This window comes from Lolium rigidum, chromosome 2 (assembly GCF_022539505.1).
Source record: "Lolium rigidum isolate FL_2022 chromosome 2, APGP_CSIRO_Lrig_0.1, whole genome shotgun sequence".
NCBI classification, from domain to species: Eukaryota; Viridiplantae; Streptophyta; class Magnoliopsida; order Poales; family Poaceae; genus Lolium; species Lolium rigidum.
Genome location: NC_061509.1, coordinates 66855431 through 66926499, shown reverse-complemented (window position 1 = coordinate 66926499; position 71069 = coordinate 66855431). Strand labels below are relative to the sequence as shown.

Genomic DNA, 71069 nt, shown 5'->3' with positions numbered 1-71069 from the left:
CACTCTTATTTATCGAAAGTACTACGATACACCCCCTATACTTGTGGGTCATCAGAGCTCAAATCTAAGATCATGCCACTCGTGCACTAGTGACAAGCATTAAACACAACAAGGTTGCAGCAACAATAACTTCACAAACTTATATAGATAGACTGATCATAATGTAACAATTCATCGGATCCCAACAAACACAACACCGATTACATCAGATGGATCTCAATCATGTAAGGTAGCTCATGAGATCATCGTATTGAAGTAGATGGGAGAGAGAGTACCAACTAGCTACTGCTAGAACCTGTAGTCCATGAGGGAACTACTCACGGACCATGATGGAGGCGGTGGCGTCGATGGAGAAGGCTCCGGGGGTCGATCCCCGTCCCGGCAGGGTGCCGAAACAGGAACTTCTGACCCCCGAAACTAGGTTTCGCGATGGCGGCGGCGCTCCGGGAGTCTTTCTGGAGTATGATCGATCTCTGGAGGGTTTTTGCATCGCGAGGGAATATATAGGCGAAAGGGCGGCGCGAGGGGGTGCCCGAGGGGCCCACCCCATATGGCGGCGCGCCCCCTCTTGGTCGCGCCCCCCTATGGTCTGGAGGCCGTGGGCCTCCCCCTGGCATGCCCTTCTGGCTCCGTGTGTCCCTCGGAAAAATAGGAGGTTTGGCTTTTGTTTCGTCGAATTCTAAGAATATTGCCCGAACAACTTTTCTGGAACCAAAAACAGCAGAAAACAGGAACTAGCACTGTGGCATCTTGTTAATAGGTTAGTCCCAGAAAATGTATAATAACGATATATAATGCATATAAAACATGTGACAATGATACATAAAACAAGCATGAAACATCAGAAATTATAGATACGTTTGAGCCGTATCAAGCATCCCCAAGCTTAGTTCCTACTCGTCCTCGAGTAGGTAAACGGTAAAAAGAAAATAATTTCTGAAGTGACATGTACTAACATAATCTTGATCCAATAATGATGTAAGGCATGTGAACTGAGATCAAATCATTCAAAGCAAATGTCTATAGTTGATATAAGAGATAATAAAGCAAGTTAGGCAAACAAGTTAAAAGTTTTCGTGAATGATTGCTTTAAAGACATGAAACCGTACAAGGTTCATTAAAGATGTTTTAAGTATCCAGTGTAGGAGTTCTATCCTTCATTCCAAGCATCAAGTAAATTTTCACAACATAGAAGGATTCAGTCAAGTAAAAATAAACATGAACGTCATGAATCAACTGTTTCGAAGCCTACTCAACCGGTGAGCGCAAGCATTTGGTATTGGCACTAGGATGTTATGGCAAAAAGAACATTAATGGGGGTTTGGAAGGACAATAGAAGAAAGTCTCACAAAGCTATAAGTGATCATTAGACAAGAGGAAGTCTTATAATCAAAGCTATGTAAGGAGTAGTGATTGCCATGCAACGGATGCACATAGAGCTATATGTGTATGAAAGCTCTCCAATGGAACTAGTGGGGGTGCATCCAACTTGGTTGCTCACGAAGACCTAGAGCACTTTTGAGGAAGCTCGTCATTGGAATATACAACCCAAGTTCTATAGTGTAAATTCCCCACATAGTTATACTAGTAAAACATGAAAACTCTCTCTCATGGAGTATAGGTGCTAAACATGAGCACAAATGATGACTATGAATACTGCAGGTGCTGAAACATGAGCACAAGTGTGGATAAAAGATAGTAATGTTGCCCCCTTTTTCTTTATTCTATTTTTTATTCTATTTTTTTCCTTTTTTTCAATTTTTTTCTGTTTCTCTTTTCGATGGCCTCCATGGATATTTTCACCTTTAGGGGCAACATCCTAATATGACAACACACTTTTTGGTACAAATAACTCATAATGAACAAAACATGATGTATAAAACTGTATGCCTCGCGCAATGTAGCAGGATGTGCAATGATCTAGCGTAACATGGGTAAACCACACATCAGATGTATAGAATCACACAAAGCAATATATAAATGATGAATGACAACAAGTCATGTAATGTAAAATGGAAGTTGCATGGCAATATATCTCGGAACAGCTATGGAAATGTTGTGGTAGGTAGGTATGGTGGCTGTTTTGAGGAAGATGTATGGGCTTATGTGTAGGAGAACAAGAGAAAGTCCTCCCACGGGTTTGGATGTACTGGCGAAGTATGCACAACTCTCAATGTGAGCAGAAGGCAATGCACAACACCGAAGAGGCTAGCAAATTTGGATGGTGGAAGTGCAAAAAACCGTAGCTTAACATCAGTCAAAAAGAACTCACAAGCTTATTGCAAACGACTAGCAGGTTCAACATTAAGAGCATGATTAAATTTCACTCCAAGGAGGGCCGTTCACGGCGGCACAAGTGAAAGAACATCTCTCACATTATGTTTTGTGTGTTTGATGTCAATATATGTGTTACACTAATGTTTGATTAAGTGGTACAGGGATTACATAGATATTTATTCATGTGTGTTGGATTTGATCGTCTGTCAAAAAGTTATCAGAAAAAGATTGGCGAGGCCGGATAATCCGGGCCGAATATTGTTGAAATATCCGGCCCCCTGTTTTTGGCTAAGTCTTCGAGGAAAAGCGGCTCTGTATGGGGGCCGGACTTTTGCCCGGATTTTGTCCCGGTATGGTACCAGGGCTGGATAATCCGGGCCGGATATTTTGGAAATATCCGCCCCCCCCCCCAAATTTGGCTAAGGACTGGAAGAAAAGCTTCTCTGGCATAGGGCCGGACTTTTGGCCGGATTTTGTCACGGTTTTGTTCCGCAGGCCGGATTATCCGGGGGCGGATTATCCGGCCCTTACTTAGGCCGGATTATCCGCCCCCCGGTAGCTGCAACGGCTCATTTTTGAGAGGGGGTATAAATACCCCCCTTCTTCTACCTTGGTTGCTTGCTCAATCATTACACAAGAAATCTGCCAAGCCACCTCCATTAGAGCCACCTCAAGAAAGTCAAGATTTGCAAGATCTCCTTCCTCCCCCAACCAAAGCTCTTGATCTTTGGAGATTCGAAGGAGAAGACACCGATCTACATCCTCACCGAAGCGTTCTTCATTTCCCCCTCTCTTGTTTGAGGGATCTCATGCTAGTGTTCCTATTTGGTTCCCTAGTTGATTTGTTGTTGATGTGTTGTTGTTGATTGTTGTATTGTTACAGATTTGGGAGCCTCCAATTTGGTTGTGGATGTGTGCCCCAAGAACTTTGTAAAGGCCCGGTTTCCGCCTCGAGGAAATCCCTTAGTGGAAGTGGGCTAGGCCTTCATGGCGTTGCTCACAGGAGATCTGAGTGAAGCCTTCGTGGCTGTTGGTTTGGCTTGCGTAGCAACCACACTCGTCCAAACGTAGACGTACCTTCTTGCAAAGGAAGGGAACTACGGGAATCATCTCCGTGTCATCACGTGCTCCACTCTCGGTTACCTCTATCCCACTCTATCTACTATTGCGTAGCTATACCTTGCTTAGTTGATATCCTTGTCATATAGGTAAATTCACTTAGTTGCATATCTAGAGAGTTTACCTTTTGTGTCAAGCCTAAATTGAAAAAGAACTAAAAATTGGTTAGCACCTATTCAACCCCCCCTCTAGGTGCGGCATACGATCCTTTCAATTGGTACCAGAGCCTCGGCTCTTATTTCGGGCTTAACCGCCTAAGAGTATGCCGGACGAGGAGCCCTCGGAAGGGGCCGCCAATTTGGTCTCCGTGGAAGACTTCATTTCGTTGAAGTCCTCCATGGAAGCCCAAATGGAAAGCATGAAAAAGATGATTGCCGAGCTTTTGGCTCCGGCTCTTCCCAAGGCTCCTAGTGTAGAGGTAAAAGACACGGGTGCGTTAGATGAGGGAGAGGCTTCGGACTTACCCTCATCTACCAAACCCGTGGAAGGTGATAACTTAAACACTATCAAATCTACCAAGTGCATCTCCTAGGGGAACTAGTGGAGGTGAAAGCTACAATCGAGTAGCTCCACCTTTCCTATCTCCCGATATACCGGTTCCCCATCCCCATTTGAACATTCGGGCGACCCACCTAAGTTTTCCGTTGATAATTTCGATACTTGGAAATTTGAGTTCCGCTCTCATGTTTGTAGTGCCTCCAATGAACTATGGAGAATCATCTTGGAGGGCTTCAAGCCATACAACCCCGACAAGTTGACTAGAAGAGAAGCAATTGATAGTCAACTCAACAACACCGCCCTTCACATGATTCAAACTAGTGTGGGGACTCCGGAATTACATCGTGTCCGGAACTACACCACCGCCAAGGAAGCTTGGGACGGCTTGGCCGCTAGTTGCATTGGAAGTGAGAGCACAAGGAGGAACAAGTATAATGCTCTTAAGAATAAAGCCGAAGGGTTCATGAGGCTACCGGATGAAGATCATGAAGTCATGTATGGAAGACTTGTCACGGTTGCCGATGCCTTCCGGCTTATTGGTGCCACCCACATCAATGACTCTTGGATCAAGGAGAAGTATATTGAATGCATGATGCCATTTGCACCCATTGATGTCAAGACTCTTGTGGGAAGGGAATGCTATTCCTCTCTCACCGCTCAACAAGTCGTGCACGAGATGCAAGCTCTCAAGGTGCTTGAGGAAACCTCTCATGATTCTCGCAATCGTGCTCTTGGGATGGCAAAAGGTTCCAACCTTGCCTTGGTGGTCAACTCCGGTGAAGAAGTGATTCCTCAAGAATCTTATAGGGCATCTTGGAGTATGTCCTATCCGGAAGATTTGCAATGCCACTACCATGATCACATGGCCTTCCATGCCAAATCCTTTTGGGTTGATCCCTCCAAGGCCAAGGAAGACAACATCAAGAGGAACAACAAAAGTGGGTTCACTAGCTTTGGACCAAAGACAAGATCTTGCTACAATTGTGATGACAAGCGCCACTTCATTGCCGAATGCCCCTATGAAAATAGAGAGCTTCATAATGGGAGGCTCATTCCCAAGGACAAGAGCAAGGACACAAAGGGCAAATATTCAAAAGCCCCCAACAAGAAGTTCTACAACAACAAGACCAAGAAGGGCAAGAGGCCCTCAAGAGTTGTGCTAGTAACAAGGGAAGAATATTCATCCGATGAAGTTGAAAGTTCTAGTGGTGATGAAGATGAAGAAAGCTCAAAGGAATTGGCCGCCATCGTCACCACCAACATACCCTCTTCATCTCTCTTTGAATCTCCCAATGAGAACCCTCCTATCAAGAATGCACATTGCTTCATGGCAAGGTCCTCCTTGGACACACCTATTGTGCTATCAACTCAAGAAGAGTATACCTCCGGAGATGATGATGTTGATGATGAAGAAGATGCTACCTCTAATGGATTGGTCGCTCTTGCCTCCCTCTCCACTAACTCTTCATCACCAAGTGAATCCCCCAATGAGGTCATTCTTGTGGAGGAAGAAAGTTGCCTCATGGCTCAATCCTCCAAGGTATCATCTCCTAATCCCTCTATGCCTAACATATCTAGTGATCTAGGGGTTGATGATGCTAGTCTAAAAGTGAAACAAGAAATGCTAGATTTTGATGATTTCATTCTCAACCTACAAGGTAACACTAAAAAGCATGTTTCAAACCTCATGGTTCGTTTAGCTCAACAAAGTGCTATGCTTGAGAAAAAGGGGCAAATAGAGAGAGAAGACTCTCTCGAAATCCATGCTCTTAAAAATGCTCTTGAGGAAAGTCAAGAAACTATAGCTTCTCTTGAGGAGAGGCTAGAAACTCTTGAAGAGCCGCAAGATAAAATTAACAAGCTCACTAAAGCTAGAGATCTTGCTAGGGCTAAGTCTAAAGTGCTTAAAAAGGATAAGGCCAAATTTGAGGTTGATCATGAGAAACTTGTGAAGGATCTAGATGAACTAGACAAAGCTCACAAAGCTTTGAAGAGTGAATTCACTCTCCTATCCAAATCCTATGAGCAACTTCAAATTAGGCTTGCTTCATATGATGTGCCTAGTTCCTCTACCTCTCTATGTGATCATGCAAATATTGTTGAGGAAAATGCTAGGTTGAAGGATGAACTTGCTAAAGCCTCCTCTCCCCAAAGTAAACTTTCTTTGGATGATCTTTTGAGTAAGCAAAGATCAAACAATGGGAAGGAGGGCCTTGGTTTTAATGCCAAGGCAAAGAAGGCAAACAAGCAAAAGGCCAAGCCCGCACAAGAGAAGAAGAAAGACGTCACTAATGGTGAAGCCTCCAAGGGCAAAACCATGAATGATGATGATGCGGGAATTGCTAACCCTCACTATGTTTTATTTAAAGATTATTATGGTGATGTTTATACTAAATATGTTGGCCCATATGATGGTTATGTTGCTTGGTCTATTTGGGTCCCAAAGACCCTTGTTGCTAACAAAAGAGGACCCATTGCGAAATGGGTACCTAAATCCAAGAATTGATCTCATGTAGGACTATGCCGCCGGAGGTTCAAAATGGGTACTTGATAGTGGATGTACAAGTCATATGACCGGCGGCAAGAACCTCGTCAAGGAGTTGAGGCCTAACATTAATAATATCACCGTCTCCTTTGGCGATAATTCTACATCCGAGGTATTGGGTTTTGGCAAGGTTGTGGTTGCACACAACATTACTCTTGTGGATGTCATGCTTGTCAAAACCCTTGGTTACAATTTGCTTTCCGTTTCCGCCCTTGGCAAGATGGGGTTCGCCGTCTTTATTGATAATGATATTGTGGTCCTCTTGTGGAGCAAGACTCTAAAAGTCGCATTCGTTGGGTATCGCGAACACAACTTGTATGTGGTGGACTTTTCGGGGACCACCACGTCAAGTGCGATGTGCCTATTCGGAAAGGCGGACGTGGGTTGGTTGTGGCATCGCCGCCTAGCCCATGTCAACATGAGAACTTTGCAAAGTCTTCACAAGGGGAACCATATCGTGGGACTAATGGAAAATGTGTCTTTTGCCAAAGATCGTGTTTGTAGGGCTTGTGTTGAAGGCAAAATGCATGACTCTCCGCATCCAAGCAAGACCATTATCTCTTCCAAGAGGATCTTGGAGCTCCTTCATGTGGATCTCTTTGGTCCCGTTACTCATGCAAGTCTTGGTGCGAAGAAACATTGCTTGGTGATTGTCGATGACTACTCAAGATACACTTGGGTCTACTTTCTCAAGACGAAAGATGAGACTCAACAAATATTCATTGACTTTGCTACCGAGGTGCAACGCCAACACAACCTCCTCATTATGGCAATAAGAAGTGACAACGGCTCCGAGTTCAAGAACTACACACTCAATGATTTTCTTAGTGATGAGGGGATTCGTCATCAATATTCCGCTGCTTACACCCCTCAACAAAATGGTGTTGCGGAGAGGAAGAACCGGACTCTCATGGATATGGCAAGGTCTATGATAGCGGAGTACAAATCCCGCTATAACTTTTGGGCCGAAGCCATCTCCACCGCTTGTCACTCCTCCAACCGGCTCTATCTCCGCAAGGGCTTGAACAAGACTCCATATGAAATACTCACCGGGAACAAGCCTAATATCTCATACTTCAAGGTGTTTGGGTGTAAGTGTTTCTACAAAATCAAAGGAGTTCGTTTATCTAAGTTTGCTCCTAAAGCTTTGGAGGGTATATTTGTTGGTTACGGTGCCGAATCTCACACTTATAGAATCTTTGATATATCTTCCAAGATTATCATTGAATCTTGTAGTGTGAAGTTCGAAGAAAATGATGGCTCCCAAGTGGGGCAAGTTGATGTTTGTGCAGGTGATGAAATACCTCAAGATGCCATAGTAAGAATGGGTGTGGGATTTTTCCGCCCCATTGAGGGACACGGTGTGGCGTCTCGGGAAGAACTATGCTCTACCACGGTGGAGCCCTCATCTTCTCAACATCAACAAACCCTACCTAGTGAAGCAAATGATGCACCAACCCAAGAACAAGAACAAGACCCTTCCTCTTATGTGCAAGATCAAGGACAAGATCAAGGTCAAGATCAACCAATCATTCATAATGGCTCCAATGAGGATCCAATCAACTCTTGCCCTTCTCCGAACATTGTTCAAGATCAAGCACATGAGATTGAGCAACCCCAAGCAATTGAGGAAGCTCAAGTTCAAGGTCAAGACGGGGACCCAAATGATCAAGTTGATCAAGTGACACCTCCAAGGCCTAGAAAGACCAAGGAGGAGATCGAGGCCCGTCGTCTAGCAAGAAGAGAAAGGAACCTCGAACTTCGTGGACACACTCATGACAAGGTTCTTGGTGATGTAAGGGCAAAGGTCTCCACAAGAAGGCAATTGGCGAACTTTAGCCATCATCATGCTTATATCTCCTTAGTGGAACCCAAGAAAGTATTTGAAGCCCTTGAAGATTCGGATTGGTTGGAAGCTATGCATGAAGAACTCAATAACTTCAAGCGCAACAAAGTATGGACTTTAGTTAAGAAGCCAAAGGAGTGCCGCAATGTTATAGGCACTAAATGGATTTTCAAGAACAAGCAAGATGAGTTTGGAAATGTTGTGAGGAACAAGGCAAGATTGGTGGCTCAAGGGTTCTCTCAAGTTGAGGGTATTGACTTTGGAGAAACCTATGCTCCCGTGGCTCGCCTTGAGTCCATCCGTATCCTTCTTGCTTATGCTTCGCATCATAACTTTAAGTTACAACAAATGGATGTGAAAAGTGCTTTTCTTAATGGTCCTTTGCATGAAGAGGTTTATGTTAAGCAACCCCCGGGTTCGAGGATCTCAACTTTCCTAACCATGTCTACAAGCTTGATAAAGCACTTTATGGTCTCAAACAAGCTCCTAGAGCTTGGTACGAGCACCTTAAGGAATTGTTGGTAGACCGTGGGTTTGATGTTGGGCTAATCGACCCCACTCTTTTTACTAAGAGGGTCAATGGGGAGCTTTTCGTTTGCCAATTATATGTTGATGATATTATATTTGGGTCTACTAACAAAGCTTTTAATGATGAATTCTCAAAGCTTATGACCGATAGGTTTGAGATGTCTATGATGGGAGAGATGAAGTTCTTCCTTGGTTTTGAGATCAAGCAATTGAGGGAAGGAACCTTCATCAACCAAGCAAAATATCTCCAAGACATGCTCAAGAGGTTCAAGATGACCGAGATGAAGGGTGTGGCCACTCCTATGGTTACCAAATGTCATCTTGCACTAGATCCCAATGGTAAAGAGGTGGATCAAAAGGTATATCGCTCCATGATTGGATCCTTGCTTTACCTTTGTGCATCTAGACCGGACATAGTGTTGAGTGTTGGTGTGTGTGCAAGGTATCAAGCTTCTCCTAAAGAGAGCCACATGATGGCTCTCAAAAGAATCTTTCGATATTTGGTTAATACCCCAAGATATGGTATTTGGTACCCCAAAGGCTCAAGTTTTATTCTCAATGGTTATACCGATGCGGATTGGGCGGGTGACAAGGATGATAGGAAATCAACTTCCGGGGCTTGCCAATTCCTTGGTAGGTCCTTGGTGTGTTGGTCTTCTAAGAAGCAAAATTGTATATCTCTCTCCACCGCCGAAGCCGAATATGTTGCCGCCGCAAGTGGATGCACTCAATTGTTATGGATGAGGCAAACTTTAAAGGAATACGGTGTCATTTGTGACAAAGTGCCTCTATTATGTGACAATGAAAGTGCCATCAAGATTGCCTATAATCCGGTGCAACATTCAAGAACGAAGCATATTGAGATCCGGAATCATTTCATTAGGGATCATGTTGCCCGGGGTGATATTGAGCTTATCTATGTTCCTACCAAAGATCAACTTGCCGATATATTCACGAAGCCTCTTGATGAAGCAAGGTTCTCTTATTTGAGGAATGAGCTAAATATCATTGATTCAAGGAGTATAGCTTGACCATCTTGCAAACACACCTTCGTCTCAAAACTTTATTTGGTTTAGATGTGGGCATGGAAATAGGGGGAGTGCGGTTTAAATTATTGAGCTATCCCTCCCCCATAATGCCAACATTAAGAAATCATTCTCTTTATATCATATGTTGATATGTGAGCTTCAATGATGAGTAGTGGCTTGGACCCAAGATATATCTTCGCGGTGCCATGCCACAACACTCATACATGGTGGCCTAGGCCACCACACTCTTCTTTGTGAAGAGTTGGAGTTATTTGGATCTTATCGCCTCTTATTTGACAACTCCATGTTCTTATGGGAAATCACTCTAGTTTGGCCTTATTTGCTCATATCTTGCAAACTTGAGTGACCATGTACCATTAACAGTTTGTATCTTCTAAAACCTAAGCCTACTCTCTCCTATAAGCCATTTCCATCTTGCTCATTTGTCATGTTTGGTAAAAACTTGGAGTTTGAGGTGGTTCGGTCGGATGATCTAGGTTGCTCCATCTTATTGGTAAATTTGCACCTTATATGTGACGTGATACATTATTGCATCACATATGGGTCTTGCAAATAACCAACGAAAGATGGGCCGGATTCCCGGTGTTTCTGGAATTTTCCAAAGACCCGGATAATCCGGCCCCAGGAGACACCGGATAATCCGGCCCGGCCGGATTATCCGCCCTAAGCTAGGGCCGGATTATCCGGCCTGGGCAAATCTTGAAAGGGTTGAGGACGAGGCCACGGGGGGGAAACGGTTCACACCTCTCCCCCACGCGCCTCTCTCTCTCTTTCTCCTCTCAAGATCGCCGGACCTCCTCCTCCTCGCCGGAGACGCTCCGTCCGCCCCCTCTCGGAGTTCTTGGGTGGATCGGGTGCATCTCCTCCCTAGCTACCTTCTCCTCCAAGCGGTTTCCACAATGGATGTGGGTATGATTCACAATCTCTAACCCTATATGTTGTGTTTTATATGTGCTATTTTCTTGGTGGAATTGGTGTCTAGTTGTTCCAAATCGATTGTAGTGTACTCCTCTTGCATGCTATGAGGCCGATCTAGTCTTAGACAAGCTTTTGATTGGAAAACTGCTTATCTCGCTGGGCCGGATTATCCGCCCCTCGAGCCGGCCGGATTATCCGGCCAGGCCGGATTATCCGCCCCCAGGGGACACCGGATTATCCGGCCTGGAGCTTCATCGCCGCTGCAGCTTTTGCTTCAATCTATCATGTCTAGATTTGTACCGACTTATAGCATGCTTCTCGAGTATATTATCGTATCTTACATGACTTATGAGCATTACCTTTCCTTTGCTACCCGCCTTTGCTTCTCACAGGTAGTGCTTCTCGGGGTGGTCGGAGACGCTCAAGGCATGATCGATCTAGTGACGAGTTTGCACCCAATGCACCTCGCAAGTCCGTCACTTCAAGGCAGAAGAACAAGGAAGTGAGGGAGAACTACAAGGCCATGGACCCAGTGTCTTATTCCGCTATTCGCATGAAGAACTGGTATGAAGATGTCCCAAGGGATGAAGAGATTGAGGGCAGGGAGATACTCGGTGCATTGAGCAGGAATTCATCTACAAGGACATCTATGAGCCCATGAAGAATCCGAGACCCATGCAAGCTATTGATGTGGACATTCGGCTGAAAACAATCACTTTGAAGATGCAATCTGGGTAGCCGGAAGGTTGGGTTTGCATGATATCATGAAGATTCAATGTGACTATAGCCCGAGCTTTGGTGAAGCAATTCTTTGCCACTTTGGCAATCAAGAAAGATGAGGAACGCACTATGGAATGGATGACCGGCTCCACTCACCGCGGTGCCACTCGCGCCAATTTGCTGGTTTTCTTGGAGTTCCTGTTGATGGGGGTCGTCGCCTTCATGGACCACAACAGACAGATAAGAATGCTCTTGTGCATCTCTATACCTCAGCAGGAAGAATTGGTTTTACTAAGGGGCTGCTTCCCATATACAATCAGCTGCTTCGGTTCTTTCGGGCAACCATTTGCCCAAGTGGTGGTAACAATGATGCTCTCCGGGGAGTCCTTGTGAACCTTATGCACCTCGGCTATAAGTGTGCTCGTGATGGGAATGAGGAACGGAACTTCAATCTTGATGTCATGGACTTTATCTTCCATGAGATCCATGATGCCATGGTCTCCCGGACCTCCATACCCTATGCTCCCTACATTCAGCTTCTCATCAACAACACTGTGGCTGTGGTTGGTGAAGACTTGAGTGGGTACCCTTTGGTGAAGCACCATGTCAAGAAGGCCTACAAGGTTAAGCCAGTCTCTTCGACTGTACCGCTCCCCGACTCTTTCATGGGTGATGCTCGTTCTAGTGGTTATGCTCCTGCTCGTCATCGTGATGTCCCGGCTATGAGGAAGCAAGTGACCCGACTTAGTTGGTTCCAGTGCCACATCCTTTGCATGAACATTGAGATCCATAAGGAGAACTATGCAGCTAGCCGAGAGCGTTCTGAGATTAAGCATACTCAGGCGGTTATTCTTCACAAGCTCAGTGGTGATCAAGGACCCCCGCCTCAGCCTCCAGCTCACCAGGGTTACAGTGGATGGCACTCAGCACAGGTTCCATGGAGTGATCTTGATGATTGCCTTCAAAGGTCCAACACCTCTCGCCGTTCCCCGGATGCACCTGACACTGATGAGGAAGAAGAGGATGCGGCGTACGAGTCCGATGATGATAATGCCTCCGAGTGATTCCCATGGGACGTGTAGCATCGCGCTTGTCCCCTTTTTGGCGTCTCGATGCCAAAGGGGGAGAAGTGTTCTATTAGGATTCTCGGGGATTTGCATGGTTTGGGCACAAGCATATGCGTTTATCATTCTTATAATGCTTGTGTTCCCTCTTTATTTGAACTATTTGGTTTGTTTGTGTGCCGTTCAAAACTATGTGCTATGTGGTGTGAGACATTGTTATGGGTTTCGGATTTCTATTTGTTGAGATCAAGGATATTACATTATGTGTGATGCTATATCTCCGCATTATATATCTACACATGGGTATGATTTCTTGCATCCTATCTCAACTTCATATGTGTCAATGTCTTTTGTTAGAGCTCATGTTGGATATCTCTTGTGTTGAGGCACCATACTCCTATGTGTTGTGTATTTGTATTCAAATGCAAATTACTTATATGCACACATGTAGGGGGAGTGCCTCTATGTTTTGCCATCATGTTTGTCTCTATTGTGATTCCTTTGCAAATCCGTATATTGTCATCAAACACCAAAAAGGGGGAGATTGAAAGAACATCTCTCACATTATGTTTTGTGTGTTTGATGTCAATATATGTGTTACACTAATGTTTGATTAAGTGGTACAGGGATTACATAGATATTTATTCATGTGTGTTGGGTTTGATCGTCTGTCAAAAAGTTATCAGAAAAAGATTGGCCAGGCCGGATAATCCGGGCCGGATATTGTTGAAATATCCGGCCCCCTGTTTTTGGCTAAGTCTTCGAGGAAAAGCGGCTCTGTATGGGGGCCGGACTTTTGCCCGGATTTTGTCCCGGTATTGTACCAGGGCCGGATAATCCGGGCCGGATATTTTGGAAATATCCGGCCCCCCCAAATTTGGCTAAGGACTGGAAGAAAAGCTTCTCTGGCATAGGGCCGGACTTTTGGCCGGATTTTGTCACGGTTTTGTTCCGCAGGCCGGATTATCCGGGGGCGGATTATCCGGCCCTTACTTAGGCCGGATTATCCGCCCCCCCGATAGCTGCAACGGCTCATTTTTGAGAGGGGGTATAAATACCCCCCTTCTTCTACCTTGGTTGCTTGCTCAATCATTACACAAGAAATCTGCCAAGCCACCTCCATTAGAGCCACCTCAAGAAAGTCAAGATTTGCAAGATCTCCTTCCTCCCCCAACCAAAGCTCTTGATCTTTGGAGATTCGAAGGAGAAGACACCGATCTACATCCTCACCGAAGCGTTCTTCATTTCCCCCTCTCTTGTTTGAGGGATCTCATGCTAGTGTTCCTATTTGGTTCCCTAGTTGATTTGTTGTTGATGTGTTGTTGTTGATTGTTGTATTGTTACAGATTTGGGAGCCTCCAATTTGGTTGTGGATGTGTGCCCCAAGAACTTTGTAAAGGCCCGGTTTCCGCCTCGAGGAAATCCCTTAGTGGAAGTGGGCTAGGCCTTCGTGGCGTTGCTCACGGGAGATCCGAGTGAAGCCTTCGTGGTCTGTTGGTTTGGCTTGCGTAGCAACCACACTCCTCCAAACGTAGACGTACCTTATTGCAAAGGAAGGGAACTACGGGAATCATCTCCGTGTCATCGCGTGCTCCACTCTCGGTTACCTCTATCCCACTCTATCTACTATTGCGTAGCTATACCTTGCTTAGTTGATATCCTTGTCATATAGGTAAATTCACTTAGTTGCATATCTAGAGAATTTACCTTTTGTGTCAAGCCTAAATTGAAAAAGAACTAAAAATTGGTTAGCACCTATTCACCCCCCCTCTAGGTGCGGCATACGATCCTTTCAACAAGTACCCCGCTAGCTCCCTCGACCTTCAGCACAACTTAGTTATTACGATGAACCTTTAGACATGGAAAGCTATCAAGTCCAACTACACCTTCAACAATTTTATAGAGTTTGTAGTACGGTACAAGCTTAAAGACAACAATCCACTACGGATTTTAACTTAATTAACCAGTAAGCTTCACCATCTAAATATCTCAAAACGTTTGCAAAGAATCAGGTTATCAATGTTCAATGATCTACAAGATTATGCAAATTTTTCATTATACCACTACCACATGCAACATTTTCTGAACCAACACATCAACAAAGCAACTCTCTGATACGCGTACATCACGCGTCCGTTGGGAACCCCAAGAGGAAGGTGTGATGCGTACGGCGGCAAGTTTTCCCTCAGAAAGAAACCAAGGTTTATCGAACCAGGAGGAGCCAAGAAGCACGTTGAAGGTTGATGGCGGCGGGATGTAGTGCGGCGCAACACCGGAGATTCCGGCGCCAACGTGGAACCTGCACAACACAACCAAAGTACTTTGCCCCAACGAAACGAGTGAGGTTGTCAATCTCACCGGCTTGTCTGTAACAAAGGATTAGATGTATAGTGTGGATGATGATTGTTTGCGAGAGAACGAGTAAAGAACAAGTATTGCGGTAGATTGTATTTCAGATGTAAAGAATGGACCGGGGTCCACGAGTTCACTAGAGGTGTCTCTCCCATAAGATAAATAGCATGTTGGGTGAACAAATTACGGTCGGGCAATTGACAAATAAAGAGAGCATGACAATGCACATACATGATATGATGAATATTGTGAGATTTAATTGGGCATTACGACAAAGTACATAGACCGCTATCCGACATGCATCTATGCCTAAAAAGTCCACCTTCGAGGTTATCATCCGAACCCCTTCCGGTATTAAGTTGCAAAACAACGGACAATTGCATTAAGTATGGTGCGTAATGTAATCAATAACTACATCCTCGGACATAACATCAATGTTTTATCCCTAGTGGCAACAACACATCCACAACCTTAGAACTTTACGTCACATCGTCCCAGATTTAATGGAGGCATGAACCCACTATCGAGCATAAATACTCCCTCTTGGAGTTAAGAGCAAAAACTTGGCCGAGCCTCTACTAATAACGGAGAGCATGCAAGATCATAAACAACACATAGGTAATAGATTGATAATCAACATAACATAGTATTCTCTATCCATCGGATCCCGACAAACACAACATATAGAATTACGGATAGATGATCTTGATCATGTTAGGCAGCTCACAAGATCCGACAATGAAGCACATGAGGAGAAGACAACCATCTAGCTACTGCTATGGACCCATAGTCCAGGGGTGAACTACTCACTCATCACTCCGGAGGCGACCATGGCGGTGAAGAGTCCTCCGGGAGATGATTCCCCTCTCCGGCGGGGTGCCGGAGGAGATCTCCTGAATCCCCCGAGATGGGATTGGCGGCGGCGGCGTCTCCGGAAGGTTTTCCGTATCGTGGCTCTCGGTGCGGGGGTTTCGCGACGAAGGCTTTAAGTAGGCGGAAGGGCAACGCAGGGGGCCACACGAGGGCCCCACACACCAGGGCCGCGCGGCCAGGGGCTGGGCCGCGCCGCCCTGTTGTGGCGGCGCCTCGTGGCCCCACTTCCTTTCCCCCTCGGTCTTCTGGAAGCTTCGTGCAAAAATAGGACCCCGGGCGTTGATTTCGTCCAATTCGAGAATATTTCCTTTGTAGGATTTCTGAAACCAAAAACGAGTAGAAAACGAGCAAGCGGCTCTTCGGCATCTCGTTAATAGGTTAGTGCCGGAAAATGCATAAATACGACATATAATGTGTATAAAACATGTAGATATCATCAATAATGTGGCATGGAACATAAGAAATTATCGATACGTCGGAGACGTATCACTCTCCAAACATAAATGATGAGGCTTTCAGCTTTCGCCATATACATAAATTAAGAACACAAGTGTTCAAATGAAAAAGCGGAGCGTGTCTCTCTCCCACACAAGAATGCTAGGATCCAATATTGATATGATCAAAAAATAAAAATAACAAACTAAAAATAAAAGCACACAGACGCTCCAAATAAGGCACATATGATGTGGAAGAATTAAAATATAGTTTCACTAGAGATGACCTGATAAGTTGTTGATGAAGAAGGGGATGCCTTGGGCATCCCCAAGCTTAGACGCTTGAGTCTTCTTGAAATATGCTTGGGTGACCCACGGGGGCATCCCGAAGCTTAGGCTCTTCACTCTTCTTGATCACATTATATCACCCTTCTCTCTTGACCCTTGAAAACTTCTGCCACACCAAACTTCTCATAAACTTCATTAGAGGGGTTAGTACTCAAAAAACTTTAATCCACTTTAGTTCTGTAGTGACATATTGCAAGAACTCAATAAAACATTAGCTACAACTCTCCACGTCTAGAAAGCCTTACTTAAAGTCCACAAGAGACAATGCAAAAAAACGAGAGACGAATCTGTCAAAACAGAACAGCCAGTAAACATGAATTTTTTCGAGGTACTTCCGTTGCTCAAATCAGAAAATCTCAAAACTAATGAAAGTTGCGTACATATCTGCGGATCACGCATGTAAATTGGCAGCATTTTACGAGTTTCCTACAGAGAGATCAACTCAAATTCGTGACAGCTAAAAATCTGTTTCTGCGCAGAAATCCAAATCTAGTATCAACTTTCTATTAGAGACTTTACTTGGTACAACAATGCGATAAAATAAAGATACAAAGGAGTAGTTACAGAAGTAAGCAAACTGCTTGACTCAAATAAAAGAAAAATTACAGAAATAAAACAATGGATTGTCTTCCATAAGCGCTTTTCTTTAACTCCTTTCAGCTAGACGCAGAAGATTTTAATGATGCTCACATGAAAATAGAAAATGAAGCAAAAGGAGCATCAAGAAGCAAATTCAAAACACATTTGATCCTAACCCACTTCCTATGCATAGGAATCTTGTACAAAAATTAATTCAAAAAGAACAAAGTGACAAGCATATGAAGATAAAACAAGAGTAACTTCAAAAGTTTCAGCATATAGAGAGGTGTTTTAGTACCATGAAAATTTCTACAACCATATTTTCCTCTCTCATAATAATTTTCAGTAGCTTCATGAATAAACTCAACAATATAACTATCACATAAAGCATGTTTTTCATGATCCACAAACACATAATTTTTATCAAGCTAAAAAATAATGGGATTAAAACTTTCAAACCCACTTTTATCAATAATATAACAAGATGATTGATCAATCTCAAAAGATATGGGACTACTAGATGAAGTCAAGACCTTTCCAATCTCATTTTCATTAGTGGTACAATTAATATTATCAAGTAACATCGGACCATCATCTAGAGCTTTATCATAAACATTTGCTAAGCAAAACTCTTTAGTACCACGCATTTCGATATCAGGCACAAATAAAGCATTATCATAAGATTTATCAAAATAACATGGATTATCATAGATAACAGTAGCATAATTATTCTCACAAGTTTTACTCATAGGGAATATTTCAAGAGAATCCACAGGAATATAACATTCATCCTCCTTTGGTAGGCATGGAGGGCAATCAAATAGTGTAAGAGATAAAGAGTTACTCTCATTAGAAGGTTGGCATGGGTAGCTAATCCATTCTTCCTCCTTTTGTTCATCACTCTCCACCCTTTTTTCATCCAATGAGCTTTCAGGTTCATCAATTTCTTCTTTCACAAGTTCCTGCAACTTTTGAGTGCATTCTTGTGCATGAATGAGCCTCTCTTTATAATCAATGATATAAGGATTATTGCTGTAATGTTCTATGCAATAATCAAGGATAGAAGAGACATAATCTTTAAGATCATTACAAGCAACACAGGTTTCATAATTTTTAGACATGAAGGATTCTATTCAGAAGCTCCCATAAATAAAACAAATTGTTCTACTTCTTCAAATCCAAGATGAATATAGTTATGCCAATGATAGTTCGCAATTAAAACTTCTTTACTAAAGCCACATTGGAATTTAAGATGTTTAGTATCCTGTTCAGAGCAACAATTTATATCATGGCGTTTAAGCAAGATTTTAGCAATTGTATTCAATTTTTCTAACACGGCACTCATGACTTTACCCTTTCTTGATTCTCTATAATTCATATATAATTCTATAAGCTCCATACAGGTTGTGGGTTCTTCCATAACAACAGTTTTTAATTTTTCGGTTTTTCAAATTTTTATGGATTTTCGGGTATATAAGAAAAATAAAACAAGACAAAAACAAACTAAACAAAAGTAAACTAAGCAAAATAATACTAGACAGAAATAAACTAAGCACAAATAAACTAGACAAAAGTAAACTAAGCAAAACAAAACAAAATAAAAACAGAGAGAGAGGTAGAGTGTACTCCCCAGGTGAACTTATGAGTAGAGCTATGCTCCCCGGCAACGGCGCCAGAAAATAGTTTTGATGACCCACAAATATAGGGGATCGCAACAGTCTTCGAGGGAAGTAAAACCCAAATTTATTGATTCGACACAAGGGGAGACAAAGAATACTTATAAGCCTTAACAACTGAGTTGTCAATTCAGTTGCACCTGAAAAAGCACTAGTAACAGGGGTGATGTGAAAGCAGCAGTAATATGAGAGCAATAGTAACAATAACACAGCGGCGATACATGGTAACACGGAGGCGATGGCACCGAGAAAATAGTTTATACTACTTCCAATGACATATAGGACCGAGTGAGTATTTGATGATGACGGATGGACCGGGGTTCCCGGCTATCTACACTAGTGGTAACTCTCCAATAACAAGTGTTGGGTGAACAAATTACAGTTGGGCAATTGATAGGATTGAAATAGCATTAAGACAGAACATCCAATCTATTAATTATACGTAGGCATGTTTTCCATATATAGTCATACGTGATCGCAATGAGAAACTTGCATAACATCTTTGGTCCTACCAGCCGGTGGCAGCCGTGCCTCAAGGGAATCTACTGGTAATTAAGGTACTCCTTTTAATAGAGCACCGGAGCAAAGCATTAACACTTGGTGAAAACATGTGATCCTCATATCTAAGCCATCCCCTCCGGTTATCCCGATTCTTTGTCACTGCGGGGCCTCGGGTTCCGGACAGAGACATGTGCAAACAACTTGTAGATACAATCTAAGCAATAATTATAGAGCTCAAATCTAAGATCATGCCACTCGTGCACTAGTGACAAGCATTAAACACAACAAGGTTGCAGCAACAATAATTTCACAAACTTATATAGATAGACTGATCATAATATTACAATTCATCGGATCCCAACAAACACAACACCGATTACATCAGATGGGTCTCAATCATGTAAGGAAACTCATGAGATCATTGTATTGAAGTACATGGGAGAGAGAGTACCAACTAGCTACTGCTAGAACCTGTAGTCCATGGGGGAACTACTCACGGAGCATGATGGAGGCGGTGGCGTCGATGGAGCAGGCTCCGGGGGTCGATCCCCATCCCGGCAGGGTGCCGAAACAGGAACTTCTGACCCCCGAAACTAGGTTTCGCGATGGCGGCGGCGCTCCGGGAGTCTCTCTGGAGTATGATCGATCTCTGGAGGCGCGTCGCGAGGGAATATATAGGCGAAAGGGCGGCGCGAGGGGGTGCCCGAGGGGCCCACCCCATATGGCGGCGCGCCCCCCCTCTTGGCCGCACCCCCCTTTGGTCTGGAGGCCGTGGGCCTCCCCCTGGCTTGCCCTTCTGGCTCCGTGTGTCCCTCGGAAAAATAGGAGGTTTGGCTTTTGTTTCGTCGAATTCCGAGAATATTGCCCGAACAGCTTTTCTGGAACCAAAAACAGCGAGAAAACGAGAGCGGCACTGTGCCATCTTGTTAATAGGTTAGTCCCAGAAAATGTATAATAATGATATATAATGCATACAAAACATGTGACAATGATACATAAAACAAGCATGAAACATCAGAAATTATAGATACGTTTGAGCCGTATCAAGCATCCCCAAGCTTAGTTCCTACTCGTCCTCGAGTAGGTAAACGATAAAAAGAAAATAATTTCTGAAGTGACATGCTACTAACATAATCTTGATCCAATAATGATGTAAGGCATGTGAACTGAGATCAAATCATTCAAAGCAAATGTCTATAGTTGATATAAGAGATAATAAAGCAAGTTAGTCAAACAAGTTAAAAGTTTTCGTGAATGATTGCTTTAAAGACATGAAACCGTACAAGGTTCATTAAAGATGTTTTAAGTATCCAGTGTAGGAGTTCTATCCTTCATTCCAAGCATCAAGTAAATTTTCACAACATAGAAGGATTCAGTCAAGTAAAAATAAACATGAACATCATGAATCAACTGTTTCGAAGCCTACTCAACCGGTGAGCGCAAGCATTTGGTATTGGCACCAGGATGTTATGGCAAAAAGAACATTAATGGGGGTTTGGAAGGCCAATGGAAGAAAGTCTCACAAAGCTATAAGTGATCACTAGACAAGAGGAAGTCTTATAATCGAAGCTATGTAAAAAGTAGTAATTGCCATGCAACGGATGCACATAGAGCTATATGTGTATGAAAGCTCTCCAATGGAACTAGTGGGGGTGCATCCAACTTGGTTGCTCACGAAGACCTAGAGCACTTTTGAGGAAGCTCATCATTGGAATATACAACCCAAGTTCTATAGTGTAAATTCCCCACATAGTTATACTAGTAAAACATGAAAACTCTCTCTCATGGAGTATAGGTGCTAAACATGAGCACAAATGATGACTATGAATACTGCAGGTGCTGAAATATGAGCACAAGTTTGGATAAAAGATAGTAATGTTGCCCCCTTTTTTATTCTATTTTATTCTATTTTTTCCTTTTTTTCAATTTTTTTTCTGTTTCTCTTTTCGATGGCCTCCATGGCTCTTTTCACCTTTAGGGGCAACATCCTAATATGACAACACACTTTTTGGTACAAATAACTCATAATGAACAAAACATGATGTATAAAACTGTATGCCTCTGCCAGTGTAGCAGGATGTGCAATGATCTAGCGTAACATGGGTAAACCACACATCAGCTCGTATAGAATCACGCAAAGCAATATATAAATGATGAATGACAACAAGTCATGTAATGTAAAATGGAAGTTGCATGGCAATATATCTCGGAACAGCTATGGAAATGCTGTGGTAGGTAGGTATGGTGGCTGTTTTGAGGAAGATGTATGGGCTTATGTGTAGGAGAACAAGAGAAAGTCCTCCCACGGGTTTGGATGTAGCCATTGACCTGATCTTGACAAACTCTCCATGAGCTGTAGATTCCTCGAACCCGCCCGCGAAACACAACATACCACTAGCATAGCATAAGAAGAAGTTAGCGATCACAACCATGAAGCAATTCAGAAAAGAGCAATAGAACAACACAAATGTTGACAGCAAATGATAAACTAACAGGTGCATGCATGATCATTCCAAAAGTCGATCAGAAGTTCATCCTACACTACTATGGTGTCGTCCTACCACCACAACAAAAGTGGGTGTCTCATCCTAACACCGCAAAGTTCACCATCACCTGAGGGGTTAGTATATACCACCTCATCATACTTACAAAAGGGGGCCATCAAATGTTTTTCATCCTAGCTACTGCCAGAATATACATCATCATCATCATCATCACCATCTCCATGCATGCATCCCTGAACAACCCCCTCAAGGCACCACTACACTTTGCCGTGGTACTTGCCAAGGTAGTTCCTCAGCCAGAGGATGCGGTGTGGCTCGATCATGCCAACGAAGCTGGAAATCTGGGCCTTTTGGTCGACGAGGTGGCTGAGGGCGGCCATGAGATCATCCTCGGCGAAGCCAAGCATGTCCATGTGTTATCACCAGAATTTGACCGAGTCAGAGGTGGGCCGCGATCAAGATGGACTTGAAGAATATACATGGAAGAAATACGTGAATCGGCCTTTTATACCAAGTTGGGCTTAATTGCCCGTGTATCTGTAACATATTAGATCGCATCTTAGTTTAGAAGTTAGAATCTTACTCGTGCACGGTTTGGTGCACGCCCCACATTAGAAAGTCCGCTGGACTATAAATATGTATCTAGGGTTTATGGAATAAACAACAACCAACGTTCAACCACAAACAAATCTCGGCGCATCGCCAACTCCTTTGTCTCGAGGGTTTCTCCGGTAAGCACCATGCTGCCTAGATCGCATCTTGCGATCTAGGCAGCACTAAGCTCTACCCACGTTGTTCATGCGTTGCTCGTATCGAAGCCTTTTTGATGGCGAGCAACGTAGTTATCTTAGATGTGTTAGGGTTAGCATTGTTCTTCGAATTACATGCTTTCGTTATGCGACCCTTGCACATCTAGCCGCCCTTACACCTATCTTAGGTGTAGGGGCGGCACCCGCTTGATCATAGTTTAGTAGATCTGATCCGTTACGATTGCTCCTTGTTTCATCAAGGATTAGTTTAACATCCGCAATAGTTAGGCCTTACAAAGGGTTGGAGGATCCAACGGCGTGTAGGGTGGCGTTTGCTAGCCCTAGAAAGGATGTTCCGGGGATCAACCTCGTGTTGGTTTTTAGGCCCTGTCTAGGATCGGCTTACGGTCACCGTGCGCGAGCGCGAGGCCCAATCGTGAGTAGGATGATCCGATTATGCGGTGAAAACCCTAAATCGTCGTAGATCTCATTAGCTTCATCTTGATCAAGCGGGACCACCATATATTCGGACACCTTGTCCGGATCATGGGTGGATCGGCTCTTTGAGCCGATTCACGGAGATAACCTCGAGAGCCGATCGAGGCTCGAATTTAATGTTTACGTGTATGCCATGCGGGAAACTAAGCGAGGCATCATCCACACCTTCCCGACCGGGTATAGGTCGGGTGGCACGCCCTTGCGATTGGCATCGGCGCGTGCGACCAGGAGGCTTTGCGGGCCGTCGCTCTGAGGGACTGGGGCCAGCCGCAGCCCTAGTTGTTCCCGGCTCTACCGTGTTGACCGTCTCTGCCCGCCAGGGGGTTTCGGACGCCAACACATTCTGGCACGCCCGGTGGGACACCCTTCGACATCCACCACATCGCCATCTACATCCGAGATGGCGGAAGGCACTCCGGTCAAGTACGAGGATCTGCCTGATGAGCTCAAGAAGAAGCATGACGAAATCAAGGCGGTCCTCGAAGCCGAACTCATCGGCTCTTTCCACCGAACCCGCTCCCATGGCGTCGGGTGGAAGGGTTTCACACACGAAGGCGCACTCGATGGAGTGGACCTGTCCGCCCCGTCCAGAAGAACGCACCAGGTCGCTGCGGCAGGAGATCAACTACATGGTGGCTCATTCGCTGCACCACCACTCTGAGAGCCTGGTGAACACTTTGGAGCGTGTCGCTCTGCGCGTCGTCCAGGAAATCATGAGCCACCGGTATTCTCCGTCGGGACCAGCTCTGGGGACTTTCAAGGGAGAGATGCCACTCCAGCCCCAGCCGTTCGCATGGGCAGCACCGGAACTGCCGAACTCATCGGCATACGTTGTCTACAAGATTGGTGGTGATCCTGGTGACTACCAATTCCTACCTGAGGCACCCAAGGAGATCCCGCACGGATACGCGTGCGCATACGTACCGGACCGCAACGCCCGGGCACTCTCGAACCGAGCTGCAATATCGGGGGCCTCCGGAACGGCGGGGAGGAACGTCGGGAGCCGATCGCGAGAAGCAATCGTGGCTAGCTAAGTACGCCACTCCGACAAACCTCCAAAGCCCAGCTCCTGCGGTTGGCTTAGAACCGGAAAAACAAGCATGGCTGGTTAAGTATGCCACCCGGCGAATCTTCGGGGTTCGACACCTTCAGCCATCACGGCGGATCAGATTTGTGCAATCCTGAAAGATCGGTTCGGCATGATGCCGAAAAGGAAGACGTTCGGCTACACCAAGCCGTACCCCAACGACTACGAAGCTGTTCCCGCTACCACCCAAATATCGGCTCCCGGACTTCACAAAGTTTAGTGGATCGGATGGTTCCAGCTCCATCGAGCATGTGAGCCGGTATTTGGCACAGGCTGGGCACGATCTCAGCATCGGACGAGTTGCGCGTGAGGTTCTTCACACAATCCCTCACGGGATCGGCTTTCGGGTGGTACACATCGCTGCCACCGAACTCCATCCGGACTTGGAAGCCGATTGGAAGAGCGGTTCCATGAGCGGTATCACTCGGAGGCTTCCGATGTTGGTATTGCCGATCTAGCGCAAGTACGACGAAGCGCGGGGAAACGAGTGTCGAGAATACATCCGGCGCTTCAGGACCATTAGGAACCGATGCTTTTCGGCTCATATAAGTGAAAAAGAAGCGATCGAGTTGGCGGTGGTGGGTCTCTCATCATCGATTAAGGACGTGGCCTCCCAAGCGGACTACCCTTCATTGGCGCACATGGTGCGAAGGCCGTCGGCATATGAGCGGCGCCACCCGGATGTTTACCGGGACAAATTCAAGCGTGCGGTGACCCTGGTTGAGGCGGACAAGGATGAAGGTGCTGCGGGAGATCGAGAGGTAGCAGTGGCTGAATGGACTCGAGCGACGGGCCCCGTGACCTGCAAATGGGTGAAGCCACAAGGCCCTCCAAAAGGGTTCGACTTCGACGTGACCAAGACGAGCAGATTTTTGATCTCTTACTCACGGAGAAGCATATAAAGGTACCCGAAGGCCACAAGATCCCCACGGTGCAAGAGCTGAACGGAAAGCCATACTGCAAGTGGCATAACACGTTCACCCACACCACCAACGACTGCAGGGTGTGGCGGCAGCAGATCCAAATGGCGATAGAAAACGGACGGTTAATTTTCAACCAGTACGCCATGAAGGTCGACACACACCCCTTCCCCGCCGTTAACATGGTGGAGTATTCTTACCATGAAGGTGGCCAGCCAGGGTTTTCGTTCAGCATCAACATGGTAGGATCTGGACACCACGCTGGCAAGGACGGAGATGAGGGCAGCTGCTCTCATAGCAAAGATACAGAGGAAGCCGCTCCACGCGATCGGCTCCGCCAAGACGGCAAGCGCTACGTCACAGAGGGAGAGGTGAAAAACATAAGGTATCAACGACCTCTCTCGATCACCTCCTCAACAAGTATGTGAGTCAGTATGACCAACGCCGGCGATACGACGGCGATGATGAAGAAGATCGTCTGGCTAGGGACGACAGGAGACGTCGTCGGCATGATCATGATGAGGAGGAGCACGAGCGCCGTGCCAAGGAAAAGGCAAGGGAGCGAGACGACGAGGACAGGCACTGGGATTGTCCCTTCTTCAGGCACTGCTGGGATTCAGGAATGAGCCGATTGCCAACAATCGGCACTTGCCCGAAATGCAGCCGGAAGAAGAAGGAGGCAGCCAACGTGTCCGTGTTCGAGCGCTTAGGGCCTCTCCCGCCACCGAGCAAACGAGCTGAGTCCCCTCGGTTGAAAGATCTCGAAGATTCGGAAGACGAGGGAGAAGAAGAAGACGAGTATCACCGGCCAAGGTGGTGCCCCGATGGACTCGGCCGTTCCCGAAACGCAGGGTTCAATGATTGCGCGGCTCGGAAGAAGCCGAGAGGTTATACTTGCATACATTGAGGAAGGCAAGGCCTGATCCGGCTGCGAAGGTTCAGCGAACCCTGGATGAAGAGGGTCGTCCACGGAAAATGGAGTGGCGCCCCAAGCAAAGGAAAGCCGATGATGAAACATCGGCTGGCACAAACATGGTGCTCGTTCTTCCGACGAAGCTTAGTGCTCCACGATTGTATGATGCACTCACGGTGGACGACAGCAAGCGCACCAACATGATAAAGTCAGAGATCGGGCTGGTTTTATCTACCGGCCTGAACGAGTAGCAAGAGCACGTCAATAAGCAAACGTGGCGAGGCTGATCCTTGTGATCGGCCCCAAAAGATTTATGAAGGGACATTACAAAGCCTTCATCGAACAAACAACGCGGAGGCCGATCCCAGCAATCGGCCAAAATTATCCTCACCATCCATTCTGCTTGGGTTCAACATGTTATCCAACAGAGCCGATACCATCAATTCTCTTGACGAGAATCGGCTCGGGGGGCACCCGGGTGGATAAAACACGAGGATATGCAGTAGAATTATCTCATCCTTTGGTGATGGGTATTGAAGTGTGGGGGCCGATGCATAAGTCGGCCGTAAAAAAAAATTTACAAAAATCCGAAACTTTTGAGCACAGCCGATGCAGCAGACATCGACTTAAGGATATGAAAGCCGATGCATGGCCATCGACTCAAGAGGAATAACTGTTACGATCAGAGGGTCAATGGAGCACGAAGGGAGATTTTAATGTAAGAACTCCTCAATGGAGTAGTTTAAGGGCTCGGATCCTCTCTTCAAGAACAATGCCAAGAGCAGCCTGGACGTGCAGATCAGGTCAAGGATGGATTGCATTAGATCCGCCAAAGGAAAGGAGCCGATTTAGCTGGCAAGGTGCAGGAAGAACTGAAGAAGCTCGGGGGGCAGCTCACCTTGGAGGCTCTCGCTTTCGGGAAGCCGATTTATGTTCAAATCGGCTGGTTCGCATAAGAAGCTCCCTCGGACATAATCAAGCCCGGGTCCATACGGCTAATTTGCGTATCCTCGTCTCGTTTTGCCTTGGCCGAGACTCGGGGGGCAACGGGCACGGTAGATGCTCTATTGAGAGCCGATTGGAGTTACCTCGGCATCCATCTGCATCATGATCTTCTCGGGGAGGAGCCGGGAAGGAAAAGCCGTCGTCCGAGTACGAGGTTTGGACCGTCTTTGGTGCTGCAAGAAAAGGAAGAGGCTGGTTTCTCAAATTAGCCGATGAACAGGTCATCGGCTGCGGGACTACAAAACGCCACGGTCAAGAGAAACAATAATAGTCCGATTCGTTACTATCGGTCTTGGTGTGGCAAGCGGGAGGATGGAAATTGGATTAATGAAAGGAGAAATTGGAAGAACAATTCTCATTAATTCAAAGGAGCGGCTTTACAAGAAGAGCCGATGGCTCTCAAAAGAGGGTCCGGTGCCTAGTGCACTGCTACTCGCTAGTCCTACCCTACTAGTCGTCGCTGTCCTCATCATCGCCGTCGTCGAGGTCGTCGGCGCTGCTCCCCCGAAGCTCCTCGCCGCTGCCGCCCCAGCCGTCGGCTGGAGCTTCCTCCTCCTCCTCGTCATCATCATCATCCTCGCTATCCGCCCGGCTGCGGAAGCGCTTCGTTGGAGGATACCCGGCGGAGGGGGAGGAATCATCTTCCTCCTCCTCATCTTCTTCTTCCTCGTCGTCATCGTCGTCCTCGCTGTCCGCCCACATGCGGGAGCGCTTCTTCGGCGGAAGCTCCGGCGGAGGGGAGGCCTTGGTCCTCTCCGCTTCTCCTCCTTTCTTCTCCTTGTCGGAGGAGATGGTGTTCGCCCGGAGCGGGGATCGTCCTCTTCCTTGTTCTTCGGCGACGGTTGGAGAGAGAGGCACGAAGCGGAGGAGGAAGAGGAAGACATGGATGCGAGGGAGAAGGGTTTTTTGGTTTGGTGAACGGAGAGCGAGCAAGGGAATGGAGCGGTGAACCGTTTGGCAAAGATAAATAAAGAGAGTGAAGTGGAGATTTAATGCCATGACGGTTCTCGAGGGTGTGATGCTCGAAATTGTCAATTCATACGGAGAAGCCCGAGGAGGCGAGGCGTAATGATGGAAGATTCTGCGGTAGTTACGCTCTCGCCACGACATGACCCGACGAAAGAAGAGCATAATGATTTTGGAAATGTCATTTCCAAAACCAGGGGGCATGTGTTATCACCAGAATTTGACCGAGTCGAGAGGTGGGCCGCGATCAAGATGGACTTGAAGAATATACATGGAAGAAATACGTGAATCGGCCTTTTATACCAAGTTGGGCTTAATTGCCCGTGTATACGTAACATATTAGATCGCATCTTAGTTTAGAAGTTAGAATCTTACTCGTGCACGGTTTGGTGCACGCCCCACATTAGAAAGTCCGCTCGGACTATAAATATGTATCTAGGGTTTATGGAATAAACAACAACCAACGTTCAACCACAAACAAATCTCGGCGCATCGCCAACTCCTTCGTCTCGAGGGTTTCTCCGGTAAGCACCATGCTGCCTAGATCGCATCTTGCGATCTAGGCGGCCAAGCCTGCCCACGTTGTTCATGCGTTGCTCGTACTCGAAGCCTTTTTGATGGCGAGCAACGTAGTTATCTTAGATGTGTTAGGGTTAGCATTGTTCTTCGAATTACATGCTTTCGTTATGCGACCCTTGCACATCTAGCCGCCCTTACACCTATCTTAGGTGTAGGGGCGGCACCCGCTTGATCATAGTTTAGTAGATCTGATCCGTTACGATTGCTCCTTGTTTCATCAAGGATTAGTTTAACATCCGCAATAGTTAGGCCTTACAAAGGGTTGGAGGATCCGGCGGCGTGTAGGGTGGCGTTTGCTAGCCCTAGAAAGGATGTTCCGGGATCAACCTCGTGTTGGTTTTTAGGCCCTGTCTAGGATCGGCTTACGGTCACCGTGCGCGAGCGCGAGGCCCAATCGTGAGTAGGATGATCCGATTATGCGGTGAAAACCCTAAATCGTCGTAGATCTCATTAGCTTCATCTTGATCAAGCGGGACCACCATATATTCGGACACCTTGTCCGGATCATGGGTGGATCGGCTCTTTGAGCCGATTCACAAGATAACTCGAGAGCCGATCGAGGCTCGAATTTAATGTTTACGTGTATGCCATGCAGGAAACTAAGCGAGGCATCATCCACACCTTCCGACCGGGTATAGGTCGGGTGGCACGCCCTTGCGATTGGCATCGGCGCGTGCGACCAGGAGGCTTTGCGGGCCGTCGCTCTGAGGGACTGGGGCCAGCCGCAGCCCTAGTTGTTCCCGGCTCTACCGTGTTGACCGTCTCTGCCCGCCAGGGGGTTTCTGACGCCAACACCATGACCGCATTGTACAGGTCAGGGTGCATGTTCGTGGGCTTGTTGTCCCTGATGGCCTGTGCGACGTCCTTCACAGCAACAGTCATGTTAGTGAAGGCCACCAGCTCGTCGTCGGCGAAGGCACCTCTCTTCCTGTTGCCGGTGGTCGGCTTCTCAGGCGCGTCAGCGGGCTTGTCAGCATTGAGGTTGACCGTGTCGGGCTCCTGGGTTTCAGGATCCTCAGGTGCAGGATTTGCTGCAGCCGAGCCCGGGGGCTCACTGGATCCCATGGCATACTTGCCGGTGGCGAGGCCGAAGGAGAAGATGTATGCATCTCGTCGTAGTTGGCGATGGGCACATTCAGGAACTCCGCGTCCTTTGGGTGATCCTACGATACGAAGGGACAATGATGTTAGTTCTGCTCGTGGCTGATCACAAAAGTTAGTGAGGATGACTGAGTTAGTGAGGTGCTCACCGCGACGTGCCCGCAGTAGTGCCCCTCAAGGACGATGCATTTGGTGTCCTCGCACCACTGAGCACCGCTTAGATCGCGGAGCCTACTAATGGTGAGCCACCTCTGCCTCCACTACCTCAGGTGGTTGTACACCTGAGTGGAGCAGACGGACACACCACAATGCTCAAAAAGGCCCTTCGCCACAGAATTGAGATGAACTTTCTTGAATCCTTTGTCAGTTCTCACTCCTCTCTGGATCAAGTCGCACATCTTCTTCAACACGAAGCTGGACATGAATGGAAGCCATTTCATGGTGGCATTTCTTTTCTGCCCGGTCTTCAAGGCCCTCTCCGCTTCCCTGCGGTTCTTGTTCTTCGTAGTGGTGGCCAACCTAGCCTCCACCTCTGCCGCTACCGAGCCACCGAGGTCGGACACGGGCGAGTGGTGACCTTGGACTCATACGTGGGCTGCGAATCGGGAACTTGCGAAGGGATGCGAGAGTCTCCAACGCAGACAAGCGCTCGGCTAAAGTCATCGCGAAGGAGTCCTACACACATCGTAGTACATCCTAAATCAGACAAGCAGTTCATTGCAACTGTGAATAGCACAAACCATACTAACAATCATCCTAAATCAGACAAGCAATTCATTGCAATGGTGAATAGCACAAACCCTTGCAAGATCTAACTACTCCTAACCTAGATCTAAATATTACCGCGGTACGGGGATACGGGATGGTTTACATTCATCGCCGGAGGTGAAGGTGCGTTGGACCACGAAGTAGATGAAGCAGCCCAGATGCACTCGCCGCCGCCACCGCGGCGGCCGCAGCCGTCGCCGGCCGGAGATGCGTGCGCCTCTTACACCGCTACCGACGGGAGGAGGAGCTCGAAATTTGGGGGACAGTGGAGGAGGGGGTAGAAATAGGACATGGGGCGCGGCGGGAGGTGACGGAATCCTTCCCGCCCCTTTTCGCTTTTCGCCGATACGCGTCGTAGCTCCCGCCATCTCCATTCTCGTCTCCGCCCGTGCATCGAAGATTCTCTTTTGCATCAGCGGGCTTGGAGATTTGCCTGCACCGCTGGAAACTACCGAACCGGGCATTCCTCCAAGGTCTGGCCCGACACTGCTTTGAGAAGGGGTTCGTGCAAAACGCGACTCAGCTCAGGCAACCAAACGAGCCGATTGCTGGCCCGATGCGAGCAAAAGGATGCAGGCAACCACACGCGTCCTTGGCGTATGCGCATCATCATCTCCCCCGCCCTGCAGCAACCAACCTACTTTGGCGCCACACAAAACATACGCTGATAGCCTGCTCCTGATACACACACGCGCGCCGCCGCCGCCGCCTCCTCATGGCGATGGTCCCCGCGCACTTCGGCTCCCCTCCGCCACCGCCTCCTCCTCGTCTCCTCCGCCACCGAGCCACCTTTTCGGCCGGATCCCGCCGGTCCGCCGCCGCCCGCTGTCGTATTACGAGGTTGGATTCTCCCTCTCTTGGAGTTGCCCCCTGGTAACATCAGAGTTTGAGGGTGGCTTTTCTCCGTAGGCGTTTGTGCAGACGGCATCGTTAGCTGCCTGCGCAAATTTGGAGCACGCCCCGCTAGAAATGACGCTTCTAAGCTTCGATTTGTGGCTAATATCTAGTGCATCGCTGTAGCATCTCTAGTGTAGTTGTTCCTAAGTTTCCTTATGTTTCTCACTGAATTTAACAAGCTGTGGATTTCTTATAGTCATCTCTTGTAGATTTAGCGCTCGATTTTGTTACAGAAAGGTGCTTTGGGGGGAATTTGTTGGATTGGATGTGTGATAATTCTTTCCTGCAAACATTAACAGTGTGCGAAGGTTGCGCCGTTTGGGTTCATGGACTGCGAAGGCGATGTCTGGGGAAGAATCTTGTGCTGGTGGCGGCGATCCGAGTGAGATCATTGATGCGGTGCAAGCGGAATCTAGCAATCCTGGTGCTTCTTTCCTTGCAAAAGTGGCAGTTGCTCTGGGTGTTGCAGTGACAGTCACCGCGGTATCGATCTTAATGAAGCAATCTTCTGCTGGCCCTTCTTTCAGCTTGCCTCAAATTATCGATGCTTCTACGCAGTCAGATACAGCAGCAGCAACTGTCGGATATACATTTTCTCTATTTGGGAAGAAGGTCATAATTCCGGAATATACGCCAGGGTATGCGCATTTGACCATTTTTCTGTCATCTCTGTTTCACACATGCTAAATGTTGTGCTATTACACTAGAAATAAATATATGCTGAAGTAAAAAATATTTGTTGTTGAAACGTATTCGGGAGGCACTGGGAGTCCGAGGTGTCAGATCTATTCCCCCGTGAACTGTGATTGAATCGAACACTACACACAATAGTCAATGTCTAGAGACAATTGCCCCTATTTTGAGCTCTGGTCCATGTCCTAAATATTTCTTCATTGATTTTTAAAAATAGATTGGTTTGCTAATAAAATTTCTTCAGGTGGGTGTACTTCTGGTTGCTCATGGCTGCTGGATTTGGACTTTTTATCAGTGAAGAGGCTTTAAACGTTTGGGTCTGTCCTCTGCACTGGTACCTCAGACTGCTCATCTAAGATTCCAGCTCTATTTTTCACAAGGACAACTTTATTATACCTGTTCATATTAGTTTGATTGTTTATAAGTGTAATGGCTTTTTTTGTTTGTAATGTAGGTTGGGATTTCCTTAGCACGGACCCTTTGTTTGGATGGAACTTGGCAATCTTTTGTTAACTCGTTCTCATCGAATGCATCTTATATAATTTCTACAGTGTTGTGGGTTTACTGGTATGCTCACCCTTTGTCTCTGTATACAGACCTTTCGTCAGAGGATATTACAACATTAACTAATGTAAAATATTACCATAAACCATCCTTTGATGCAGGGGTGTTTGTATCAGCGATATGGTTCCCTTTTATCTTGGGAAGCTTTTTAGGAAAACAAAAGCCTCTGAAGACATATACAGCAAGGTTAGGCAGGGATTTTTGTTTATCCGCCCACTATAAGATTAATTGTTAACCTTGCTATAGTATATTCTATTTTGCAAAATCACAGCACAAATCTTTCGTGTATTATATAGAGATCTAATTACAGTTAATTCTTACAGCTTGGAGTTAGCAAGGAGAAAGCCCTTAGTGTATCCAGTGCGATACAAAAGTATGGGAATCTGATTGGTTTTGGTATGCGTCTGAAAGTAATTTCTCAACAATTGATAAGCTTGGGCAAACATCAAGTGCTGTAAATTCCACAAAATGCACCACATGCGTTCATAAATAATTTTTTGAGCACTTAAACTATTGGTTCAATTTACTGCAGTTGAGCGATTTTCAATTGGTGTAAGGAATCCCACAGCATTTCTGGCCGGCGCAGCAGTTAGTACTTCTTGAGGGTTCACTCTCAGTTAAAATTTTCAACATTATACTGCTCATGAATGCTGTGTCATTGACATTATTGATAACTGTAAACAGGGCGTATCCGCAGATTGTTATTTCGCTGGAGTTTGTTGTGGCTGTCTATTTACTCTTCCGATCCAGGTAAAGTGGCATTGACCTTATAATTTGGTTCTGAAACTGTTTTCTGTTCTTAAGTTACCAATTGACCACTTGATACAGCCACATGATTTATCAACACAAGAACTTGCCACATATCAGTGAACAAAAACCTGTCAATCCTTACTCATAACATTCAAGATGTTTCACTGCAGTTAGTGGTCGGATTTCTTCTCAGAGAACGCCCAGTCGTGGCACTTGCAAGCGTCGCAGCTGCCGTGGTACATCATCTGGCCCCCACACCCCACAATGCCGTTTGTCCCTCCCCCTAACTCCTCTAATCCAAATCATACTTCCTTTGCAAACAGGGCATCTGGACCGTGTTCCCTTACGCAGCGGCGGCCTTCACGGCATTGTTCCTCTACCTCCGGCGATACAGACCCAGCAGCTGAATGCAGTGATTCATTCTGCACAGATTAATGGTGCATGCCACCCACTTGACTCACCAAGACTCCAGGACTATTTCTCTTGCATGATATAGTCCTTTAAAATTCCAGAAACTTTTCATCGAATGTGTTGATTGACACTTGCCTTGCTCCGGCATAAAGCACACAATAGAAATTTATTGTAGGCTCTTTTGCTTTACTGCAGTACTGGTATGGTACTGCATGTTAGCGTCTGAACTAAAGAGCTGTGAAATGTAAATAGACCTGAAAAATGTAAATTATGTAGTATGCCATTCTTGGAGTGCGGCGTTTTTTTTTCTCCCGGGCTCGAGTGAGCCTGGGATTTTCAAAATTTCGGAAATGATATTTAGAAGTTCCATTTTTTTTTGCTTTGTATCAGTTGATACATAGAGATGTATTCTATGCATCTGTAAAGTTTAGTTAAGTAATACAGTACATTCATTTTGGGCTACATAAAAAAAATTTGTGGCCATAAAAAGGGCAAAAGGAAATCTGAAGTTTGCTCCCCATATTTGTTGAAAAGATATGTCCATACTTTTTTCAGAATTTTTGAGTTTTCAAAATGATGCTTTTGATTTAAAAAAAAAAACGAGCTCCATGGAGCTGGGGATCTAAAACGACTATCCAGTCATTCGTGTGCTTGTACTGGAATATAAAAGTGGTAAAGTGGCGTTGGAATCGGATGCACGTTGCTAATGGTTTCAACCCTTAAACAGTGCATCGCCTCGTGTGTTCCAGCACGTAAAGCAGCACCTTTGTGATGCAGATCCAGCGTAAGCGTGGTTTTGTTTGTCATCCAAGACAGATAAATACTTCGTTGCAAGTACCGACATTCCACTTTCCACCTTGTGACCTTGGTGTGTAATCTTGGCAAGCTGTACCACAGAAAACTACGATTCTTAATTTCCAAAGAAAATAAGACTGTTTTTGTTTGAACGTTCATAATCTGCACTCTTAATGCCTTTTTGATTTCTAGGGCTACAAAATACCCAAAATAATAGGGAAAAAACATGAGTGAAAATGTGAAGCCCGATTTGCAATCCATCTCCAACTAGTCGGATTATTGGTCTAGACAAGATCTTCAAAACTAAACACTATGTTGCTATATTTTGCCGCATTCTTTTCAACTTTAAAGTTGCTATCTGAGATAAATAGCCACATATTAGTACTACTAAAATTGGCACACAAAAGTTCAAAATGTGTCAAAACATAACCATATGCGATCTAGTTTTGGTGCCCCATATATAACAGATTATCATTTGAATAGACAATTTAGTCATAAAAAAAATTTAAACTTTGAAGTTAGTTTCAAATTTGTTTTTGTTACTACATGTATGAGAAGTTAGTCTCCAGACTCTCGACTATCCTTAAAATTTTCGTAAAGAAAATGGTTCTTTGCAATAGGTTGCGGTGGTTGGACTTTTTTTTAGAATGTAGTTCAAAGAAATTCGTAGAGAAAATTTCTATTACTCCACCACATTTTAAATAAAAATTCTTTGAAAATCAAAGAGAACATAATTTTTCTTCCAAAGACGCAGAAGATCTAAACGGCATCTTTCTTTTACAGAAAACACCCTCGAGTCGCTGTTCCCTCCCAATCCGCACCCCGCATCACTCCCTCGCTCCACTCCTCTCCCCACCTCCGGCGATGGCCGGCCGCCTCGCCGGCGCCTCCTCTCCCCTCCCCCGGGCGCTCCTCCTCCTCGCCACAGTAGCCCTCCTCTCTATATCCTTCCTCTTCCTCCGCTCGCTCCGCCCCGCCGCGGCCCCCTCCCTCTCCGTCGATGAACCCCGCCGCCTCCGGCCCTTCTCATCCTCCACGCCGGTGGCGCCGCGCCCGTCCGTGTACTACTCCCCCGAGGCATTCGCGGCGGGTTACGCGGATATGGAGCGGAGCTTCAAGGTATACATCTACCCGGACGGTGACCCCAAGACCTTCTACCAGACGCCGCGGAAGCTCACCGGCAAGTACGCCAGCGAGGGATACTTCTTCCAGAACATCCGGGAGAGCCGCTTTCGCACCCAAGACCCCGACAGTGCCGATCTCTTCTTCGTCCCCATCTCGCCCCACAAGATGCGCGGCAAGGTCCCCTACACTCTCCTTAGCCCTACTGCTCCTTTCATCATACTGTAGTGCTATAATTTCCTTAGTATTGCTCGGAATCAAACTTTACTTCCCAAAAGATCACTATACTGCTGAGTGACCAAAAGCCACTTGAACTGATTAGTTACTGTGCTCTTCTGGTATTTGATTGAATTATTCTTGCAATTACATTGCAGGGTACTTCGTATGAAAATATGACAATGATAGCTAAGGATTATGTTGAAGGCTTGATAAACAAGTACCCTTACTGGAACCGGACGCTAGGAGCGGACCACTTCTTTGTCACATGCCATGACGTAGGCGTGAGGGCGTTCGAAGGACTTCCATTCATGGTGAAGAACTCTATTAGAGTTGTCTGCTCACCAAGCTATAATGTTGACTTTATACCTCATAAGGATGTTGCTCTGCCTCAAGTATTACAGCCATTTGCTCTACCCGAAGGAGGGAATGACATTGAAAACAGGTTTAGATGACACTTCCTATTTGTTGTGCTATATAATAAAGTACCCTATATGGGCTTCTATATGTGATCTAAGAAAAAGATATTCTATATGCTAGTTTTTATTGTATTTAACTGTTTGGAACTCGTAAGTTTTAAATTTGCTAGACTTGATGGCTATGACTCTAATAACTATAGCCTCTTATGAAGTAAATATCTGGATTGTGTAGAAGTTTTTAGAAACTCACACGCTTATTTACCCAATTGTCTCATTATTAATGCGTTTATACTCTCTGAATCTGAATACTTCAGAAGTGTACATGATTTTACACTGCTCAATGTTTTGTTCTAGTGCATATGGAATTTGGAAGTTGCTCGTAATTGATAACCATAAACTGGTCCCAACTACAGCCTAAGGATCTATTTGCGTTCCTCCTAAACCTGCATCTTTAACTTGTTGCTTCTGCAATGGAAACAGGACAAATCTTGGATTTTGGGCTGGCCATCGCAATTCAAAAATAAGAGTTATTTTAGCACGAGTCTGGGAGAATGATACAGAGCTTGCTATCAGCAATAATCGGATTAATAGAGCTATTGGAGAGCTAGTTTATCAGAAGCAGTTCTACCGTACTAAGTTCTGTATCTGTCCTGGTGGCTCTCAAGTTAACAGTGCTCGTATATCTGATTCAATACACTATGGTTGTGTGCCTGGTTAGTATTTTTTACATGTGAAATACATGCTACCCATGGCCATTCGTTGTTATTATTCTCATTTCATGGGCACTTAAATTTTTTAGTGCTCTCCAGATTATTACGTTCTAATTTATTCTGTTATGTTCTTGTAGTTATTTTGTCAGACTACTATGATCTGCCTTTCAATGATGTTCTTGACTGGAGAAAGTTTGCGGTTGTACTTAAGGAGCGCGATGTATATGAACTGAAGAGTATCCTAAAATCTATATCACAGGAAGAGTTTGTTGCATTGCACAAATCTCTAGTTCAGGTATGCATCTCTTGAGGAAGATTTTTTCATTATAAAACTTCTTTATATATTCACCTTCCTTTATCTAGAAGACAGAAAAGTTATTTACAATCAGAAGAATGTTGTTGTATACTGAATCTAATTGTTGTAGAAAATAATCTAGGAGATCAGAATACAAAATAACAAGACCACCACTTTTGTTCTTTGGTTGAGGTTTTATTTGGTCATGTCTTTTCACTAGACTATTAGCTACTCGAAAGTTCTTTTGTAAGACCTGAGTAGTGGATCCTATTGATTTGTCGATTGTTTTTCCGTAGTGCCCAAAAAACTAGATTGTTTCTGGCGCACTCCGATACTAACATGTTAATTTGGGATTGCAGGTTCAGAAACACTTTGTATGGCACTCACCTCCTGTTCCTTATGATGCATTCCACATGGTTATGTATGAGCTGTGGCTGCGGCACCATGTGATCAAGTACTAACTCAAGGCTTACACAGCCGCTGTTTGCAACATAATGGGCTGATCCTTAAGAGCGATCTGACAGATCTACCTGCTGGTGCTATACCAAGTATTGCTTCTGTTCTTGGCTCAGCTGCTGGATGGGTCATTCAACACAAGGTGCAACGGAAAAATTGACATAGAAAAGTAGGCCATCATCAATATGGCAAAACCGATGTTCCAGTTATTTGATTCATTGGGTCATGCTTTCAAGATTAGCTGTCTGTAGCATTACTAGTTTGCTTTTTGGTATACTGAATTTTCACTGATCTGCTTGAGTGACCGCATATGCTTTCTCATACAATTTTGCACCTACTCTTGTAAAGTAATGTACGTTAGTACTGATGATATTGTAAGCATCCAAAGATATACTCTGTATCAGATTGACATGCTCTCTACCTTTTCCTCCTGTGAGGACGGTCCAATTGCTTTACTCTTGTAAAAGTAATGTAAGGTATTACTGACGAGATAGTAAGCATGGAAAGATATGTCAGATTGGCATGATAGCGTTTCAAAGAATGAGTAGTGGCATTTTGCTCAGGAGCCAGGGCTAATATAGTACTCCCTCCGATCCATAATAAGTGTCGGGATTTTAGTTCAAATTAGCTCAAATTTAAATTAAACCCCTGGCACTTATTGTGGATTGGAGGTAGTAGACGTGCACAAGAGTATCCATGTAGCTGTTATATCAGTATCATCAATTGCAGCTAGAAGGGAAAAATGAGAACTTATACAGTAAGCATCCAAAGATCGTACGCTATATTCACCAGCGTGCAACCTGTTTTGAGTTACACAGGAAACATAGTGCAGCTATAGCAGCTTTGACTAGCTAGCATCTCAAAGAAGAGTTCAACGTGGCAGCAATGAGAATAGGAGTAGCAGGTTTCATCATATTCTTGGTCTGAGTTGAGTCGAAATATTGCAGAAATCACCTGAGAGCAAAATGTACTTATAAACTGCTCAGTTCATGTGGTTCAACATGGGGCACACCATTACAGGCACACAACACAGCATTGGCAGAGCAAGCAGGCTGCCCTAATTCACTATAGGTTTGGTCTTGCACCACAGACTTGTAGTAATACTAATTTTCATTGTTGATTTGACAGTACAAACATATATATGTGACATGAGGCGTTTTCTTTTTACAGAAACTGTGCACCGAGAACAGTAGCGAGGATGTAGCATATGTGGGTACGATACATCGCAGCCTTCAGCCAGAGCAGAAGCGAAGTGATCACTTGATAAGAATGCACCTAATTGGTGAACCCTCGGCCCCAACCAGTCTTAGAGGTAAGCAGTGCAGCATGTATAGTCCAGTGTTGACGTTGTCTAGTTTCAGGGCTTCGACTATGATGATATCCTGATAGAACAAAGTAGCAAACCAACCGATAAGTTTCAATCAATAATGCAAACTCCAAGAAGGTAAGTTCATTGTGTTTATCATCAATATGTCAAATGTAATGTTCTTCGCAGGAACATTGAAATAGCGTAAGCAAACATTTTACACCCGAAGGAGGTTGATTAGTAAGGAAATTGTGGAACCAACACTTTTGCCAACTTGTTACTTGTCAGCATGCAATGCCGTACTACATGTTTTCAGAGTCGGTTATTTAGTCAGTAATGCTTGAGAAGGAATTTCTGGTCTGGACTTGCGGAATAAGCAACGTAGGATCAGAGATTAGTACAGAGCAACGAGCATAACTGGTGGCTTCAATTTCATATTTCGGTTTGGGCTCATGAAAGGGCAGCTGCTTCTTACCGCGTTTTTGAAAAAGGCCAAATGAGCAGTGATCAAGTGATCAAACGAAGCAACTGATATATAGTCAATCCCTGCAGAATTGGCAATATCGCTATGTTAAATTCACATCAGATAAGGTAAGTAAATGCATATATTGATCCACCAAGCAAAAATGCCATGAACTATCTGAACCTGGATAGTACACTTTTTTAAAAGGTTATAATAGCAAATCTGGTATGATACCAATACAGCTACAGTTTACTTACCGACTAGCTTGATGTCGGTGTTGTCAACTAACCACTGTGCACCATCCTCTGTGAATCCAACATAGCTCAGGTCACCAGCTGGTTTCCACATGAGCCCCCTACATATGATTTGCTTGCATACATATTTAATACAGCCTTTAAAATGTTCAACTAATGCTTATGGCGAAAAATGTATTCTCTACATGAATATCTCTACCTGTCTGTGTTCAGTGTTCTCAAGAGAACTCGACGTACACCTTTCGGTATATTTAGGGATTGCATTGCTTCAGCTGCATATACCAAGTCATGTATGTGAATCAAATATTCTTAGTAAGAATATCAGCACTTTTTTTAAAAAAATGCAGATGTTGGTCTGTGCATATTGAATTCACATCAAACAACTGTTAAAAAAAAGCATGAAATTCAATAGAGAAACCGATATCTCAATACAGCACTATACGAGTGATATGAGAACGAGTTCATTAGCAGGGTGATTCATCGATGATGCAGTAGTCATCCGTACCTGTTATATTCGTGTGCCTTGGAACATCGATCAGCAAGGCAGGACCTGTCGAGGAACACGAACAAGTCAAACGTCAAATCATTCACAAGTACTAGCACCATGCTAATTCTGATGAACTCTAGCGGCGAAATCTTCCGGCCGACAAAAGTCACAAGAAAGAAAAACCAGGGAGCGCGCACCGTTGAGGACGTCGAGGTCGAGCTTGTCGACGTCGAGGCCGGCGGCGAAGTGTTCCTGGTTCATGTGGCCCGGCGCGTCGACGTGGGTGCCCATGTGGCACTCCATCCGGAGCTCCGACAGGTTGTACTCGGAGCCTTCCTCCATGGACGCCTTGAGCCGCACCAGGGGCCCCACCGTCGCGCCGGTCGCGAACGCCGGCATGGCCGGCCGGTACGCGTGCGTGATGTCCAAGATGCGCCCGCCGCCGTACTCCTCCAGCGCCGGGCCGTGGCGGGCCGCACCGCCCAGCGGCGCCGCCCCGCAGGTGTCGGCCTCCGCGCCCGCGTAGCCCGGGTGCGCGTCGCCGGCCGCCGTGGCGTGGGCCTGGCGGGCAGGGAGGAGGACCAGCAGGAGGAGGGCGAGAGCCGCCGCGGCCATGGTGGTTGGAGTTGGCCGACTTGCCGTGCCGAGCGCTCTCGCTGACTCTGGACTCTTAATTCAGCTGATCTTCACTGATTCCTGGTGTCAATTCAGCAGTGGATGTGCGCGAGGCTGCTGCCGATAAGTACACAGGGAGTTCAGTTGACTGAAGTGCAGTGGGGATGCCTGCAGCTTCTTTCAGCTCGGCGTTTTTAGTCAGTCCAAACTCCAAAGTCCAAGCAATCCGGCCAATCCCCATCAAATAGTACATCTATTCGTGGCTATCTCTTGGAAAATGGACTATGTTCGTTTCCTTTGTCTTGTTCCTTTCTTTTTCCCAGTTTTTTTTTTTAGCGGACTTTCTTTTTCCCAGTTGTGTTGTGTAGCAAAGCGTGGCATTGTTTAGACACCACCGCCCAAACAAGCCCAAGAGCCAACTACCAAAAGTGTGCAATCGTTGAAAATGGAGTGTCCTTTTTTTCTTCTGTCGATATCTTTAAGATGGTGATTTCTTATTGAACAGTTGCAAAGTTTTAGAACATAGCAACCGTAGCACAAAGTCAAATGTAGCCCGAGCTACATGGGTTCCTTTTTTTTTTTTGACAAAATTCGAATTCAACATTTTGAAGTTTTAAAAAATTATAAAAAAAATCTCGATGTAGACAATGATGTACTCTACTACTGTGCAAAATCTCATGATGAAATACATTATATTTGAGGCTGCAGAAAAATGACAATTTCTGACAAATTTTGGATGTTTTAAAATCTATACTGTTCACTTATTCAGATCCATGGATTTGTGAATTTTGCACAGCCCAAATACTCAGTTTTTCGTATTGCTTTTTTTTCACAGTGGTAGAGTGTACAACATTATCTATCTCAAGATTTTTTGTTCATATTTTTTTGAAGCTATGAAATACCATTTTTAAATAAAAAAAAAAACAGGCTCCATGTAGCTCAAGCTACAGAATGGACATATATATCATGTTTTTGACGGTCTGTCTATTACATGTACGTACTTTGTTTGCTGTTATTTGGGCCTTGTTATCTTGTATCTAGTTTAATTAAATTATGGTGGACTTTATCCGTGGATGCAGAAGGTTCAACTATTTTACGAAAAAGACAGAAGATCTAAAATAACTACTATATAAAAGGGTAACAAACATCTTCTTTTCCAGAATTTTGATTTTTTTTTGGATTAACAACAGGTTGACACGTAAGTGATTTTGTGGTTGATTATTTTTCTTGTGTGCACTTCGGGTGTCTTCTTGCACTTTCCCTTGTTGTTTTCTTTGATTTGTGTTGTGCTTCCTTTTGAACTGGGTGGATCTAGCATTTTTTAGAGAACCGCTTTGACCACCCCTCGATTTTCTCCCCGCACTCCCTCTCTCCCCATTATCTCCACCGCCTCGAACTCCATCCCTGCCCCAGGCCTGCTGCCTTCCTCCCCCTGCCTGGCCATGTCCGGCGCCGCCGTCTCCTCCTTTTCCGTTTCCACACCACCGCAGTGCTCGGCCGCGCCCCTACATGCTAGAGGCTAGGGCTACGTGCTAGAGGCTAGGGTTCAGCACGGTGGGCATGGGCGACCGCGTCCGCCGCGACGGACGATGTCCGACAGCCGTGCAGGCCGATTCCGGGCGCGCAGCTGTGCTCCGGATCCAAGAATCTGGCCCGAAGCCGCCGGTGGTGATCGTGCACTAGTGGCCGACCGCGCGGAACACCCACGTCGTGGAGGTCCATCGCGGATTTCGCGCGGCGCGGGCGCCGTGGCGCGCTGGTTCTAGGCGCTTCTCTGGGCGCGTCACAGACGTCGTGGTCTGCAAGGAGCCCTCGCTGCTCGAGCTCCGGGGCACGGCCATGATCCTAGGATTGCAGGGCGCTTCTTCCCTCCCTCTGCCTCACCAGCGGCGTGGTGGTGTTCCTGGACAGGCTGCGGGGCGCCGTGCTGGGCGGTGGCCTCGCCGAGGGAGGGCTTGTGGCCGCAGGGTCATGGTGGCCACGTTCGATCGGTTGCCGCTACTGAAGGGTATGGCGTGGCCGGACACTGGCGGTGCGATGGCCTGCAGCTGCAGCAGCAGTCCGGTACCGGGTGTTCCCACCGCACAAAGAAACACGCGAATCGACCAGCCCCACCATTACCCTGGTCTCGCCGTGTCCGTGTAGTGGCTGTAGTTTCTGGCGGCGGATGCGTCGGCGGCGTCCCTCTATGGCGAGTCTCTCGGCGCAGCCCTGCACGCAGGTTTCCGCGGGTTCGTACGCCTCCTCTCGCTGACTCTGTCATTCTGCGCAAGCGACCGCAGAAGTAGGGGAACGAGGCCTTGCTTGACTCCGTCCTCAAGCCGAGCAGCGGACAAATCAGGGGATCTCACCGAGGCCTGGCACGCACCCGGTGTGGATGCCTGGGTCACCTATTAAGTTGGCATCAACTTATAGCTTCCTTTTCCATCTTTTTTTTATCGTTTCTTTTCATGTGAAGGACCAGCCTGCGCTGATGCTACTGGGCAACCTGTGCCAGTGGTGTTCCCAGTCAGATGCACCACAGCCTCCTTAATCATCTCCCTTTCTGACTTTCCGGTACCATTTCTGTGGTCAGACAAGATCCCCTATTTTTTTAAAAAAATCTCTCTTATTTGATTTGGTGTTTGTTAACTGAAGCTTCATCTTCTCTTCTTAACTTTAAAAGTGCTTATGAGTAGCAAAAAGAATAAAACCTGAATAAAAAATACCCACCATGTATTTTCCATTGCACAATAGTGAGCAAACACAGTTAACTTTGTGGCACCACTTTATCTTTTCTTGCACAATGAGTTAATTTTGTGGAACCACTTCACCTTTTTGGCCTAATATAGATATCTGTCACACATATTCTGGCTCCTGAGGTGAGATTTCCGAGCAGTTTATCTTCTTATTTTCCATTTTTGCTGTTGGCTGTAAGAGAGGAATAGTTATGCCTTCCCCAATATCAAATGAGTATTATTTATCTTTTTGCTCATTTTATGCTTCCTTTATATAAATAAACATTCCTTTATATAAATAAACATTTTATAATGAAAAAGGATTACTTCTCATAGGTGTCCTTCCAAGTTTATATACCTATTCTTTTCATTTGATGCTTATTGACCTGTTTTTTGTGCACTGAAATAGTGCCTTTGGTGTCAAGTTCCAATGCTTCCAGGCTTTATGATTCATGCTAATATTTCTCAATATGTTTCTGAATTACCTCACCATACTGTGTTTATTCTGGAATTTGTAGGTTATTTTCATGCCAAAGCGCTAGACGTTGACGGCCTACAGTCTGCCACACATAACACACAAGAAGATAAAGAGTTGTGCCTTCCCGACACCGTTTAGTTCTTCCTTTGAAGGTACGACATCCGGGTCAATACAGTGAACTGTGTCCATAAATCCTTCGGCTCTAATCTGGCACTACAGTGAATAAATATTCCACAGACCATGGCACCAAAGTAGCGGGAGAAAAGCTGCACTGCTCACCATTATGTAAGTATCATTGCATTCAACGCTCCACTCTGCCCACCGAACTGCTACGTTTCGTTGATTTCTACCCCCTTTTGTTGCACATGCAGGCACACCGGCCGTGTATCAAAGCCGATGAAAGATCTGCAGCATTTATGCACCTAGCAAAGAAAGCCCCAGATATGGGGAGACCAGCGTCCCTCCTGGCTTCTCCCCTTCGGATCGTCTTGCCGATCAAAAAGGGGAAAAGGCCCATGGAAGACAAGGTTGGCAGCACATCCCAACGGGCACAGCTAGGAGGCAAGGTAGGCCTCCAGTGGTCCGATTTCTGCCAGATATCCAGCTACGCTACCGCTTCAAGAGAGGTAGGATCTACATCGACCATGGGTGGTCTAATTTTGCTGAACATCATAGCTACAATGACAGTCTGTCGGCAACAATGGTGGGAAAAAGAGATCAGCCACATTTATAAGCTGCTTCATGGAATCAGTGGTGTTAGTATATTAGCCATCACCGAGCTATTCGTTTTTGTTCTGCTTTTGCTCACTGGGTCACACTATTTTGCTGAATCACCTATTTGCCAGCATGATGTTCTTAATTGTTTTAATTATATATCATTGACTGTACTGACACTACTAAGACCGTTAAGTATGTTGACCAGGCTGTCTCGGCCTACTATGTTCATTATATGGATTGCCTCTCGTGTGTCTCTTTTCAGCCAGATTTCATTTGTACAGGATCTACTTATGATTCTTTCGCTCTATTAGTGGCCATGATATGAATGTGTTCTTTGTAACTACTTCGGACCAGAAGCACAACTCACCTAGCTAAATATGCATGCAGTATCAAACAGAGCTAATACACTCTTCTCCAACTTCTAATCCGGCGCGGCGTGCCGGCGTGCCATCATTTGCTAGTATGAATTAATAGTGAAACGCTTCTTCGCAGGGTTGAAAATATTGTGACAACCGCTCAAAATCAAAAGGTACTTGACGATTTTACTGAACAAAAGGTTCAGTGCGGGTTGCAGCTCAACAACGGCAGAGCAAGCACATTCCCATTTACACACAATATGTGTTTCTGTTGCACCAGTTATCTGTAGACCATAATACTGCTATATAGTTTTTGCCGATTGAGATACTTCATCGACAATACAAACATATCTACCTGAAAAACATATTTACTCCTACATGTTATGCAGCCTGTAATGCCATTAGGGCGCGTTTCGTTGTTGTAGAGGCTAAATGTGATTGGTACCTCCGCGACATTAATATATACTCCTTATCGAAAAATATTATGCAGCCTGTATTTTACAGAATTGAGCATGCACACCATAACGTTAGCCACTATGTAGCATCAGGGGCATGATAGGTATGCAGTTGCAAAGTTTTAGAACATAGCAACCTCAGGTGTTAATTGTCACATATATATCTTTTCATAGTTTTGACAGTACTTTCTATTACATGTACTCTGTTTGCTGTTATTTGGGCCTTGTTATCTTTTATCTAGTTTAATTAAATAATGATAGACTTTATCGGCGGATGCAGAAGGTTCAACTATCTTATGAAAAAGACAAACACTTTGACAGATTAGCATGCAAAGAAGATCTAAAAATATGAACTAACAGTGAAATGCTTCTTCGCAGGGTGAAAATATTGTAAGAATCGCTCAAAAGCAAAAGGTACTTGACAATTTTACTGAACAAAAGGTTCAGTGAGGGTTGCAGCTCAACAACGGCAGAGCAAGCACACTCCCATTTACACTTTAAACATATTTTTTTGCCGATTGAGATACTTCATCGACAGTACAAACATATTTACCTGAAAAACATATTTACTCCTACACGATATACAGCCTTTGTTTTACAGAGATGGAGCATGCACCGTAACGTTAGCCAGTATGTAACAGCAGCGGGGAATATAGGTTGCAGCAGCGAAGTGATCACTTGATAAGAATGCACCTGATTGGTGAACCCTCCGCCCCAACCAGTCTTAGAGGTAAGCAGTGCAGCATGTACAGTCCAGTGTTGACGTTGTCTAGTTTCAGGGATTCGACCAGGATGATATCCTGACAGAACAAAGTAAGTAAATCAACCGATAGTTTAAAATAAATAATGCAATCTCTAAGCAAAAGTAAGTTAATTGTGTTGATCACCGATATGAGAAATGTACTGTTCTTTGAAGGAGCATTAATACAGCATAAGCAAACATTGTACCCGCCAAAAGATGTTCATTAGTAAGGAGATTGTGGACCAAAACTTTGGTCAATTGGGAAACATGCAATGCTGTACTGACATGTTTTCAGAGTTGGTTGTTTAGTCAGTAATTCTTAGAAGGAATTCCCCGCAGTAGACTTGGCCAGTAAGCAACGTAGGATCAGAGACCAACGAGGTTAATTAACTGGTAGCTTCAGTTTTTGATTTCTTTTGAGCTCGTGAAAGGGTAGCATCTTACGGCATTTCTGAAAAAGGCCACATGGGCGGAGATCAAGTGATCAAACGAAGCAACTGATATATAGTCAATCCCTGCAGAATTGCAATTATCATCATGTTAAGTTTCACATCAGATAAGGTAATGAAGTGAATCCTTATATTGATTCCCAAGCGAAAAAAAGGCCATGAACTAGCCGAACCTATGTATGCATACGTACCGACCAGCTTGATGTCGGTGTTGTCAACTAACCACTGTGCACCATCCTCTGTAAACCCAACATAACTCCAGTCAGTAGTATCCTTCCACATGAGCCCCCTACATATAGTTTGCTTACATACATGTTCAGTACAACCTATGAAAAGATAGACTACTGATACGGATAAAAATGTATTTTGTACATGAATATATGCTCATAAAGAGGTCACACCTGTCTGTGCTCAATGTCCTGAAGAGAACTCGGCGAACACCTTTGGGTATATTTAGAGATTCCATTGCTTCAGCTGCACAGAATTAGCGGGGGGAATAACTTTGCCTCCTTTTCGAAAGGAAATTTACCAAACTCTAGACCGATATTAGTGTAAATAAGCATGAATCGAATATTTTCCGTAAGAATACCAACATCTTTTTTTCTTCAAAATGCAGATGATGGTCTGTGCATTTAAATTTGGTCAAATCAGTATAAATAAACATGAATTCAGTAAAGAATCCGATATCTAAATACAACACCATACGAGTGATGCACGTTCTTTCGTCAGGTTGAATTAATCTGGTGACATGATATGAGAAGAGGTGCATTAGCAATGTGATTCAATCATGATTCAGCTCCCTATTATTACTAAAGAAAAAAGAGAGAAAACAGCCGGCATGCCTTACCTGTTATATTTGTGTGTCTTGGAACATCGACCAGTAACGCGGGACCTGTCCAGGAACAAGAACGCGTCAAATCATCGCACGCATAACTGAAAAATGACTAAGTGCCGAAATGGACACAGCTAACACTGAACTTATCTGACGAAAAGTAACCAAGTGTAGACAGTTCTTCTCGGAGAAAAGCGGGGACACGCACCGTTGAGGACGTCGAGATCGAGCGTGTCGACGTCGAGGCCGGCGGCGAAGTGCGCCTGGTTCATGTGCCCCGGCGCGTCGACGTGGGTCCCCGTGTGGCACTCCATCCGGAGCTCCGACAGGTTGTAGTCCGACCCCTCCTCCATCGACTCCTTGAGCCGCAGCAGGGGCTGCACCGTCGCGCCGGGCATGACCGGCCGGTACGCGTGCGTGATGTCCACGATGTGCCCGCCGCCGTACTCCTCCAGCCCCGGGCCGTGGCGCGCCGGACCGCAGGTGCCGGTGTCCGCGCCTGTGTAACCCGGGTGCGCGTTGCCGGCCGGCGTGGCGAGAGCGTGGCTCGCCTGGAGGAGGACCGGCAGGAGGAGGGCTAGAGCCGCCGCGGCCGCCATGGTTGCTGGTCGAGTTGCCGTCCCGAGCGCTCTCGCTCTGGAGTCTGTGGACTCGGGGGAGTGATTGTTACAGGAAGATTCTGCTGCCGATATGTACACGCCGAGTTGCAGTGACAGCTTCCTTCAGCTCGGCTGCTTGGAGGATGGACAATAAGAGGCGGTCTCTGGAAACCACAAAATTTCTAAGAAGTCGTTTGGAAACCAGACTTTCATTTTGTTTGTAGCATTTTAAAATGAATATATTTACATTGTAATTTCAGAATGAACACTTGTTTGGTTGCCACAGGAATTGCAAATGACAGCAGAATTCAATATTGAATTTGTAAATGGCTTCTATAGAGAAACGCAAATGACAGGTTTGGAATTGTGTTTACCCATGACATCATTTTGCTAGAATTCCTAAATGAAATGACGGCCCAATTCTGTGGCAACCAAACAGCCCACTTATGAAATTCCAAAATGAATTCCAGGATTCCAGGCCCAAATAATGGATACCAAACGACCTCTAAGGAAATTTCGAATCTGTCCAAGCAGTCCCTCTCAAATATCAATTCTTGCCCATCTCTCAGAAATGGGACTACGTTCCGTTCCATTTTCTTTCGTTACTACTTTAAGGTTACAAATGTTGCCTGCAGGCTGCAGGTAGGCAACCAGCATATTGGCCCTACATGGGACTTAAGTCTTAAGGTCTCTTTGATTCAAAGAATTTTCATAGGGCATTTCGGAGGATTGAAATCCTTAGGAAAAAATTCCTATTCATAAGATTGAATTCTATAGATTTTTCTCTATTACTTTGCACCAACTCAAACCTATTACTCCTAGAAAGGATCTTTTGTTTTCCTCATGATGAAATAAAAAAAAAAATCTATATTGTTTTAATTTTCATGACACCACAGTCCAAAAAAAATCATTTTTAGAATCCTACAAATCAAAGAGAGTTATATATTTGCGGTTAGCTGTCAGGAAAATAGGTGACTACCTAGATACAATTTGCTTAACTTGTGCTTTTTTGGTGTAGCAAAGCGTGGGACGATTATACAGCATCAAAACAAGCCCAAAGAAGTATGCAATCTTTGAAAAATAAGAATACATCGATTTATTTTTTCTTGATATATTCTTAGGTTATGATAGCTATTTCTTATTCAGCGTTGCATTTATAATTTATTTGTCAAAAATACATTAGTAGATATAGCTGCTTGACATCTTAACATACAAAAGAACTACAGGATAGTTCAAAATATCAATACTGACATGTTTCATCGCAGGAGTGAAAATATTGCAGAACTCACTCATAAAAAAATGGTAGTACTTCAAAATTTTGTTGCAGCTCAACAGCGCTGGAGCAAGCAAACTGCCATTACAGACTATGTTTCTGCTGCACCAGTTATCTGTAGTAATGCTACATAATCTTTTCCAATTGAAATACTTTATCGACAGTACAAATTAATATACTGCATGAAAAATTTCTGGAAAACAAATTATATCACATGCAGTGTTTATTGTACAGAGATGGAGCATACACCATGATGTTAGCCATCGTATATATGTAGCATCAACGGGCATGATCAATTGCAGCCTTCAAGAATAACAGCGGTGAGCAGCGGAGTGATCACTTGATAAGAATGCACCTGACTGGTGACCCTTCAGAGCCAACCAATCTTAGAGGTAAGCAGTGCAGCATGTATATTCCAGTCTTGACGTTGTCTAATTTCAGAAATTCGACTAAGATGATATCCTGAGAGAACAAAGTAAGCCAATCAACGGATGATTCCAGCCAATGACGCAATATCTTCTTTTTTCAAAAGAGGAAACCCCGGTCTTATGACGCAACCTCTTACAAAGCATTTACTTCATTCAGTTCTTGATCATCTACATGTCTACTGTAATATTCTTTGCAGGAGCGTATGTGGAACCAAGACTTTGGTGAACTAGTCAGCATGCAATGCTGTAGTAAGATTCTTTTCAGAGTTGATTATTTAGTCTGTAATGTTTGAGAAGGTATTTTTGCAGTTACATCAGGGAAACAACAGCTAGTAAAGGTAACAAGGTTAACTGATGCCATTGTTGTTTACTTATTTTTTTCACTCAGGTAAGGGCAGCATCTTACCGCATTTTTGAAAAAGACGATATGGGCGGAAGCTGCATGATCAAGTGATGCAACGGATAGATAGTCAAGCCCTGCAGATAGAAATATATTATCATGTTAGTTTTGCACTAGATACGATAAGGGAAAAGAAAAGGTCATACAACAAACAAAACCTAGCTAGTTCCTGATTGCACAGGCTTCTAGCAAATATATGAAGCCATAGCCAGATCATGAAGAATATATATCTAAATCCGATACAGATTTTGTAGATCAAAATCCAATATATTGCAACCTACCAACCAGCTTGATGTCGGTGTTGTCAACTAACCACTGTGCACCATCCTCTGTAAATCCAACATAACTCATATCACCTCCTTCCTTCCACGAGAGCCCCCTACATATCATTTGCTTACATTCACTTGCAAACTATGTCGTAAAAATTGTATTATACAGTGGAATAAGTGCCCTTGAAAGAGGCCACACCTGTCTGTGTTCAGTGTCCTGAAGAGAACTCGACGAACACCTTTTGGTATATTTAGGGATTCCATTGCCTCAGCTGCATAAAGTTAGAGGGGAGTCATATACCAAATACTAGGCGGCGTCCATTCGAACTAGAATATTCTTAGTGAAGATGTCGACAGTTATTTTTGTGCCAAAAGGCAAATGGTGCTCTATGCGTAATGAGTTCATGCATATCAAACCACTTGGAATTTCTTGATTGTGGTAAGCCAATATCTGAATACAACACCATATGAGCGAATACTTACATCTCCCATGCATGGTAAATTAATCTCGTGACATGATATGATAATATGTTTGCTAGAAAGGTGATTCATCATTTGCAAAAAAAAAAGGTGATCCACCAATGGTGTGAATGTGATGGAGGTGGAGCTTCATGGAAGGAAAGAAAAACCTGCAAGCGCTACCTGTTATATTTGTGTCTCTCTGAACATCGACCAGTAATGCAGGACCTGTCCAGCAACAAGAACAAATCATTCACAAGTAGCATGTTAATGATGCACTGAAGTACTGCGATATTGTGTCCAGAATCTTAGCGATAGTTCGTTTTACAGCTATTCTGAAATCAGAGGATGCATCGGCTGCTCAGTTCCTTGTGTCAGTTGGCATCTGAATCAGCATCTCATATTTTCCCCTCACATGCGCACATGACTGACGAAGATCAAAGCTTAGTTCACTCACCGTTGAGGACTTCGAGGTCTAGCGTGTCGACGTCGAGGCCGGCGGCGAAGTGGGCCTGGTTAAAGTGCCCCGGCGCGTCGAGGTGGGTGCCGGTGTGGCACTCCATATGGAGCTCCGACAGGTTGTACTCTGACCCGTTCTCCATGGACTCCTTGAGCCGCACCACCGGGCCCACGGTCGCGCCCGGCGCGTACGCCGGCTTGCCCGGGATGTACGCGTGCGTGATGTCTATGATGCGTCCGCCGCCGTACTCCTCCAGCTCCGGGCCATGACGACGCCGGACCGCCGCGCCTGCAGAGGAGGAGGAAGAGCCGCCCAGCGACGGCCCGCAGGTGTCGGCCTCCGCGCCCGCGTAGCCCGGGTGCGCGTCGCCGGCCGCCGTGGCGAGCGCCTGGTGCGCCGGGAGGAGGACCAGCAGGATGATGGTGAGAGCCGCCATGCTCGCTGACTCGTGCCGAGCGCTCTCACGTCCGAATCTAGAGCTGCGCTATGGGGTACTGATGGTTACTAAAAAACTGTCCAGTACCACACCTTATTTCTGGGGTCGAAACAACACGACTTTTTAGTACTCCCTCCCAGCTCATATTAATTATGATTAATATAAATAAATGTATATTTACAACTAAAATATTTGTAGATACTGCTTCTATATAAACGATATAAATGATAATTAATATAGATCGGAGGGAGCATATCCAAACAACCCGGCGAATATCTTATCGTGAAGGAATGTACATGCCCATCGCTTCAAAATGGGACTAAGTTGCGAACCTAGGCATAGCCCGGTGGCAGTCTCAGCCTGCCCAAGTTCGCTCGTGTTCTCCGTGCTATGTGTACAATTATCTCTATCAAAGTACAAATTGCTGCTGATATTTTCCAGTATGATCACTCTTTTTCTAATGGAACTACATTTATTTCTTTTCATTGATTTGTTATGGTTATAAATTTTGCCATATATTTTCTTCATAGGCATTCAAAATTAGCATAACATTCTTTCGAGTCACACTTATCGAGGTGCTCGTCACGTTGTGAATCTAAATACCACGAGAGTTTAAGACGAAATCTAGCAAATCTCACAACTGGTTGAATAGTTAGGAGGATGATTGCACCTTAGGTTTCAACCCACAAAGCTCTATAAGGAGGAAAATATTGGCCCATACATGTCGAATACTCCGGAGAAAAATCAACTACTCCATTCGTTTACTAATATAAGAAGTTTTAGGCATTTTCAAAGTGGGTTAGATATAAAATAAGAAAAGTGAACCTACACACTAAAAATAGACTAGATATATATAAAAGTGAGTTAACCTATAAAATATCTTAAATGTCTTATAAAATTGTACAAAGGGAATAGTAGTGACTAGTGAGGGTTTTTGTTTTGCCAAGAATATGCCACTCGGGGGCTGCTCTTCCCCGGATACAACTGCCCTAGTAGTGAAACAAGGCCTAAAGGTCGAACTCAAGATTTGCTATGATGTGTGCCTTATCAAAGTGGCAACTTTTGCAATTTCAAAGCTCCCCAAATCCTGTCTTCGGTAGGCGTTGCATGAGTGTAGATCTATGATGGTCATTTTTTTCCGAGAATGAGCGCTTTATTACTCAATAAAAAGCAATACATTTATGCCGCAACAATCCATGAGTTAAAACTATAGGAAAACTGTAGGTCTCAACTATTACAAAATCAAAACGAGTGTAAGGCGAAGGAAGGTCGATCCGCTGCCATCCATGTTGGGAAAAAATATCCCTCGTCGTGTTCTCCAACCGTGTAGACACCTCCATAAATAGGCTGCGATGCTCCGCACACTGTAGATGTGACCACAAACGGAGCGTAGTTGTACACCGGTAGATGATCTGCATAATTGAAGCATTTTTTGTTAAAAGTATTGTTATTTCTACATAGGCATAGCGACCATATAACGGTAATCGCTCCCACTATAATAAGTAGCTTGAACTTAGGATCTACACCATTAAGCCAATTACGGAATATATTCGTAACACTCCATGGTGGATATAAGGTAGAACCTATCTGGATGGCTAGCCATAGAGATCTTGCAAATTTGCATTGGAAGCATAAGTGTTTAATAGTCTCATCATGTTAAGAGAAGACACACTTTTTACTTCTCTGTCAATTGCGTTTTGCAAGGTTATCCTTGGTAAGAATTACCCCTATACGAAGATACCACGCGAACACTTTATGAATGGATATAGGCGCGACTAGAGGGGGGCGGGGGTGAATAAGAGCTATGTCAAGTTTTACCATTTTTCAATTTTAGGCGTAGCAGAAGTAAAGGTGATAACTTTCTCCTTAAAATGGTGATCCTAGATGATGCAATGCAAGGAAACAAGTAGATCGAGTAACAAGCAAGTGTTATGGAAGCGAGACAACCGGGCGGGCTGTAGCGGAGACGAGTCACAATGTATTTACCGCAGTTCCTATCACTAAAGGGAGTATGTCTGCGTTGAGGAGGTGTGGACCATAAAGGTTCCAACATCCACAAAGGCTTCACCTTGTTCCTCGTGAAAATCCCACAAAGGAGTCTTCACCTCTCCACTATCAAGGCCAGTCGAGGCGGCGGTTCCTTCACACGAGGTTGGGGCGAGCTCCACAACAGTCGGAGGCTCCCAACACCCTATGAGACTAGTACAACACCAAGCTATTCTGCATAGGGGCTCATCTCAAGACATCCCACAAAGGAACCATAGGTTACAAGATCCACAAAGGACTAGGTGGGATTGGCGAGTTCTTTCTTGGTGGATGTGTAGATCGGGACCTCCTCCTTCACTCCTCAAAATATGGGCTTGATTGGTTGGATGGGGAGGGAGATCCTCTAGATTTGAGCTCAACAACAATGGAGGAGAGAGAGTAGAAAAGATCTAATTCGAGCTGGGGAAGACGACCCATTTTATAGGTATCCTCAGATCCAACCGTTATGTCCAGTTTCCGCACAACCGATATTACCGCTTTGTGCAGCGGTACTACCGCCTGGGGCTTACAGATGCCTTCTGAGAAGGACACATGGGGCTCAACCGGTACTACTGGTGTAAGTACCGTCAAGGTACCGGCATGGGTTCTGTGAGCCCTGGACGCCTGGCCGGTACCAGAGTGGTACCGAGCCCGGTATCACCGCACGCTTTCCTTAACCGGTACATGACCGGTACTACCACGTTTCACCATCAAGGGTGACTCAAGCGGTAGTGCCGGTTGGGGTACCGGAAGGATACTGTAAGCTCAGCCGAAAATGCGGTATCGCCAACGGTACCTCGACTGGTACTACCGATCCCAAAAGGGAGCGGTAGTACCGTCAGCAAGGTTCCAGGTTGACATGTACCTGGTGTTGGTAGCTGTAGCGGTACTACCGCAACCAGCACCAGTTATACCGGTTTAGCAGAAACATGTTTCTTTTCAAAACCTCTCAAACCATGCCGACTCACGACACAGACACAAAACCAGAAAACATATCAACTATGCCTATCGATGACTATAGCTTCGATCTTGATCTTTTGATCTTGAGGTGTTCAACGAGAACACCGTGTACCTACAAATCTTTAAATCAACTATGCACATGGTGAAATACATTCTAGTGTTGTTATCAAACACACAAAACTATACGGGAAGGATTTGCTCTTTCACTTTAGTTTTAAGTGGGATCTTCATTTTCCAAATTCTCTTATTATGATCAACTGGAACATTGGGTTGAATTAAAGCATTATACATAGAAGCTACCGAGAAAGTGCCATTCTCAGGATAATTCCAACGAAATACATCGGGTACCGGCGTCAGTTGGACCGTATCCAGACGCCATAACAAGTCATTCCATAATACATGCATTGTACAATATAGTTCGACACAAGAGTGTTACACTCGCTAAGGTGTTGGAAACTTTGCCACCGAATGTGTCGTTCAGAAGAAGTCTCATTAGACCCCGGATATTGCTCTCGGAGCGTGGCCTTTCCTAGCCATTTATTCTCCCAGAATCTAATCCCCGATTCATCCCTAATGGAAAAAAGAACGATATGGGAAGAATAATTTCTTCATTGCCATAAGACCAGCCCAAAAAATGAGAGTCCACAGGTTTCCAATAAACCTGAGACAATGCATTTTGAACAATGTAATTTCTCCTAATTAAGGAGGGTTTGTCAGATTCCATCCCCAGTGAATAGGTTAAACAACCACTTACCAAGTAGGGCCCTATTTTTGATCTCAAGGTCTTGATTCCAAGACATCCTTGATTTTTCGGGTAGCAAACCACACTCCATTTTGTCAATAGATACTTATTTTTTTTCATTATCTCCTTGCAAGAAGAATTTTGATCGGAAATCATCCGATCTTTTTAAGACTACTTTAGGAAGTTGGAAGAAAGAAATCATATACAGTACCATATGACTTAGCACTGAATTGATAAGAACTAATCTTCCTCCCAAGGATAGTAACTTGCCTTCCCAGCCGCATAATCTAATTTGTAGTCTCTCCTCTGCCATTTTCCATTTGGCGTTTGCGAGTCTCCGATAATGAATCGGAATACCCAAATACCAAATCGTAAATTGGCATTGCCTGCAACCGAATAAGTTGGCATACAGGTCAACCTGGTCTTTAGCCTCGCCAAAACAATACAACTCACTCTTATGGAAATTTATTTTTAGGCCCGATAATTGCTCAAATGTTGAAAGTATCAACTTTAGATTCATTGCTTTCTCGGTATCATGTTCCATAAAGATAATTGTATCATCGACTAATGGAGAATGGATAATCCACTATCAACCAAATGTGGAATCACACCTTCAATCTGGTCATCATACTTAGCTCGTTCAATCATGACAGCAAGAATATCAACCACTATATTAAATAGCATTGGTAAGTCTGGATCGCCCTGTCTGAGCCCCTTCTTGGTCTGGAGGTATTTGCCAACATCATCATTACTTTAATGGAAACACTTGAAAGAACATCTCTCGATTTATGTTTTGAATGTTTGATGTCAATATATGTGATACACTAATGTTTGATGAAGTGGTACAGAGAATATATATATACATGTGTATGGGTGTTTTGTGTGGAAAAATGAGATACAAAGAAGCAGGAAGTTTTTCTCCAGGCCGGATATTTGAAAAATATCCGCCCCCCCCCCCCCCAAAATCGGCTAAGGACTTTTAGAAAAGTGGCTCAGTGATACGCTGTTATCACCAGAATTCATCCGAGTCAGAGGTGGGCCGCGATCAAGATGGACTTGGAGAATATATATATAGAAGAAATACGTGAATCGGCCTTACATGCAAAGTCTGGGCTAGTTGGCCCGTGTATCTGTAATATATTAGGATATGTGTCGGTTAGATAGAGTTTGACCCGTGCACGATTAGGTGCACGCCTAAATTAGAAAGTCCCTTGGACTATAAATATGTATCTAGGGTTTATGGAATAAACAACAACCAACGTTCAACACAAACAAATCTCGGCGCATCGCCAACTCCTTCGTCTCGAGGGTTTCTCCGGTAAGCACCATGCTTCCTAGATCGCATCTTGCGATCTAGGCAGCACAAGCCTACCCACGTTGTTCATGCGTTGCTCGTGCTGAAGCCTTTTTGATGGCGAGCAACGTAGTTATCTTAGATGTGTTAGGGTTTGCATTGTTCTTCGTATCATATGCTATCGTAGTGCAACCCTTATACATCTAGCCGCCCTTACACCTATCTTAGGTGTAGGGGCGACACCCGCTTGATCATAGTTTAGTAGATCTGATCCGTTACGATTGCTCCTTGTTCTGCAAGGATTAGTTTAATATCCGCAATAGTTAGGCCTTACAAAGGGTTGGAGGATCCAGCGGCGTGTAGGGTGAAGTTTGCTAGCCCTAGACAGGATGTTCCGGGGATCAACCTCGTGTTGGTTTTTAGGCCCTGTCTAGGATCGGCTTACGGTCACCGTGCGCGAGCGCGAGGCCCAATCGTGAGTAGGATGATCCGATTATGCGGTGAAAACCCTAAATCGTCATAGATCTCATTAGCTTTATCTTGATCAAGCAGGACCACCATATATTCGGACACCTTGTACGAATCATGGGTGGATCGGCTCTTCGAGCCGATTCACGAGATAACTCGAGAGCCGATCGAGGCTCGTATTTAATGTTTACGTGTATGCCATGCAGGAAACTAAGCCAGGCATCATCCAACACCTTCCTGACCAGGTATAGGTCAGGTGGCACGCCCTTGCGATAGCATCGGACGTGTGACCAGGAGGCTTTGCGGGCCGTCGCTCTGAGGGACTGGGGCCGGCCGCAGCCCTAGTTGTTCCCGGCTCTACCTGTGTTGCCAGTCACTGCCCGCCGGTGGGTTTCTGACGCCAACACATTCTGGCACGCCCGGTGGGACAACCTTCGACATCCACCACATCGCCATCTACATCCGAGATGGCGGAAAGCACTCCGGTCAAGTACGAGGATCTGCCTGATGAGCTCAAGAAGAGACATGACGAGATCAAGGCAACCCTCAAAGCCGAACTCATCGGCTCTTTCCACAGAACCCGCTCCCATGGCGTCAGGTGGAAGGGGTTCACACCTGAAGGCGCACTCGATGGAGTGGACCTGTCCGCCCCGTCGAAGAACGCACCGGGTCGCTGCGTCAGGAGATCAACTACATGGTGGCTCATTCGCTGCACCGCCACTGCGAGAGCCCGGTGAACACTTTGGAGCGTGTCGCTCGCGCGTGGTCCAGGAAATCATGAGCCACCGGTATTCTCCGTCGGGACCAGCTCGGGGACTTTTAAAGGAGAGATGCCACTCCGGTCCCATCCTCCGCTGCCGTTCGCATGGGCAGCACCGGAAGTGCCGAACTCATCGGCATACGTCGTCTACAAGATTGGTGGTGATCCTAGTGACTACCAATTCCTACTTGAGGCACCCAAGGAGATCCCGCACGGATACGCGTGCGCATACGTACTGGCATCGCAATACCTGGGCACTCTCGAACCAGGTTGCAACAGCAGGGCCTCTGGAACAGCAGGAGGAACGTCAGGAGCAGATCTTGAGAAGCTAACGTGGCTAGCTAAGTACGCCACTCCGACAAACCTCCAGAGCCCAGCTCCTGCAGTTGGCTCAGAACTGGAAAAGCAAGCATGGCTGGTTAAGTATGCTACCCCGGCGAATCTTCAGGGTTCGACACCTTCAGCCATCACCGCGGATCAGATTTGTACAATTCTGAAAGATCAGTTCGGCATGATGCCGAAAAGGAAGACGTTCGGCTATACCAAGCCGTACCCCAACGACTACGAATTGATCCCGCTACCACCCAAATATCGGCTCCCGGACTTCACAAAGTTTAGTGGATCAGATGGTTCCAGCTCCATCGAGCATGTGAGCCGATATTTGGCACAGCTGGGCACGATCTCGGCGTCGGACGAGTTGCGTGTGAGGTTCTTCGCACGATCCCTCACGGGATCGGCTTTCGGGTGGTACACATCGCTGCCACCGAACTCCATCCGGACTTGGAAGCGGTTGGAAGAGCAGTTCCATGAACAGTATCACTCAGAGGCTTCCGAGGCTGGCATTGCCGATCTAGCACAAGTACGACGGAAGCGCGGGGAGACAGTGTCGGAGTACATCCAGCGCTTCAGGACCATTAGGAACCGATGCTTTTCGGTTCACGTAAGTGAAAAGAAGCGATCGAGTTGGCGGTGGTGGGTCTCTCATCATCGATCAAGGACGTGGCCTCCCAAGCGAGACTACCCTTCATTGGCGCACATGGTGCGAAGGCGTCGGCATATGAACGGCGCCACCCGGATGTTTACCGGGACAAATTCAAGCGTGCGGTGACCCTGGTTGAGGAAGACGAGGATGAAGGTGCTGCGGGAGATCGAGAGGTGGCAGTGGCTGAATGGACTCGAGCGGCAGGCCCCGTGTCCTGCAAATGGGTAAAGCCACAAGGCCCTCCAAAAGGGTTCGACTTCGACGTGACCAAAGCCGAGCAGATTTTCGATCTCTTACTCACGGAGAAGCATATAAAGGTACCCGAAGGCCACAAGATCCCCACGGCGCAAGAGCTGAACGGAAGGCCATACTGCAAGTGGCATAACACGTTCACCCACACCACCAACGACTGCAGGGTGTGGCGGCAGCAGATCCAGATGGCGATAGAAAATGGACGGCTAATTTTCAACCAGTACGCCATGAAAGTCGACACACACTCCTTCCCCGCCGTGAACATGGTGGAGTATACTTACCATGGAGGGTGCCAGCCAGATCTCTCGTGCAATATCAACATGGTAGGGCTCGGGAACCACTCTGGTAAGGACGGAGATGAGGGCAGCTGCTCTCATAGCAAAGATACAGAGGAAGCCGCTCCACGCGATCGGCTCCGCCAAGACGGCAAGCGCTACGTCACAGAGGGAGAAGTGAATAACTTAAGATATCAGCGACCTCTCTCTGATCACCTCCTCAACAAGTATGTAAGTCGGTATGACCAACGCCGGCGATACGGCGATGATGATGAAAGAGATCGTCTGGCCAGAGAAGCCAGAAGACATCGTCGGCACGATCGCGATGAGGAGGAGCACGAGCGCCGTGCCAAGGAAAAGTCAGGGGAGCGAGACGACGTGGATAGGCACTGGGACTGCCCCTTCTTCGGACACTCGCTGGGATTCGAGGAATGAGCCGATTGCCCACAATCGGCAATTGCCCAGAATGCAACCAGAAGAAGAAGGAGACAGCCAACGTGTCCGTGTTCAAGCGCCTAGGGCCTCTCCCGCCACAAAGCAAATGTGCTGAGTCCCCTCGGTTAGAAGATCTCGAGGATTCAGAAGACGAGGGGGAAGAAGAAGACAGGTACCACCGGCCAAGGTAGTGCCCTGATGGGCTCAGCCGTTCCCAAAAGCGCAGGGTTCAGCGATTGCGCGGCCTGGAGGAAGCCGAAAGGTTATACTTGCATACACCGAGGAAGGCACGACCTGATCTGGCTGCGAAAGTTCAGCGAACCCTGGATGAAGAGGGTCGTCCACGGAAAATGGAGTGGCGCCCCAAGCAAAGGAAAGCCGATGATGAAACATCGGCCGGCACAAACATGGTGCTCGTCCTTCCGACGAAGCTTAGTGCTCCACGATTACACGATGCACTCGAGGTGGACGACGGCAAGCGCACCAACATGATAAAGTCGGAGATTGGGCTGGTTTTATCCACCGGCCTGACCGAGTAGCAAGAACAAACCAATGAGCAAGTATGGCGAGGCTGATCCTTGTGATCGGCCCCAAAAGTTTATGGAGGAACATTACAAAACCTTCATCGAGCAAGCAACGTGGAGGCCGATGCCAGTAATCGGCCAAAATTATCCTCGCCATGTATTCGCTGGGTTCAACATTTAATCCGACAGAGCCGATACCGTCAAGTCCCTTGAAAGAATCGGCTCGGGGGGGGCACCAGGGTACATAAAACGCAAGGATATTCAGTAGAAGCGTCCTACAAATGCCCAGCAGCCTAAGATATCCTTTGATGATGGGTATTGAAGTATGGGGGCCGATACATAAATCGGCCAAAAAATTCGAAATTTTTTAAGATTAGCCGATGCAGCAGACATCGACTTAAGGATTCAATGGAATGCCAAGTACTCGAGGCCACAATGTCAGTTGGGGCGGTTTGAGGGATCATGACCCTGACCAATGCCAAAAGCAGCCTGGACGTGCAGACCAGGTTAAGGTTGGATTGCATCAGATCCGCCAAAGGAAAGGAGCCGATCTGACCAACAAGGCGCAAGGAGTAGACTGAAGAAGCTCGGGGGGCAGCTCACCCTGAAGGTTCTCTGCTCTGGGGAGCCGATTTTGTTGAAATCGGCCGGCTCTGCATTGTGACGTGAGGTCAATGGCGACACGATTGGCTATTTCGCTACCTTTCTCGCCTTGACTGAGGCTCGGGGGGCAACTAACTTGGGAGGTGCTCTATTTTTGAGAGCCGGTTGGAGTTGAATCGGCTGACCCTGCATCATGATCTTGTACGAGGTTTGGACCGTACTGGTGCTGCAAGAGAAGGAAGGAGACTGGTTTCTCAAATTAGCCGATGAACAGTCATCGGCTATGGGATTGCAAAATACCACGGTCAAGAAAAAAAAAATCTGATTCGTTGCTATCGGTCTTGGTGTGGCAAGCGGAAGGACGGAAATTGGATTAATGGAAAGATAAATTGAAAAGAACAATTCTCATTAATTCAAAGGAGCGGCTTTACAAGAAGAGCCGATGACTCTCAAAAGAGGGATCTGGTGCCTAGTGCACTGCTACTGCTGGTCCTACTCTACTAGTCGTTGCTGTCCTCATCATCGCCGTCGTCGAGGTCGTCGGCGCTGCTCCCAGGAAGCTCCTCGTCGCTGCTACCCCAGCCTTTGGACGGAGCTTCGTCTTCCTCGTCATCATCATCGTCCTCGCTGTCCGCCCAAGAGCGGAAGCGCTTCGTCGGCGGATATCCAGCTGAAGAGGAGGAATCATCTTCCTCCTCCTCCTCTTCTCCTTCCTCGTCATCATCTTCATCCTCGCTGTCCGCCCACATGCGGGAACGCTTCGTCGGCGGAAGTTTGGCGGAGGGGGAGGCCTTGGCCTTCGCTACTTCTCCTTCTTTCTTATCCTTGTCAGAGGAAATGGGGTCCACCCCGGAGTGGAGGTCGTCCTCTTTCTTGTTCTTCGGCGACGATTGGAGGGGGATGCTTGAGGCAGAGGAGGAAGAGGAGGACATGGTTGCAGGAGAAGAGGGTTTTTTTTGGCGCCGGTGGACAGTGCAGAGCGAGGGGATGGAGTGGTGAACCGTTTGGCATAGATAAATAAAGGGAGTGTAGTGGAGATTTAATGCCATGACGGTTCTCGAGGACGTGATGCCGAAATTGTCAATTCATACAGAGAAGCCCAGGAGGCGAGGCGTAATGATGGAAGATTCTGCGGGTTCTGCTCTGCTACGACATGACCCGACGAAAGAAAAGCGTAATGATTTTGGAAATGTCATTTCCAAAACCAGGGGGGCATGTGTTATCAACAGAATTCATCCGAGTCAGAGGTGGGCCGCGATCAAGATGGACTTGGAGAATATATATATAGAAGAAATACGTGAATCGGCCTTACATGCAAAGTCTGGGCTAGTTGGCCCGTGTATCTGTAATACATTAGGATACGTGTCGGTTAGATAGAGTTTGACCCGTGCACGATTAGGTGCACGCCTAAATTAGAAAGTCCCTTGGACTATAAATATGTATCTAGGGTTTATGGAATAAACAACAACCAACGTTCAACACAAACAAATCTCGGCGCATCGCCAACCCCTTCGTCTCGAGGGTTTCTCCGGTAAGCACCATGCTGCCTAGATCGCATCTTGCGATCTAGGAAGCACAAGCCTACCCACGTTGTTCATGCGTTGCTCGTGCTGAAGCCTTTTTGATGGCGAGCAACGTAGTTATCTTAGATGTGTTAGGGTTTGCATTGTTCTTCGTATCATATGCTATCGTAGTGCAACCCTTATACATCTAGCCGCCCTTACACCTATCTTAGGTGTAGGGGCGGCACCCCGCTTGATCATAGTTTAGTAGATCTGATCCGTTACGATTGCTCCTTGTTCTGCAAGGATTAGTTTAATATCCGCAATAGTTAGGCCTTACAAAGGGTTGGAGGATCCGGCGGCGTGTAGGGTGAAGTTTGCTAGCCCTAGACAGGATGTTCCGGGGATCAACCTCGTGTTGGTTTTTAGGCCCTGTCTAGGATCGGCTTACGGTCACCGTGCGCGAGCGCGAGGCCCAATCGTGAGTAGGATGATCCGATTATGCGGTGAAAACCCTAAATCGTCGTAGATCTCATTAGCTTTATCTTGATCAAGCAGGACCACCATATATTCGGACACCTTGTACGAATCATGGGTGGATCGGCTCTTCGAGCCGATTCACGGGATAACTCGAGAGCCGATCGAGGCTCGTATTTAATGTTTACGTGTATGCCATGCGGGAAACTAAGCGAGGCATCATCCAACACCTTCCCGACCGGGTATAGGTCAGGTGGCACGCCCTTGCGATAGCATCGGACGTGTGACCAGGAGGCTTTGCGGGCCGTCGCTCTGAGGGACTGGGGCCAGCCGCAGCCCTAGTTGTTCCCGGCTCTACTGTGTTGCCAGTCACTGCCCGCCGGTGGGTTTCTGACGCCAACATACGCGTACAACACGCGTCCGTTGGGAACCCCAAGAGGAAGGTGTGATGCGTACAGCGGCAAGTTTTCCCTCAGTAAGAAACCAAGGTTTATCGAACCAGTAGGAGCCAAGAAGCACGTCGAAGGTTGATGGCGGCGGGATGTAGTGCGGCGCAACACCGGGGATTCCGGCGCCAACGTGGAACCTGCACAACACAACCAAAGTACTTTGCCCCAACGAAACGAGTGAGGTTGTCAATCTCACCGGCTTGCTGTAACAAAGGATTAGATGTATAGTGTGGATGATGATTGTTTGCGAGAAAACGATAGAACAAGTATTGCAGTAGAATGTATTCAGATGTAAAAGAATGGACCGGGGTCCACAGTTCACTAGAGGTGTCTCTGGAAGGTTTTCCGTATCGTGGCTCTCGGTACTGGGGGTTTCGCGACGAAGACTATATGTAGGCGGAAGGGCAGCCTCGGAGGGGTCACGGGGGCCCCACACGCTAGGGCCGTGCGGGCCCCCCTGGGCCGCGCCGCCCTAGTGTGGCGGCGCCCCGTGGCCCCACTTCGTCTTCTCTTCGGTCTTCTGGAAGCTTCGTGGCAAAATAGGCCCCTGGGCGTTGATTTCGTCCAATTCCGAGAATATTTCCTTACTAGGATTTCTTAAACCAAAAACAGCAGAAAACGACAAGCGGCTCTTCGGCATCTCGTTAATAGGTTAGTGCTGGAAAATGCATAAATATGACATAAAGTATGCATAAAACATGTAGATATCATCAATAATGTGGCATGGAACATAAGAAATTATCGATACGTCAGAGACGTATCACTCAGTACTACCCTGGACTGAGGCCGGATTTTTGGCCGGATTTTCCCCTAGGCCGGATATTTCAGGGGGGGCGGATTTTCCAGCCCTCACTAAGATCGGATAATTCTGCCTGCGAGAAGCCCCAACGGCTGGATTTTGGAAGGGGGTATTTATACCCCTTCTCCCTCCTTCCCAAGTGATGACGCGTGAAGCACACGTCCGTTGGGAACCCCAAGAGGAAGGTGTGATGCGTACAGCAGCAAGTTTCCCTCAGTAAGAAACCAAGGTTATCGAACCGGTAGGAGATGAAGGCCACGTGAAGGTTGTTGGTGAAGGAGTGTAGTGCGGCGCAACACCAGGGATTCGGCGCCAACGTGGAACCTGCACAACACAACCAAAATACTTTGGCCCAACTTAACGATGAGGTTGTCAATCTCACCGGCTTGCTCGTAAACAAAGAATTAAACGTATGGTGTGGAGAATGATGTTTGTTTGCAAAGAACAGCGAGAGAACAATGATTGCAGTAGATTGTATTTCAGATGTAAAAGAATGGACCGGGGTCCACAGTTCACTAGTGGTGTCTCTCCAAAAAGATAAATAGCATGTTGGGTGAACAAATTACAGTTGGGCAATTGACAAATAGAGAGGGCATAACAATGCACATACATATCATGAAAACTACTATGAGTTTTACTTAGGGCATTACGACAAAGAACATAGACCGCTATCCAGCATGCATCTATGCCTAAAAAGTCCACCTTCGGGTTAGCATCCGCACCCCTTCCAGTATTAAGTTGCAAACAACAGACAATTGCATAAAGTATTGTGCGTAATGTAAACAATCAATGTTAAGGAAATCGGTAATCGTTAACTGCTCGGCCGGCTTGGGAGTAGCGATTAATCGGAATTCGGACGATTAACTGATTTAATTGGTCAGCTATTAATCGGTGCAACCTACATAAATTAGCACTTAAAACAATTTATAGAATAAAAAAAATAGTATATGAGCCTCTATATGTCTCTCCCTACTTCTCTAAAGCCTATTATCCTAGAAAAATATTGTAAATCTACTTTATTGGGGAGGGGTAACGCATGTATTAGCGATATGCATTGAAAATATTGTAACTTTTTTGACCAAGTGTGGTAGTTAATCGGGAAAATACCTAGTAATCGGACTTTCGGACTCATTAATCGGGCTAAAGGATTAACACAAGAGATTAATGGTAATCGACACGGTCAAGCCCCTAGTAGCGATTAATCGGCCTAGTAATCGTTGAATCGGCCTAGTTTTTGAACAGTGTAAACAATACAAATATCCTTAGACAAAGCATTGATGTTTTATCCCTAGTGGCAACAGCACTAGTGGCAACAGCACATCCATAACCTTAGAACTTTCTATCACTGTCCCAGATTCAATGGAGGCATGAAGCCACTATCGAGCATAAATACCCCCTCTTGGAGTTATACGTATCAACTTGGCCAGAGCCTCTACTAGCAACGGAGAGCATGCAAGATCATAAACAACACATATATGATAGATCAATAATCAACTTGACATAGTATTCCATATTCATCGGATCCCAACAAACACAACATGTAGCATTACAAATAGATGATCTTGATCATGATAGGCAGCTCACAAGATCTAAACATGATAGTACAAGAGGAGAAGACAACCATCTAGCTACTGCTATGGACCCATAGTCCAAGGATGAACTACTCACGCATCAGTCCGGAGGCGGGCATGGTGATGTAGAGCACTCCGGTGATGATTCCCTTCTCCGGCAGGGTGCCGGAGGCGATCTCCTAAACCTCCCGAGATGAGGTTGACGGCGGTGGCATCTCAGTATGTTTTCTCGTATCGTGGCTCTCGGTACTAGGGTTTTCGCGATGGAGAGATTAAATAGATGAAGGGGTAGAGTCGGGGGACGCTCGAGGGGCCCACCCCATAGGGCGGCGCGGCCAGGGGTGGGGCCGCGCCCCCCTAGGGTGTGGCCGCCTCGTCGCCCCTCTTCGTCTCCTCTTTGGACTTCTGGAAGGCTCCGTGGAAAATAAGACCGTGGGCTTTTGTTTCGTCCAATTCCGAGAATATTTCCTGTGTAGGATTTACGAAACCAAAAACAGCGAGAAAACGAGAGCCGACGCTTCGGCATCTTGTTAATAGGTTAGTGTCGGAAAATGCATCAAAATGATATAAAGTGTATATAAAACATGTGAGTATTGTCATAAAACTAGCATGGAACATAAGAAATTATAGATATGTTTGAGACGTATCAAGCATCCCCAAGCTTAGTTCCTACTCGCCCTCGAGTAGGTAAACGATAACAAGGATTATTTCTGAAGTGACATGCTACTATCATAATCTTGATCAATACTATTGTAAAGAATATGAGATGAATGAAGTGATTCAAAGCAATGGTAAAGATAAGGACTAAACAACTGAATCATATAGCAAAGACTTTTCATGAATAGTACTTTCAAGACAAGCATCAATAAGTCTTGCATAAGAGTTAACTCATAAAGCAATAGATTCTTAATAGAAGGTTTCGAAGCAACACAAAGGAAGATATAAGTTTCAGCAGTTGCTTTCAACTTCAACATGTATATCTCATGGATAATTGTCAACGCAAAGTAATATGATGAATGCAAATAAGCAAGTATGTAAGAATCAATGCACACAGTTGACACAAGTGTTTGCTTCTAAGATAGAAAGAAGTAGGTAAACTGACTCAACATAAAGGCCCTTCGTAGAGGGAAGCAGGGATTACTCATGTGCTAGAGCTTTTTATTTTGAAAACACGGAAACAATTTTGTCAACGGTAGTAATAATTCATATGTGTTATGCATAAAACATCCTATAAGTTGCAAGCCTCATGCATCGAATACCAATAGTGCTCGCACCTTGTCCTAATTAGCTCGGATTTCCATGGATTATCATTGCATTACATATGTTTCAACCAAGTGTCACAAAGGGGTACCTCTATGCCACATGTACAAAGGTCCAAGGAGATAAATCGCATTTGATTTCTTGATTTTGATAGATCTCAACTTGAGGACATCCATACCGGGACAACATAGAAAACAGATAATGGACTCCTCTTTAATGCTTAAGCATTCAACAACTGATAATATTCTCATAAGAGATTTGAGGATTAATGTCCAAGCTGAAACTTCCACCATGATACATGGCTTTGGTTGGTGGCCCAATGTTCTTCTCTAACAATATGCATACTCAAACCATTCAATCATGATAAATCACCCTTACTTCAGACAAGACGAACATGCATAGCAACTCACATGATATTCAACAAAAGTGTAACAGTTGATGGCGTTCCCAGAAACATGGTTACCGCTCAACAAGCAACTTATAAGAAATAAGATACATAAGCTACATATTCTTTACCACAATAGTTTTTAAGCTACTTTCCCATGAGCTATATATTGCAAAGACGAGGAATGAAATTTTTAAAGGTAGCACGCAAGCAATTTACTTTGGAATGGAAGAAAAATACCACATAGTAGGTAATTATGGTGGACACAAATGGCATGGGTTTTGGCTCAAGGTTTTGGATGCACGAGAAGCATTCCCTCTCAGTACAAGGCTTTGGCTAGCAAGGTTGTTTGAAGCAAACACAAGTATGAACCGATGCATGACAAAATTTACATAAGAACATATTGCAAGCATTATAAGACTCTACCTTGTCTTCCTTGTTGTTCAAACACTTTTACCGAGAAAATATCTAGATTTTAGAGAGACCAATCATGCAAACCAAATTTTAACAAGCTCTACGGTAATTCTCCACTAATAGGTTCAAACTACATGATGCAAGAGCTTAAACATGATCTATTTGAGAGCTCAAAACAATTGCCAAGTATCAAATTATTCAAGACCATATACCAATTACCACATGAAGCATTTTCTGTTTCCAACCAAATAGCAATAAACGAAGCGGTTTTCAACCTTCGCCATGAACATTAAAAGTAAAGCTAAAAACACCAGTGTTCAATATGAAAAAGCGGAGCGTGTCTTTCTCCCACACAAGGAATGCTAGGATCCGAATTTATTCAAACACAAACAAAAATAAAAGCATACAGACGCTCCAAGTAAAGCACATAAGATGTGACGGAATAAAAATATAGTTTCACTAGAGGTGACCCGATAAGTTGTTGATGAAGAAGGGGATGCCTTGGGCATCCCCAAGCTTAGATGCTTGAGTCTTCTTGAAATATGCGGGGATGAACCACGGGGGCATCCCCAAGCTTAGACTTTTCACTCTTCTTGATCGTATTATATCATCCTCCTCTCTTGACCCTTGAAAACTTCCTCCACACCAAACTCAAAACAATCTCATTAGAGGGTTAGTGCATAATCAAAAATTCACATGTTCAGAGAGGACACAATCATTCCCAACACTTATGGACATTACCCAAGGCTACTGAAAGTTAATGGAGCAAAGAAATCCACTCAACACAGTAAAAGAGGCAATGTGAAATAAAAGGCAGAATCTGTCAAGACAGAACAGTCCGTAAAGACGAATTTTTTAGAGGCACTTAACATGCTCAGATGAAGAAGCTCAAATTGAATGAAAGTTGCGTACATATCGGAGGATTACTCATGAATTTTCGCAGATTTTTTAGAGTTTCCTACAGAGAGATCTACTCAAATTCGTGACAGCTAGAAATCTGTTTCTGCGCAGAAATCCAAATCTAGTATCAACCTTACTATCAAAGACTTTAATTGGCACAAAAATGCAATAAAGTAAAGATAAAAAGGTATTTCTACAGTAGTCACAAGCACCTTGACTCAAATATAAAACAAAAATTGCAGAAGTAAAATAATGGGTTGTCTCCCATAAGCGCTTTTCTTTAACGTCTTTCAGCTAGGCGCAGAAAGTGTGAATCAAGTATTATCAAGAGAAGAAGCATCAACATCATGATTTTCCTTAAAAACACAACTTGTTACAATAGGTATCTTAGATGCTCCATTATCTAAATTTCCCATAGTGGTACTAAGGGCTTTATTAATTTTAGGCTTATAATAATTCTTTGGCTTAGGCACCTCAGAGACACATCTTTAAAACTCTCTCCCCCTTGTTGCTTAAACGAACAAACTTCAACTTCAGGATTACTCATTTTAGCAATAATAAAAATAAACTAAGCAAAACCGAATTAAATAAAGTAAAACAAGTAACTAATTTTTGTGTGTTTTTGATATAAAGAAAGCAAACAAGACAGAAAATAAAATAAAGTAAAGCAAGACAATAAACAAAGTAAAGAGATTGGATGTGAGAGACTCCCCTTGCAGCGTGTCTTGATCTCCCCGGCAACGGCGCCAGAAATTTAGCTTGATGACGCGTGAAGCACACGTCCGTTGGGAACCCCAAGAGGAAGGTGTGATGCGTACGGCGACAAGTTTCCCTCGATAAGAAACCAAGGTTATCGAACCGGTAGGAGATGAAGGCCACATGAAGGTTGTTGGTGAAGGAGTGTAGTGCGGCGTAACACCGGGGATTCCGGCGCCAACGTGGAACACTGCAAAACACAACCAAAATACTTTGCCCCAACTTAACGGTGAGGTTGTCAATCTCACCGGCTTGCTGTAAACAAAGAATTAAACGTATGGTGTGGAGAATGATGTTTGTTTGCAAAGAACAGCAGAGAACAATGATTGCAGTAGATTGTATTTCAGATGTAAAAGAATAGACCGGGGTCCAAAGTTTACTAGTGGTGTCTCTCCAATAAGATAAATAGCATGTTGGGTGAACAAATTACAGTTGGGCAATTGACAAATAGAGAGGGCATAACAATGCACATACATATCATGATGACTACAATGAGTTTTACTTAGGGCATTACGACAAAGAACATAGACCGCTATCCGGCATGCATCTATGCCTAAAAAGTCCACCTTCGGGTTAGCATCCGCACCCCTTCCGGTATTAAGTTGCAAACAACGAGACAATTGCATAAAGTACGTGCGTAATGTAAACAATACAAATATACTTAGACAAAGCATTGATGTTTTATCCCTAGTGGCAATAGCACATCCATAACCTTAGAACTTTACGTCACTTGTCCCAGATTCAATGGAGGCATGAACCCACTATCGACCATAAATACTCCCTCTTGGAGTTACAAGTATGAACTTGGCCAGAGCCTCTACTAGCAACGGAGAGCATGCAAGATCATAAACAACACATATATGATAGATCAACAATCAACTTGACATAGTATTCCATATTCATCGGATCCCAACAAACACAACATGTAGCATTACAAATATATGATCTTGATCATGATAGGTAGCTCACAAGATCTAAACATGATAGCACAAGAGGAGAAGACAACCATCTAGCTACTGCTATGGACCCATAGTCCAAGGATGAACTACTCACGCATCAGTCCGGAGGCGGGCATGGTGATGTAGATCCCTCCGGTGATGATTCCCTTCTCCGGCAGGGTGCCGGAGGCGATCTCCTGAACCTCCCGAGATGAGGTTGACGGCGTGTTGCGGTCAGAAACCCACCGGCGGGCAGCGACTGGCAACACAGTAGAGCCGGGAACAACTAGGGCTGCGGCTGGCCCCAGTCCCTCAGAGCGACGGCCCGCAAAGCCTCCTGGTCACACGTCCGATGCTA

At 45.5% G+C, this 71069-nt stretch overlaps 5 protein-coding genes across 5 annotated transcripts; 2 read left to right on the top strand and 3 right to left on the bottom strand.

Moving 5' to 3' along the window:
• Positions 1-31077: 31077 nt before the first annotated feature.
• Positions 31078-34014, top strand: LOC124686631. Its single transcript, XM_047220540.1, has 10 exons — positions 31078-31257; positions 31614-31952; positions 32252-32324; positions 32462-32574; positions 32673-32757; positions 32895-32967; positions 33104-33159; positions 33256-33321; positions 33492-33557; positions 33645-34014. Exons 1-10 carry the CDS (start codon positions 31133-31135, stop codon positions 33726-33728), a joined length of 1080 nt encoding a protein of 359 aa, XP_047076496.1. The 5' UTR covers positions 31078-31132; the 3' UTR covers positions 33729-34014.
• A 1377-nt stretch (positions 34015-35391) lies between these two features.
• Positions 35392-38211, top strand: LOC124691874 (probable glycosyltransferase At5g03795). The gene is made up of 5 exons (XM_047225155.1): positions 35392-35829; positions 36024-36310; positions 36765-36997; positions 37132-37289; positions 37649-38211. Exons 1-5 carry the CDS (start codon positions 35392-35394, stop codon positions 37748-37750), a joined length of 1218 nt encoding a protein of 405 aa, XP_047081111.1. The 3' UTR covers positions 37751-38211.
• A 475-nt stretch (positions 38212-38686) lies between these two features.
• Positions 38687-41017, bottom strand: LOC124691875 (cyclase-like protein 1). Its single transcript, XM_047225156.1, has 6 exons — positions 40453-41017; positions 40274-40318; positions 39968-40040; positions 39772-39869; positions 39527-39597; positions 38687-39127 (listed from the first exon to the last, which is right to left on the bottom strand). The coding sequence occupies exons 1-6, from the start codon at positions 40868-40870 to the stop codon at positions 39002-39004; spliced, it is 831 nt and encodes a 276-aa protein (XP_047081112.1). The 5' UTR covers positions 40871-41017; the 3' UTR covers positions 38687-39001.
• Positions 41018-46024: 5007 nt separating this feature from the next.
• Positions 46025-48215, bottom strand: LOC124689833 (cyclase-like protein 1). The gene is made up of 6 exons (XM_047223298.1): positions 47825-48215; positions 47632-47676; positions 47186-47258; positions 46976-47073; positions 46780-46850; positions 46025-46393 (listed from the first exon to the last, which is right to left on the bottom strand). Exons 1-6 carry the CDS (start codon positions 48213-48215, stop codon positions 46268-46270), a joined length of 804 nt encoding a protein of 267 aa, XP_047079254.1. The 3' UTR covers positions 46025-46267.
• Positions 48216-49504: 1289 nt separating this feature from the next.
• LOC124691872 (cyclase-like protein 1) lies at positions 49505-51944 on the bottom strand. The gene is made up of 6 exons (XM_047225154.1): positions 51502-51944; positions 51228-51272; positions 50785-50857; positions 50598-50695; positions 50323-50393; positions 49505-49950 (listed from the first exon to the last, which is right to left on the bottom strand). Exons 1-6 carry the CDS (start codon positions 51938-51940, stop codon positions 49825-49827), a joined length of 852 nt encoding a protein of 283 aa, XP_047081110.1. The 5' UTR covers positions 51941-51944; the 3' UTR covers positions 49505-49824.
• Between the last annotated feature and the right edge of the window lie 19125 nt (positions 51945-71069).

Coding starts and splice junctions, on each gene's coding strand:
- LOC124686631 (XM_047220540.1), top strand. CDS start 31,133: ATGGCGATGGTCCCCGCGCACTTCGGCTCCCCTCCGCCACCGCCTCCT. Junction 32,968..33,103: donor TGGGAATCTGATTGGTTTTG/GTATGCGTCTGA, acceptor AATTTACTGCAG/TTGAGCGATTTTCAATTGGT. Junction 33,558..33,644: donor CAAGCGTCGCAGCTGCCGTG/GTACATCATCTG, acceptor CTTTGCAAACAG/GGCATCTGGACCGTGTTCCC.
- LOC124691874 (XM_047225155.1), top strand. CDS start 35,392: ATGGCCGGCCGCCTCGCCGGCGCCTCCTCTCCCCTCCCCCGGGCGCTC. Junction 36,311..36,764: donor GGGAATGACATTGAAAACAG/GTTTAGATGACA, acceptor CAATGGAAACAG/GACAAATCTTGGATTTTGGG. Junction 37,290..37,648: donor TGCACAAATCTCTAGTTCAG/GTATGCATCTCT, acceptor TTGGGATTGCAG/GTTCAGAAACACTTTGTATG.
- LOC124691875 (XM_047225156.1), bottom strand. CDS start 40,870: ATGGCCGCGGCGGCTCTCGCCCTCCTCCTGCTGGTCCTCCTCCCTGCC. Junction 39,598..39,771: donor CACCGACATCAAGCTAGTCG/GTAAGTAAACTG, acceptor CCAATTCTGCAG/GGATTGACTATATATCAGTT. Junction 39,128..39,526: donor TGGCCTTTTTCAAAAACGCG/GTAAGAAGCAGC, acceptor TTGTTCTATCAG/GATATCATCATAGTCGAAGC.
- LOC124689833 (XM_047223298.1), bottom strand. CDS start 48,215: ATGGCGGCCGCGGCGGCTCTAGCCCTCCTCCTGCCGGTCCTCCTCCAG. Junction 47,677..47,824: donor CGATCTCGACGTCCTCAACG/GTGCGTGTCCCC, acceptor GTTCCTGGACAG/GTCCCGCGTTACTGGTCGAT. Junction 46,394..46,779: donor TGGCCTTTTTCAGAAATGCC/GTAAGATGCTAC, acceptor TTGTTCTGTCAG/GATATCATCCTGGTCGAATC.
- LOC124691872 (XM_047225154.1), bottom strand. CDS start 51,940: ATGGCGGCTCTCACCATCATCCTGCTGGTCCTCCTCCCGGCGCACCAG. Junction 50,696..50,784: donor AGGACACTGAACACAGACAG/GTGTGGCCTCTT, acceptor AATGATATGTAG/GGGGCTCTCGTGGAAGGAAG. Junction 49,951..50,322: donor TCGTCTTTTTCAAAAATGCG/GTAAGATGCTGC, acceptor TTGTTCTCTCAG/GATATCATCTTAGTCGAATT.